This window comes from Labrus mixtus, chromosome 8 (assembly GCF_963584025.1).
Source record: "Labrus mixtus chromosome 8, fLabMix1.1, whole genome shotgun sequence".
NCBI classification, from domain to species: Eukaryota; Metazoa; Chordata; class Actinopteri; order Labriformes; family Labridae; genus Labrus; species Labrus mixtus.
This window is the reverse complement of record NC_083619.1, coordinates 5,373,722-5,434,669: the sequence shown is the minus strand read 5'-3', so window position 1 is coordinate 5,434,669 and position 60,948 is coordinate 5,373,722. Positions and strand designations below refer to the sequence as shown.

Genomic DNA, 60,948 nt, shown 5'->3' with positions numbered 1-60,948 from the left:
AACGATCTTTGCACACATGGTTTTGTTTACAAATTCGGGGCCTTCTTTAAATCTTCGGGAGCTGGTTTCCTTGGATGTTTTCAAAGGTCGTCTTAATGATCTGGAGGCAGAAATATCTGACTGTAGATGTTTTTAGCTAACTCGTATTGCCCTTTTTGATCGCTTTGTTGCTGATGACTTATGACAGATTCTGATGAATGGTTCTTATTGTGATTCCTTTATTCATGTTCATTGTTGTTAAGTGTTTTCTGTCTGAAACCCTGTAGATGTGCTGCTGCCTGTCTTGGCCAGGACACTCTTGTAAAATATATTTTTAATCTCAATTAGACTTTTTCCTGGTTAAAAAAAGGTTAAATAAAAAAAATTAAAATAAAAATCTGAAAAATCAGTCAAACCAGTCCATTCATCCATCCTTCAGCTCCAGTTCAAACATTGTGGACTTAACAAATGAAACAACACACATCACCGTTAAAGGAGAAACATTCTGAGAGGAAGAAAAAGAGGAAGAGACGCTGAAGTAGAAATGTGTTTGAGGTTTGATCCTGGTTCATGATTTGTGTAGTTCACCAGCAGACAGGTTTTTGTATCACGTCTTTTCACTGTGGAGTGTTGATCTTTGGCTCTGGAACTAGACTCTTTGTTTCAGGTAAGAATAAACTTTGATTTCCTTCAGTTGTCTGAAATGTGACTTTAATTACCTTTTCCTGTTTGAGATGTTAAATATTAAAGTTTTATAATAAAAGGAGATTTTTTTAAAGGCGTGCAGCTATTGAGACATGAAAAGATGTTACCTCTAAGATGTTCAAATCTCAACACATAAATAAAGTTAAATAAGGTTAAAGTTATTCTGTTATTCTGTTTCATATGTTGTAAAGAACATTTGAATAATCCTGAAATAAAAACCTGTAAAATAAAACTCACAATAATTATATTTGATTTGATGGTGTCTTCAAACAGATATTTAAATGATATTTTAAATGTAATCAGAGTTCAAGGCCATATTAAATGTAAACTTTAAAGACTTGGAGGCTCAATAAGAGGTTCATTAAAAATAACTAACAAGGTTTAAGGACAAGAAGTGCAACTGACGAGGCGACTCCAAAGAGTTTCTGATCTTTAACGACTTAGAAAGCCACATTAGAAGAAAAAGACTTTGTTTGAATGAAACGCTTTAAAAAGGATCAAATAGTCAAACCAATGATTGTTGGGCTCAAACTTCAACATGTTGTTAGTGCTCTGTTTTGAACTGTGTGAATCAACTCATCAATCTTTCTTTGTATGGCTCTGATTTATAACAAATGTTATCTGAAGACACTTTAAAAAGAGCAGGTCTAGAGCCCACTCTTTGTTATCACACGTTGACTTCTTCTCTGTGTGAATCTACAAATAAACTTGCTCAAATGATTCACATTTATATCATTATATATATTTAATACAGAATGAAAAACTGTTTTTCAGAGACAATCATTTGAACTACATGTTGTCTGATATCACACGTTATCATACGTCTATTTTAATGTCTTCTCGAGGATTTATGAAACCTTTGTCTTTAGTTTGTAAATCAAGTTTGACCTTATTTAACATTTCAAAACATAACACTGAATATTTCATAAATAACAAACACTCTGAAATAACTGTTGTATGGATTTTATTTATCTGTATTAATTAGAGAAAACAACATGGTTTTAAATATATTTAAATGTAATTAGTTTTTAATTTATTCAAAATAATTAAATGGTTTTCTTGAAGGTTAATATGTAATTCATAATTATATGTAAACCCTGATAAAGACAAGAGTTGTAAATATATTTTAATGAAATTATGAACAGCATGATAAAATATAATCTAATGTATAAATACAAAATATAACAAAGTTTAAAATGATATTCTATTGCTGCTATAATCCTTTGTTTTTATTTTTATGGATTTAATTTCAATTAAATGTTTTTTTTCTTAAAATGTATTTGAGAACACCCGCTATTATAATGAACAGATTCATGTATCTTCATTCACCATTTTTAATTTGATATTATTCATGTGTTTCAGAGTTCAGGTTTAGGACCAGACTAAATGCCGTAAATGCTGCTGACTGTGTGTGTGTGTGTGTGTGTGTGTGTGTGTGTGTGTGTGTGTGTGTGTGTGTGTGTGTGTGTGTGTGTGTGTGTTACTTGTTTCTCTTTCAAAGACGAGGAGCAGGTGGTGAAGCCCGTGGTGAGCGTGTACCCGGCAGCATCCAGAGGCCGGCTGGAGGAGAAGAGCTCCCTGCTGTGTGTGGCCTCAGCCATGTTTCCTCCTGTGGTCAGAATCTCCTGGACACGACAAACGGAGAGCGGATGTTTAGAGGAGCTGCCCTCTGCTGACGGACAGCAGCTGGAGCTCAGAGAGTCTGGATGTACTGCCTCCGTCTTACAGATCTATCAGACAAAGTTCAGCTATGAATACAGCTGCTACGTGCAGCACGAGGGGGGAACAGTGGAGGCTCGGATAGATACAGGTAATGAAGGTTTGGTGACTTTGTGCAGCGTAGATTCATCTTCATTTAGTGATTCTGTTAAAAGAAAGAAAAACAGAGGACTGACGTTGTTGATGATTTTATTCTTTTTCTGTTCCATCACCTGCAGCGGATCCCTCTGTCCCGTCTCCATACAAGGTGAAGCTGCTCTTGCTGCTCTACACAGTGCTGACAGTGAAGAGTCTGGTGTACTGCTGTGGACTCTTCCTGCTGACCGTCCTCAGGAACAAGAGTCCGTCCACAAACTTCACACATGCTGGATGATTATGTTTTACTCTATTTTCCATCCCACCATCACCATATTAGCGGCGAAGATGCTTTCTTAATTAATCAGGCCCTCAGTCTCTCGTAACAAGCTCTCTTTATAGTTTCACACATCGCAGAGAATAAAATGTACAAGAAGATATGAATACAAGCACACACATTAACCAGGAACAAAAAGCTCACAAAGAAAAGTAAACTTGTAAAAATTCAGTGTGTTGATTTGTCTGCAGGTTCACTGTTGACCCTTTTAAACGGTGGTGTCAGTGTTGATGTAGAGCTCTACGCTGATGATACTCTTGTTTACATGTAGAAACAAAACATGACATAGCAGCTTCATCAGTAGAGAGCTGAAGCTGAATGATACACAAAACATGCTGTGTGCTTTTTTTTTAAATTTTCTCGTTTATGGAGGATTTCAAATGTTTTTGTTTTGGTATGGACTTTACATAGATTGCTTTTTTTCTGCTAAATTACAATAAAATGTTTTTAACAAATCAATACAGAATCACAAATTTAGGCGTAAATTACTAAAGATCTCATGTATTTAAAATATAGTGATTTTACATTTTAGCTAGTTCACAGTGCGCATGTAAAACTTTTTGTTTTTTTAAAGTAAATGCAATAAAAAAAAATGTATGTTGAACTGACGATTTGAAAGAATAAAGTCGTCTGCATATAATAAACATTGTTGTGTTGTTTCTATAATTAACAACACAATGTTTTGATTTAAAATGAATCCTGAACAAAGCGTTCCCTTTACCTTCTGCGCCCAACTTTATACTTTATTAGTTTTCAGTGCATGCTGCTGCGTAGCCCAGTGGTTATGAACCATGTAAAGGGCTATTTCCCTCGAGGCCGGTGGCCTGGGTTCGACTCCGACCTTCTTCATTTCATCGCATTTCAATCCATTTTATTGGGTGTCAAAAAGTGACAGCGATGGCTTCATTATACATTTAGATGTAAGATGAATGATTCTAATGCAACGCAAAGTAATGCAAAAAAAGGAGGGTACCTCATGTGCATAATACAAAAATATAATTATGACTCTATTCGTGTAGCACTTTTCAAACAAGGAGAACAAAGAGCTTCACACATGACAGCAGAAAAGTACGACGGCGTATCAGAGCCATTCTAAAGCAAACAAAAAACAGAAAAGGGAACATTTCCAAAGACAAACTCAGAGTTCTTGAGATTATAAAGTAAGTTCACTATAAAACTCAGAATATGTCTTTAGGTTTTAAATGTGATTATAGAGGTCAGTGACTGCAGACCTGATCCAAACAGTAGCATCGTTTGCTTTTCTTATGGGGGACATTAGTGTCTTTATAGTCTCTAACAATAAATGAGTTGTGTTTCTAGTTAATGTTCAACTTTTTAAAAACACACATTTAGAATTTTTTCTTGTAAATAAACGGCTCCTTTTCCTTTTTTCTTTTTTTTTATAAAAAAGAAGGCCCTCACACACAGTCGTAAAAGAAAAATTCAAATTCAGATAATCCCAAAATGTTAACACTTTTTTTATACTCTTAGTATTTCACTACCTGTTTGGTGTAATCTTACAGTCATTTAAGTTTAAGTTTTAAAATATGCAAATTATGACTTTTAATTGTGGGATATTTGTATTATTAAATATTATTAGGAAAACTACAACATTTGATCTGCTGCTGAGGTTCACTGTGAGCTTCAGTTCAGTTGAAAATACTTCATCATGAATTAAAATGTTTAACTAAGAGTAATCTCATTCAGTCGTTATTTGTATTTGTGGTCTCTCTTCTAGAAACATACATTTATACCATTTTGAATTGTATGGCTTAGTTTAAAGATTATATCAAATTCAGCTCATTTGGAAATGAGATAAAACGTTTTAAAGTTTTCACTTAAGATGTTGAAACAAACTTTTAAACATAAGTCATCAGTTTTACTTTTTTTTTCATATTTAATGTCTTAATTGTTCCTTTACAAAAGTTGATATAAAATAAAAAATATTGTTAGACACAATCATACGACCCTAATGTGAAAAGACAAAATGTACTTGTGTGTATTTTTTTATACATGGCAATATCTCAGAACACTTCTCTGATATTAACTGCCCCCCCCCCCCCCCCCCCCCCCCCCAGTGTTTATTACAGTCCTATATTCTGTTCAGTCCAGAATAAAACCTTCACTCTGACTCCCCCTAGTGTCTGCTAAACACACTGCTCCATAAATGGCAGTATTATGTGTTTTGATATTCTGCCTTTTAATTAATACATTCATTTTTTTATTTAATTTTACTTAACCATGAAAACCTTGTTGAGATTAAACATGACATTTCCAAGGCTGGAAGCAGCACCACGTTTCGAACAAACTATGAGCAGCCAAGCATATAAACATCATATGAGATACATAATTACATTATTATATAATACATGATAAAACACATTACATTAATACATTTATCTCAGCAACCTGGAACGACCACAGCTTTCCATATCTCTTGTATCTTTTAAAAGCTTCTTGGGTGAGATTGTCAGATTTTTCAACTTGGGCCTTCAATTCTTTGTCAGCTGTCTCCAGATCACAGTTGAGATTAAAGATGAAAACAGTTGGTTGTTTTTCATTAGGCCTGACCAACTCATCAACAGTGCCATTTTTTAGACGGATGAAGTGAATGTTCAAATTGCTTTCAAACCATTTTTCCCAAAGCTGAGTTTATTAATCTGATGTCTTCGTCTATCAGTAACGTAAGTTTTCCGATGATTTGTCGCCATCTCTTAACCGCTTGATGTACCTTGGTGAGAAATCAGACAATGCAATCAGAAAAGCTGACACAGAAAACATACTTTGCAAAGGAAAACTGATTCTAAAAGGGCATGGCTACAGAAATATACAATATATTATGTTCCTACCTCTCAGTCTCCTCTCTCATCCTGTTGATGTTGTGTTGAACCAGCCTCAGGTACTCGCTGACCGTGTAGACATGTGGTGGGTTAAACCCTCTCAGGTCTTTGTAGAATAATCCTGGTACAGGCCCTGAGTCTGACACCCACCATCCTCTCACCTGTTTAGCAAGTGTGTCAAACAGCACAGCCAGGGACAGGGCCACCACCCCTACCCTGCCAAGAGTAACCCTGCCCTCCCTGCCACAAGTGCTCCTCAGGCTCTGAGTGAAGTCCTCTAGCTGTTTGGGGTTCAGGGAGGACTGCACTGCCGTGTAGTGGTTCCTCAGGTGGAGTGAAGAGTTGATGGACATCATGTTGGTAAAAAGAGGACTGGGGGTGTAGTCTGGGAAAGGGCAGACGTTTCAAGCGACAGACACAAGTGGGTATATGTCGTTAACAGGGCAAAGTAAGTTTCCCATCTTTGCACTAATTTGCTGGTTAAAGATTTTCTCTTTAGGAGTTGTTCTGAAAAAGTTGTAACCACACACAACACTGCTTGCTCTTCGTGTGTTTTTGAAAGTCTGACCATGGACACCACTACTAAAGTACTGTAGGATCCTGACGTCAAATCTGTTGTTAATTACTTACAAGCTTCCCCTCATATGTGACTCCGGCCAATTGGCTCTTTTACTGATGTTGAATCTGATGGTAATCTTGCCGAAGTACACACATTTTGACTTTAGGCAGTGTTTGTTATACTGCTTTATATTTGATTTTTTTTTTTTAACTCCTGAAGCATTAACTTACAATCACAGCAGAATAGATTGAACTAGACATAGTTCCTATCTTACACTAATGTGTCATTGTTTCTTCATCTTACCACAGCTATTGATATGCAGAACGCTGCGTATGCATAACCTTGTTGCTGTCAGTAATGCTTACACAACAGTGATAGAGGCTTTTGATCCAGTACATTTCAGTGAGAATAACGTGAGTTGTCTCTACGACAACAGTCTGTTGAAAATGGCCGCTGTTTGACCGACACTGCCTCGTTGCTTATTGCTGCATGTTTCATATTTGAGATTGTTGTTTTCTCTATCAGACACGGAGCAAAGAGGATGTGGGTATAAGATATGATCCATAGGAGGAGAATATCTTACATTTTGCTAGAAAGAGAGCCGATGACGTCAACAGCCTCTTTCTGAAAAAGTTGAAAGATATTCAACTCGAAGTGCTCAGAGCGGTATAATCAGTTCAGGATGAATACAGGCAATAACATGAGCCTCTTGTAAAACTTACTACAGCAAAATGATTTTGGCCAGGTTCTAGGCATCATGCCATGTCCAGACTGTGATGGATTCTGAGGTACTTGTACCTGCCTTTGTTTGATTCTTACTCATCATCCGCTGAAACAAGTAATACAAATACAAAAAAACACGGTTAGCTCCCTAGATACAATCAGACTGCCATTGCCTAATCTCTTCAATACTTATATTACATAGCAAACCAAAGTACAACTTACGCACCTATGCCTAATACGTCTTTCCCTTGAAGGGCGACTGAGGGCCAGCCCTCCTCTCTTCCTTCACTTTGCCAGCTCAGTAAGGTCCTGAATGGACAAGAAGGTGTTCTTTAATTTGAGGAGGGCAAACTATGCGTGGTTGTTGCCAGACAACAAAATGTTCTTGGACAAGACAAAACCTCCACCTTGCATCCAAAAATTCATTATAGGCTGGGAATTCCACTTCCACACGCTGTGTGTATCGACATACTGAGATAAATTGGATTATAGGAATATTATAAGGGTCAATAGATGAAGGGGATGTAGAGATGAGCATGAGGGATGAGGTATGAATGGATGAGGGTAAGGGTCGAGGGATGAGGGTTGAGGTATGAATGGATGAGGGTAAGGGTCGAGGGATGAGGGTTGAGGTATGAATGGATGAGGGTAAGGGTCGAGGGATGAGGGTTGAGGTATGAATGGATGAGGGTAAGGGTCGAGGGATGAGGGTTGAGGTATGAATGGATGAGGGTAAGGGTCGAGGGATGAGGGTTGAAGGGAGGGGGGTAAAGGTCGAGAGTTTGCAGGATGCTGACATGTGATGAAAACATTGTGCTGATGTTGTAGTCAGCGACCAAGACGTTCCCCAGAACAGAATGCTCAGAGACCGAATCAAGACCGAGGCAGAGCGAGGCCGAGATAAGAACAAGACCATAAATAGCTCTGAAAAATCATCATCTTGTGTACAGCAGGTTGTGTAGACCATTTGTGGACGTAACCTGGGGATAAAAATCAAGTTATGAATCAATTGGGCCGGTGTTGAGACAAAGACCAATTTCGATTACTACAACACTTAGTTTCAGTCCTGCACAAAGAGGGACACCTGGTCACCCAAAGAAAACTAGTATCCATTATTACAAAGACCAAAGACTTTTTGATATAAGACACTTTGAAATGTATCAACCAAACGGAACAAACACTGTCTTTAGTGAGAGCAGAACACAAACAAGCTCAGCGTGTTAGTGAAGTGTCAGTTTTACACCTGCAGATACACCATGTCATCTTTCTACAGAAGCTAGTTTCCATTGTGCGGAATTTGACACTAACACATATGCATACAAGTTACTTTAAAAATAACAATAGGCTTGGGTGGTTGGCCTGGGTCTAATTTCTGATAGCTGTCGTTCCCATGTATTTAATTTAAGACCTTGGTCTCATTAACCACAAAGTCCACACAGTGAGACACACACGTATCCTCTGTACAGTCTCAGTGTTCAGCTTCATCATGGCCGGACGTCTGCTGTTTGTCTTCTTCATGTGTAAGTAAAACCTTTATTGATTTATTCAGTATTATTGTGGTCTATTATAAAGCTCTGCAGATTGAAACATGAAGTTAATGTGTCATGTCAGATATCATCATATCAGTGATTAAGCTTTGAGTCGGTGATATTGCGTTTTGTGTGTTCTGCCAGTTGTGACAAATAAAATCTATTTTTGTCTCAGTTAATAATTCTCGATCTTATTAAAATAAATAAACAGGAGTTGAAATGTGTGAACTCTTGGAGTTATTATTATGTGTAGTCACCTTACTTTCACTGTGTTTTTTAAACAGATGTCTTTAATGGGATTCAAACAGAAGGTCAGTCTGTGATCTCTCATCGTTCATGTCTGTGCTGTGATCGCTGTAATACTGAAGAATTTAAACATTTATATGCAGCTTATGTTTGAGTTTGATAAAACATATTCATGGTTTATATTTTCAGCTCGTCTTCCACCTAAACTTACAGTGAATCCAGCAGTGATCACAGAGACAGACTCAGTCACACTGAACTGTCAGACTCCATCATCTGTGTCTGTGTCTCAGTGTTATTACCAAACTTTAAGTGGAGGAACTGTGAAGATATTATCCTGTCTGCAGACACTGACAGGAAGTGAGCTGCTGAAGATGGATCATCAGAGTTCACCTGCTGAGGTCAAAGTGAAATGTTTTTACACTGTTCAGATTGGAGGCAGAAATGCTCCATCTCCACACAGTGACACAGTCTCCATCAGCATACAAAGTGAGTAATAGAAGTGTTAATATTCAATATTCATATATTTTGTTACATCATCAGAAAGAAGCCATCTGGTTCAAGCAGTCTGATTTAAAGAGTTGGAATGTTGTCAAAAGGCATCCTCTACCAGTATACATTTGTCAATTGATTTATTTGAATGGAAAAGCTTTTGCAAATTAAATATGTATTGTAGCTACATTTGTTTTGTGTGTTTTAATAATTATTTTGAGAGTGATTATATAAGATAATCTGTTGTTGTTTCTAGTCCTAAAAACACCAAAACAAACATACTAATGGGAGCACTGGTGGAGAATGTATTATACTCTTTCAATAATTGTGAATATGTTTACATTTCTATTTTTCAAATATATTTGCTCATATTTTCAGCTCTTCCTCAACCTGACCTGATGGTGAATCCAGCGGTGATCACAGAGACAGACTCAGTCACACTGAACTGTCAGACTCCATCATCAGTGTCTGTGTCTCAGTGTTATTACCAAACTTTAAGTGGAGGAACTGTGAAGATATTTTCCTGTCTGCAGACACTGACAGGAAGTGAGCTGCTGAAGATGGATCATCAGAGTTCATCTGCTGAGGTCAAAGTGAAATGTTTTTACACTGTTCAGAATGGAGACATAAATCTTCAATCTCCACACAGTGACACAGTCTCCATCAGCATACAAAGTGAGTAATACAAGTGTTGCCAATATTATTTTTTACTTTTTGGTGTGTTTTTTGTTGTTGTTGTTGTTTTTGTTTGTTTTCTTACCTCTTAGCATTGAATCAAACAGATACCTGGGGGTCATTCCATGAAGCAGGATTAAGCAAAATCCTCGCTTCTTTCAATAAGTCTGGCTCATTTAAGTGGGAGTGTCGTTCCATCACAGTGGTTTATATGAATCCTCGCTGAGTTACCATGGTAACTTACGCTGGTGAACAAGTCTGCTCCGGACCAGGCTAACAGTCGAACTAAGTTTAGCAGTGTGTCAAAGAATGTCCGATGGGTAGAAAAATAATCCTAAAAGAGCGTTCAGTCAGGTGAGTTTCAGCGCTCACGTCACTCATGTCATGTTGTAATAATAATAAAGCCCATAAAACTTGTGTCTCAGCTTGAGACAATCATGAATAAAAACCTTAATTATATCGCAAAAGCCACATATGTATTGCAACTACACGTGAGAAAACATTTTAAAAAAGGCCTTTAATAAAAATGATTTTATAAAAAGCCTAGTATATAATTCACATCCCACAAGGACCCCACGTATAAATGGCATTTCCTTTTATCTATTATTTTGAGAAATATTGTGACAATAAAACTGACATTTCACTGTAACTACTTACCACTGTGGAATTTTACATTTTATTTTACACAAAAACACACGTAAGTAAGAACTTTTTCACCTGCACATCTGTTTTAAAGAGACAGTCTCTTGTTGCATAAATAATAATTACCGTAAAATACGGTGTATAAGACGTACTTTTAATACCTATTTTTTCGTCTTAAAAGTTGGCGGCGTCTTATACAACCAATATACCAGTATAAAATACTGAAACACGCACCTTCATTACAGTGGGTGCAGCAGCCCCTAACTGCAACCTGAAGTGATTAAAAACCCATCCCCATTCATTGTGTATTGAAAGCTGATTGCTGGGAAAGACGGCGACACAGACCAGGCTGGCTGCGCAACTTTTTTCACATCTTTTCTTCCTCACGAGGTCATAATCATGCATTTACAGAAACAGTGACATATTGTTCTGTAAATAAACCTTGTGGAGTTCTCTTTTGATTGAAAGAGTCCTATATTAAAGTTAAAGAGTGACCAGCGGAGTTGGGCAGCGCAACTTGCAAGCTAGGAGCCTCTGCCAACTTTCAGCTCAACTACCGTACTGTAGCTAGTAGGAGTGCAAACTCCCGAACGTGAAAACAGACGGAACTTTAAGAGCGACACAGCTGTACAGAAACTGCACGTTGTAGACATCGCTGAACACAATATAAATCCTCACGCAGGAAAACAGTTTAAAGTTTTTTTTCTCTCAAAGAGACCTTTAAAACAGGGTGCGATTTATATTCTGGATTTTACGGTATATAGGCCTATTACAACAATTACCTTAAAGTAGGCTATGCACAGACTCAATTTGCATGACCTCCATTCAGACACTGCTGTACCTTGCCATATAAATGCTGCTGTGCAGCTGTAAAAGAGGTCTGATGTTGGACAGGTGTCATTTTAATCTGTGTAAAGGTTTTATACTGTAGAGACCCCAAATGGACAGTCTCTCTGAGATCGGACAGTTTGTGGAGCAAAGGCTCATGGGTAGTTTAGTGTGCAAGACTTAAATGAAGTATCTAGTATTAAGTCAAATGCACATGAACCTGAAACATGCATAACTTGCATATTTAGTCTGTCGGTATTATTCTACCATGCCATCTCCCTGGCTTATTATTATCTGCAGTTTTAACTTATTTTTTTAGTAATACAATCTGTACATTTTTCGTACAGCTCAATCAGCAGCGTCGGTTCAGCTGTTGAAAAAAATGGCGCTCTAACTCTACTCTCCATGACTCATTTGATCGTCTTTTCATTCATCCATTCATTTGGGCTTCTTGTAAACCTCGTGTGCGTGCACAAAGCGAGACTATGTAAGTCTGTCTTGAGTCAGTCCTGATTAATTAAGGCTGGATTGCGTTCATGGAACGACTTGAGGCTTAATTGGGAGATGGAGTTAGTTTCAGTCCGATTTCAAGTGAGTTGGACTTTCTTTAGCTACGTTGATGGAATGCCCCCGTGTTGTGATCATAAGTTTAGACATGCTAATACATACATTAACCTGTAAAAGCTGAACAAGACTTAACAAGCAAAACCACGACTACAACTCTTTGTTGTGGTAAGCACTGCTTAGGTTTGTTCCAGTTGTTGTTTTCCCAGTTCTACTTTACTCTATTTCCCCAGTTTTTTTGTTGTTGTTATTATTTTTTATTTATTTTTGGCACATCTCTGCCTGATATATATATTAAAAAAGTACAACCGTCTGTGTGTGTGCGTGTGTGCGTGCCTCGGCTGCTTCTCGATCTGTTTTGTCTTTATTATGTTATCAAAAGTCTACTGTCTGTAACAGTGATCATGTAATGACACTTGGGCTGCTAATCCATGGTGATATCGTGCGGGGCTGTTGCATTGGGGATGGCTGCGACAGCTTCCTTGGTAGGTAGTTTCTATGTGGTATGGCGGACGGCTAGTGGGCAGTGGCAAGAGCAAGGACCCACAATACTTACCCTCCCTGACTCTCAGACGAGGAAAACAACAATATAGATGTGTATATATGTGTGTACATATATATGTATGTATGTATATATATATATATATATATATAAAGGAAAGTTAAACAAAGAACTAACTAAAACCAGACAAAACAAATCAATTCAGGAGAAATTAAGGTGTCAGCCCTCAATGGTCCAACTACCTCCGTATGGTCTGGTAGTTGACCACTCTGGGAAAAGGCACTGGTCTTGTCAGGGCCGGCACTCTCCTCTGGGTGTGACTCTATAGACAATAGATCTCCGCATGAATCCCAAAAATAAACAAATAAGAAATGACCAGTGTGGGCACTCCTTGTCTGCCATGCCTTCTCTTCCCATGGTTGTGCTGCTGGGGGTGGCTTGGTGGGGGGCAGGTTGCGTGCCTCTCTGATGGCCTGTGAAGGCTCATGGTGGACGGTGTGGCATTGTAACATTTTGGTTGCAGCTGATCATTATAGCACCTTTCTTGTATTATCTTTGTGCAGTATTGTATAAGAATTGGAAAAAAATATATACACATATATAATGTTTACTTCATGGTTGCATTCTGTGGCCTAAGTTGTGGATGTGGATATTTATATTGATATTTTTCAAATATATTTGCTCATATTTTCAGCTCTTCCTCAACCTGACCTGATGGTGAATCCAGCGGTGATCACAGAGACAGACTCAGTCACACTGAACTGTCAGACTCCATCATCAGTGTCTGTGTCTCAGTGTTATTACCAAACTTTAAGTGGAGGAACTGTGAAGATATTATCCTGTCTGCAGACACTGACAGGAAGTGAGCTGCTGAAGATGGATCATCAGAGTTCACCTGCTGAGGTCAAAGTGAAATGTTTTTACACTGTTCAGAATGGAGACATAAATCTTCAATCTCCAGAAAGTGAATATTCCTCCGTCTCTGTTCAAAGTAAGTAAATCTGTCTTCAAGCTGGATCAGTAGAAGAAAAACTCTGTGGTGTCATGCACAAAACATTTTAGTTTATTTTTAGGTGAGACAAACTCAAACAAGGAGAGTGCCAGCACTTTGACAACCTCAGTTTCTATTGTAACTTCACCTGCTGATCAAGGTGAGTATAGCCTACTGCATATTTCAGTGTTGCTTTCTCTTTTACCATCATTTACTAACTAGCACTGTCACATAAAACTAGAGTCCCACATTTTCCTTAAACTTCAGACTCCTGTTAAAACATATTTTTTTCAGACATTCAAGTCCAACAGACTCCTGACTTATCCTTTAAACAAGTCCCACACAGCGGGAGCTTGCCTGGACAAACTTAGTGGTATGATGGTCAAAGTCATACGTTGGTCAAAGACGATACCAAGATTTGATATTTTGTTGAAATGAGCCAATTAACTGATCAACTACAGTGGTGATGGTATCTGTTACAATAAAATTATATTTCAGTTTTGTCAGGATTAGGATTAAGAAAATGAAGACAAATCCACTTTTGGATAGCGACAAAGCAGTTATTAACAGTTATGAGAGGACAGTTGATTCCTTATTATTGGGTTTTGCTAAAATAGCTTAATATTTATAGTATCGTTGGCATAATGGTGAAATCATAATGAAATCGTCTTTCCCAGAGGACGCGAGTATAGAGATACAGAGTGATTGGCCTAAAGATGGATTTTGTGAAAAATCTGCATGGGTTAAACTTCAATAAGGCAGTCAAGTATTACTTTGAGGAGTTCACAATCCATTCTGGTGATGGGGGTTTGGAGGAGATGACTATGCTATGCTACTAATCCTGTAGAGGATAAAACAAAGCTGCCCAGGATGCAGAGCTTCTGCAAAAGAAGCAGTGGAGGGAAGCCATCTGTATGCAGCTAGCTATAGTCAAGGTTCAAGTTTCAAGGTTCAAGGTTTCTTTATTTGTACCTTCAAAGATTAATTTGTTGTGCAAGACAGGAGATTCAGCATTCCATTAGATACACACAACACATAACATTACAAATTCAAGGTTAAAAAGACCAGACAGAATACATTAGAACAAACATTGTCAAAGAGCAAAGTCCTTACACAGACAACAAATCAAAAGTGTAAGATCGGACATGTAACTGCAGGAGCTGGGGATCGAACCTCCAACGTTCCGGTTGAGAGACGATGGACTCTATCAACTGAACACCAACCTGACAGATAGAGTGAAGAAGCCACTTGTCTTGGATAATAGAGCTTGCCTTAAACTGCAGCTGTTAAGAATACAATTCTGACAGGTTTGATTGAGACTCACCTTTAAATTTGCGCGCCCGTTTCAGGATTTAATTCAGAGTATTTTTGTTTTTAAAAGTCAGAATTGATTGAGTGACCCTTTATACTAATTAATCAGAAAAAAAATCTGAGAATAAAAATCTCTTTTTTTAAGAGTGTCCTGGCCAAGACAGCAGCACAATTTTCAGAGTTTCTGACAAACAACGCGCTGCCTTACATACAAATATAATACATAACTATTAAAAACCAAAATATACAAAATAACAAATTTAATCCTCAAACAGTTGTCAGTATCGCCCACAAACATGCATATATCAGAAGGGAACATTTACAGCCAGATGTGTCCTCTTCCAAGTCATTTAACATCCTCTTAAAACCATCCAAAAAAAACACAAGAAAAAAAAAACACGAGAGCAGCTAGTTAGGTTTCAGGTATTTTTGTCGTTTGAAGTTTTTTTATTTCATTATTTTGTCACATACATTCATATGCCTAGCCCGCATGGGCTTACGTGACACCATAAATTAAAACGTTCCAGGATCAGAGTGCATTAGGTAAACTATGTTCATTGGCAAGAAACAAAAGAGAAAGCAAAAGCAAGTCAAACTAATTAAACAGAATATCCTGTCTGCTTTTCCAGGCTTTTGAAACAAAATGATTCAGTCATTCCAGTTTTTGCACATCTGTCCATCCCAGATGTAATTCCTTCCAAGTAACGGGCAGCAAACTTAAACAACTTTTTCCCCAGTTCAGTTCCCACTTTTGGAACAGACAGCGAGGAAAGTTTGTGAGAAGATTATGTGTTCCTCTTCTCATCTGACTGATGGAGGTCAGGAGGTATGACAGAAAATGAAGTGATGAAAGGAGTGATGAACCGCAGAACTCTGTGATACAGAGTCCAGAGTTAGCTTTGAGAAACGGTGTGCATATGTTTAACATCACAATAGTTCAGCACAGGCAGAAAAGTGGCAGCAACCAGTCCCCTACAAGATTGATGCCTGACTTTCTCATCCCCACCGTGCCTCAGCCATTATCCTCTGTGTCACAGTCAAAATTGAACTGAGAACCTGGGCTGAAACACTCTTAATGTCTCAGTTATGTCCCATGAACTGAGACATTAAGAGCAAGTCATGCAGTGTTACTAGATCAGAGCATTGAGACCAGCAGTTTTAAGTTTGTCTCCACAGAGTTTAGTTTTATACAAGCCTGTAAGTCAAGTGAATATGGTGTTGTTTGTTTAGTATGTAAAATAAAATAGATCGTTTCCTAAGTTTAAATTATTGTGGTGCTAATTAAGTTAGCCAGTTAATGGCATTTTCCAGTATGTGTTAGCATCAACCTAAAAAACCAAGTTATGCATCCCGGCCCATCTCTAAGATTCATACTAACATATGTACAAATACTAATTAACTAATATCAAGGCTGCTACGAAAAGTCACCTACCAATCTAAAAAGTGGGAATTGGTCAGCCCTAATCCGTCTCCTGCTACTGTAGGTATTGTGGAGAGAGAGTCAAGCAGGACCCAGAAAACACCATCATTTGTCACAACTACAGGTAGAACATTTTATCGTTCAAGAAAACTTCAATTAACAACTTTGATTACCTGTAAAAAATTAAAGAGGTATTTTTATTGGCCAGGTCTGACTGTTCCCAGCTCTGTTGCTTCTACTCTGGTGACTCCTTTAAAACAAACTTATTTTGAAATGTACTTTTCTTATGGAACAGGTTGGACTGTTGGCACAAGTGTAAATGGTGGTTCCACTGTTACCTCCCAAACACCAGGGACACCAGAATCAGGTAACGTATTTTACAAAGTGGAAAACTTAAATGTCTGTCAGATTGTACTTACATACTGGTTGCTTATTGGTTGGTCTAATGTGAGTGATTTATATACATGAAACCCCATGTGGTGCTCTCTGGCATTTGTAAAATGCCTTTAAGTCTTTAAAGCACAACTTCAACATATTTACCCACACACTCATACACTGATGACATTGACATGCAAGTCTCGTTAAAATCAGACAAATTCACTCCTCTGAGGCTCTAAGACATTTGTTGTTCCATGTTTTGTCCAAGAAAAGTATAGACAGTACAGTCTTAATGTTATTTACTAGGCCTTAAGGAAACAGATACAATATGAGCTCTATGCAGCATCTGGTGGAGAAAGAAGAGTAGACCATGTTTAGTAAATCAAAATGTTAAGATGCAAAAATGAGATTTATTATAAATTCTCCTGACTGATGTTTCGAGCTTGGACCAAGTCAAAATGGTTTCAACTTTGGGTGAATCTAACAATCCTGCAAGAGTCTCTAGAGAGCCATTTTTCCCCCAGATGGCTTTAAAAAACATCTGTGTATACAGAACATTAGAGAGGAGAAGAAATTCCCGCTTGCTCAAATGCCTCCAAAAGTTTTTATTGAAACACAAGGTTTTTGACCATAGTTCTTCTTCAGGTGTTCACTTTGGTGTAAAGAATGTTAACATGTCTCTAATCCAGTAGTAGTACAGCTGGTTGTAGGTCTTGTTGTGGCTGTTTGTGCTAAACACCAGTGTTGTTGTTGTGGAGACGGCTGTGTTAGGGCATACTCACACTCGGCAATCCGTACCGTGCTCAGGCCCGGTTAGTCCTGGAGCAGTGTGAGTGCAGGCCAGTGGAGGAATGGGGAGGGGGCGCTATCCTGCTTAAAGAGCCTATATTATGCCTTTTTGGGGTTCGTATATTTAATCTATGTACCTACTAAAGTATGTTCACAATAGCTAAAGTTCGAAAAAAGTGTCTGTTTTCATGTACTGCCGCTCCATGCACCGGCTCGCTTCTGACTCTCTCTCTAAGGCTCTGAAGTGCCCAAGTCTGATCTGATTGGTCGGCCTGTCGGCTCTGCCGTAATTGGTCAGTCGCTCAGCACGGTTCTCGGAAATTTCCCGCCCCTTTTACCATATTGGGAATGCAGCAACTTTGGCTCCGTCCGAGGGGAGCAAAAACATTAGCACCTTAGCACTACTGTGCTACCGCAGGCTACGGCATATCGTGTGCGTGCTACAGAAGTTAATGTGCGTGCAACATGAGCTGCTGGGCTTGCCACAACGAGCCAATGGGCTTAGATCAGTGATATCACACTGACAAGACGTCACACTGGCAAATTTTTATCGAGGGGGGCTAGAACCGAGCGTTACATGCAGCTAATGCTGCAGCTAACAGGAGGAGGTAGGAGAAGCCGCGTTTATGCAGACTTTGAATTTTTGCAAATAGATGTGCCTAAACATGCACAGGACACATGGAAAAGACACTAAAGGGCATATAAAACCAGAAAAATAATAATATGGGACCTTTAAGCACGGTAAGGGACAACTTTGCCTAGTGTGAGCGCGCCCTTAGTCTTCAATCCTTTAATGTAACCTGTGTAAGGTGACACTTTTTAACATCCTCTTCTCTTAATGCAGAGAAGATCATGTGTGTGATCGCAGCAGCTGTGACGGGGGGTGTCCTCCTGCTGGGATTGGCCCTTCTCTTTGGTCAGAGCAGAATTGGTAAAATGACAAATCATTAACATCTCAAATTTAAAAAAATGGGAACTATTTACACCCATTTGCAGTTGAAGAAAATATTTCATATGAACCAACTTTTGATTCTCTTAAAGGAAGCTGGCGGTAGTTAACATGCAGTATTCCTGTTTACAGGATTTTGTGGAAGCTTGCTGATATCAATAACTACTTCTTTTTTTTTAGATAAATGTGATTCTAAAAGGTAAGAAAACTTATTTCACATATATATTTTGTCAACATGTAGAAGAAGAACTTCAGTTGGACAACAAGTTGTCAAAAGATAAATCAAAGGCATCAGGAGTAGATTGGGTCGGTGGAGAAAGCTGAATCAGCAAATATTTAGGAAATAAAAGTGAGTCAGCAGAGTAATAGTGACAACTTTTTAGTTTCGAACGCCATCCAATAATTAACCATGCTGAATCCAATAAAAAGTCATCGTACCTTGTTTATATTAGGTTTGGTTGTATATCAACCTAAGGTTTGTAAAAACATATTTATATTAATTGTGTTTTCTTTCGTACTTATTATAATTTGTGTCATAAACTACTTTAATCTGCTCATCTTACTTCCCTTCCGTTCTCTTATCTACACACACACACACACACACACACACACACATTAAAAGTACGCTAAAGATGCTCCAAAAAGATGACCGGCATTTCAAATGTTTCACTCGATATTCTGTAATCACATCAGGTGATCTTCGTGTGTGGAGGCTTATTGATGATGACGCGTATCACAACAATCATCATAAACTATGAGCGCAGGACAGCAGCTGCAGTAAAATATTAAAAGAAGGAATCGGTGCATTTACAGCCGGGATGTACCAGCTGATTTCTCTCTCACTCTCTAGAGTTTCCTCTGTGGGAAATACTGTGATGATGAGACTTGCAATTAATCATTTCTGCTGACAATGTCTCCCCATTTTTGCCGCAGGTTGAGAGTGTCACAGTGTTAGTGTTTAGGTCAGAGTGTTGCTCTGCACACCATAGGATCAAAACTGTTCAATATGTGATTGTTGTTGTCTCAAATATTCAACATCTGTTAGGGTGTTGAAAAGTGTGGAATAAACTTAACACAGTACACTGAGAAATGTGTTCTGTGCTGTTGCTTCCTCTTCAATAAGGATATTTTTTAACCAAACCCGATCTATTATGTATTTTTTTTTCATTCAGAACAAAAGCAAACATCGCAGGTAAATCCAAAGGTATGTTGCTCACTCCTGTATTGAAGAGACCATGCCAAATACAATAGAATATGTTGGTTTAACATTTAATTACATGTCTGTGTATACTTTGTTTTAGATGGTCAGAAATATATGGTAAGTGTCACCAATGATTGTAAATGTCAAACCTGCTTCTACTGTAACATTTTCCAGCACACAGTAATTCCCACAACAACAAAAACATCATCAAGGTTCAGTCCCTGTACCCGTTTAATTAACAATTATATTACAGGTCACATATTATACTCCTGTTCAAAAAGTTAAAATAAATCTCAGAGCTCCCCAAACATATCTGTGAAGTTTCTTTGTGATGTCATGACTCCAAATGGCCTGTTTGAGCAAACATTTTCTGAAAAGTGGAGCAGGCTAAAGACAGAGAGGATGGACTTTTCTCATTATTTGTTGTCTTGTTTTGAGCTTCTAATACTCTTTCATTCAAACTATTGTTCTGTTGTAAACATCATGAATCAATATGAAAACATTTTTTTTAACCCCAGTGACATGCTGTTATGAAATCTGAGATAACTTTCATTTGAAAAAAAAAAGACTATTTTCCTTTATTCATAACACAATAGATTTTGAAGCAGTTTATCCCTGTGTGACAGATTATTGGGATGAAATCTATGAAAGTTTAGTCGACTCCACTCTAAATCTTCCAGATGCAGTTTATTGTAAATCGAAAAATAGACTTGAGCTTGTATAGCATCCTTCTCGTCTTCTAACTTCTCAAAGCACTTTCACACCTACACATTCACACACTGATAACAGAGGCAGTAACTTATCCCATTCGTACGCTGCTGGTGAAGCAGTGGGAGCAATTTGGGCTTAAGTGTCTTGCCCAAGGACCCATTGAACATGTAGATGCAGGGGCTGGGGATTGAACCCCTGACCTTCTGGTTGAGAGATGACCAACTCTTGCACTGAGCCACTTCACAATAAGATTCATTGACGGAGATAGTGATGGGACACATAATTGTTTATTGATCATAATCTTGCCTGAGAGTCTGAATAAATGATGGTGATTTTGACACTATGATGATGATCATTAAGATGATTCGGACATATGATATGTTTATACTTAATTTTTTATTTTTAGGGTGGTTATGATGAAACGTACAGTATCGTCTTCTATGAATGCAACATTGGTGAGTTGAGAAACATCATATCTTGATAAGAAAAAACACAAAATGCTGGCAGGTATTCAGACCTCAATGAGGGCGACTAAGCAGTGTGTGCTTCTTATTTCTCTCAGAGTGAAAACTGCAGCACCTCAAAGATGAAGGCTACATCAGCTCTGAGAGATACAGAGTGTTCAAAGCTCTCTGACATCAGCTCAGAGGAAAATGTTGTTTCCTGTATCATTATCACATTTATTTCTCATGTAGAGCTTCATTGCTTAAATGAATAACATCTTTATCAAAGCAGACATTAGCATGGTGAACTGGTCTACTGCATTGATAGAAACAAAGAAATCAGAAACTGAATAAAGTTAGAAGATAACATCTCCTGTATCACAATGTTTGAAATAATAAATATATCCTACATAACAACAAACTATGTTTCTGCTCTTCATGTTAACTTCAGGTTGATATTTGTTTTTAAAGTGTTAAAGACTAAACACAAAGGAATGGGAAAAAATACAAACACACTACAATACAATACAAAGAGGAGAAAGGGGAAACCACCATAGAGACAGAACTCTATCACAACTATATGTTCAAAGACCAAGCCAAGAAAAATCTGAATTTAGAAAGAGTATCGTAATGAGCATGGCAGAGATAAAAGTAATGAGTGAAGTTAGATGAAGGGATTATTATGAGGGCCGATAGATGAGGGATGAATGTAAGGGTTGTTTTCAAAGCGCTTATGATCCACCAATGTAGCATACTACTAAACACAAAACTTTAGACATTTTTTTTTATTATTATACATTTGAAGAAGTCACAGAAGTGTCCACTAGAGTGGACATCATGCTAAAATTACTATTTTTGTTTCTTTGAAAAAACACATTTTCTGTTTGTCACATGCAAATGGTAAATGGACTTGGGCTTGTATAGTGTTTTTTTAGTCTTCTAACTACTTCTAAGAGCTTTTACACTGCAGGTCACACCTACACATTCAAACACTGATGGAAGAGGCTGCTATGTTACGTGTCTATCAGAAGTAACTAAACCCATTCATACACATTCATATGCCAACAAATGAAGCAGTTGGGAGCAATTTGGGGTTAAGTGTCTTGCCCAGAGACACATCGGGCATGTGACTGCAGGAGCTGGGGATAGAAGCCCCGACCTTCCTGTTGAGAAACGACCAACTCTATTTCTGAGCAACAGCCATCCACTGTGTCCATATGTCCAATGGGGTGGATTGAATCCTTTTGAGTTTCTTGAATTTGAATTTTGAAGGTTTTCTGTCTTTCATTTTTGAAGTTGTTTCTCCTATAAAAGGAAAAAACACACTTGATTGGGTCAAAATGCCTCCACAGGTTTTTCCTGGTTGCTGCCAGAACAGCACAACAGCAGACATTTAAGGGTTAATGGGAGAGCAAACATTGTGGGAGAGCTGGGGTTTGAATTCAGACTTAAGCTCTTGCTGAATTAACACCTTCAATGAAACCTACAGTATGTAATAACTCACAGAAAAAATAATGTATGTAAAAAACAAATCTTTAAAGTCATAGTTTAAAAATATAAATCTATTAATTTCAAAAAAAAGTTTGAATCCCCATCAAATATTGTTAAGATCAGCAAAGTCTCTCTAAACCTAAAATCAATATCTAGAATTTCAACAATAATATCTTTCCTTAGTTTTTACTTGATGTTGAAATGACTTGTTGATGCTACATTATGCCTCTGATTGATTGATGATTTGATTGTACTGTATGATCAAGGGGCTGGCCTGCATTGTCCATGAGTAGACAAACTCATTGGCATGTCCTTATTTATAAGGCTATACTTAAAGGGATACTTCACCCGTTGAAACATGAATCTGTATTGACATTGGGTCATATATGTTGTAGAAACGTGAAATAAATTTTGAAGTTGGTGCCTTCTTGACCGAGAAAAGGCAGAAAGTGTCTTTTTGGCTCATGTTGATGAAAGGCACCAAATCCCACAATGCACAGCACCGCAGGCCACTCCCACTAAGGTCCTCTAGTTCAGAATCAGAAATACTTTATTAATCCCAGAGGGAAATTTGATTGTTACAGTTTCTCCAAAATATACAGTATAGCAGTAGAAATACAGTAATAAAAACATTTACAGACATATTTACTTCAACACATGAGGCCATTTCCTCAACAGATTCCGAGATTTCTTCCAGAATTGATCTTGGAAATTCCTGGCAGAAAACAGACTCTATGTCTGTGTCCATAGGCAAACAGTGAGAGCACCGACACTACCAGTCCGCCCCGGTTATGTATCGGCCGCTGAGCTGGCAGCGGCCCTGCCCCCGGCGGCTCGCGGGGGCCGGGCTCGTGGCAGCCAAAACACAAGACTGGCCTGTCGGCAGGAGCCTTCTCGCCGCTATATTTATATTTTTTGGCCATTATCAGCTTCCTCCACAGAGCTTGTTAGCATAGCTTCCAAGCAATATGGCGGACGTTAAGTTTAGATTCTGGGAGTGAGTTCCCACCCACTGATCTGTGATTGGTCTGTAGCTTCAGTGGTCGAAAATATGAGGAACTAGCGTTGTAGTTTCACCCTGCTAACCGCAACAGCTTCCAGTGACGCAGAAATCGTCATTTTGTGTCACTGGAAGCTCCTTTTCAGACTTATAAATACAAAGATTTCCCATGTCTGTTATGCTGCTGCCCCTCTTGGTCAGGACACTCTATGAGTAAATGAGATTCTTAATATCAATGATGTTTCTCCTGGTTAAAAACATTTTCATAAAAAAATGGTTGTCTGGAATAACAGGATTGGAAAGACATTCCTGAGCCTCGTGGGAATGACTTTGTGAAGGCAATCTTGATTTTGAAGACACGTTTGTTATATTTACTACATCTGACCAGTGGGTGGCAGTGTATGGCTTGCTAATTTCAACAACAGAGTCTGATGTGAAACCACCATGCATTTAGCAGGAAACAGCTTTTTGAACAGCTGTTCACTGCAATGACCAGAATTAAATAAATGAAAACAAACTACAAAATTAAACACATTATAATACGATGAGGAGGCAGGGTTAACCTAACCAAACTGTATATAAAATATTGTTCATACAATGACTAAAAACTTGAGATCAGTCACTTTGAACAACCAGAAGAAACATACAGCTCGAGGAGGCAAATGTGTGAATAAACTGTTTTAATAATGAAGAAAAAAGGAAAAAACTTTGTCTTTAGTGAGAGAAGACTATGAACAAGCTCAGTGTACTGTAGGCATATGTTTTACACCACATACACTATGTCATCTTTCTACAGATGTTGGTTTCCAATGAGGGATATTCGATTTTTAAAAATGGTTCTTTAAATGTTAAGCTGTGGTTTGTCTGTCAGTGGGTCTCATTTCTGGTAATAGCTGTCGTTCCCATGTATTTAATTTAAGACCTTGGTCTCATTAACCACAAAGTCCACACAGTGAGACACACACGTATCCTCTGTACAGTCTCAGTGTTCAGCTTCATCATGGCCAGACGTCTGCTGTTTGTCTTCTTCATGTGTAAGTAAAACCTTCATTGATTTATTCAGTATTATTGTGGTCTATTATAAAGCTCTGCAGATTGAAACATGAAGTTAATGTGTCATGTCAGATATCATCATATCAGTGATTAAGCTTTGAGTCGGTGATATTGCGTTTTGTGTGTTCTGCCAGTTGTGACAAATAAAATCTATTTTTGTCTCAGTTAATAATTCTTGATCTTATTAAAATAAATAAACAGGAGTTGAAATGTGTGAACTCTTGGAGTTATTATTATGTGTAGTCACCTTACTTTCACTGTGTTTTTTAAACAGATGTCTTTAATGGGATTCAAACAGAAGGTCAGTCTGTGATCTCTCATCGTTCATGTCTGTGCTGTGATCGCTGTAATACTGAAGAATTTAAACATTTATATGCAGCTTATGTTTGAGTTTGATAAAACATATTCATGGTTTATATTTTCAGCTCGTCTTCCACCTAAACTTACAGTGAATCCAGCAGTGATCACAGAGACAGACTCAGTCACACTGAACTGTCAGACTCCATCATCAGTGTCTGTGTCTCAGTGTTATTACCAAACTTTAAGTGGAGGAACTGTGAAGATATTATCCTGTCTGCAGACACTGACAGGAAGTGAGCTGCTGAGGATGGATCATCAGAGTTCACCTGCTGAGGTCAAAGTGAAATGTTATTACACTGTTCAGATTGGAGACATAAATGCTCCATCTCCACACAGTGACACAGTCTCCATCAGCATACAAAGTGAGTAATACAAGTGTTAATATTCAATATTCATATATTTTGTTACATCATCAGAAAGAAACCATCTGGTTCAAGCAGTCTGATTTAAAGAGTTGGAATGTTGTCAAAAGGCATCCTCTACCAGTATACATTTGTCAATTGATTTATTTGAATGAAAAAGCTTTTGCAAATTAAATATGTATTGTAGCTACATTTGTTTTGTGTGTTTTAATAATTATTTTGAGAGTGATTATATAAGATAATCTGTTGTTTTTTCTAGTCCTAAAAACACCAAAACAAACATACTAATGGGAGCACTGGTGGAGAATGTATTATACTCTTTCAATAATTGTGAATATGTTTACATTTCTATTTTTCAAATATATTTGCTCATATTTTCAGCTCTTCCTCAACCTGACCTGATGGTGAATCCAGCGGTGATCACAGAGACAGACTCAGTCACACTGAACTGTCAGACTCCATCATCTGTGTCTGTGTCTCAGTGTTATTACCAAACTTTAAGTGGAGGAACTGTGAAGATATTATCCTGTCAGCAGAGACTGACAGGAAATGAACTGCTGAAGATGGATCATCAGAGTTCATCTGCTGAGGTCAAAGTGAAATGTTTTTACACTGTTCAGAATGGAGACATAAATCTTCAATCTCCAGAAAGTGAATATTCCTCTGTCTCTGTTCAAAGTAAGTAAATCTGTCTTAATGCTGGATCAGCAGAAGAAAAGCCCTGTGATGTAAATGTCATGCACAAAACATTTTATTTTATTTTTAGGTGAGACAAACTCAAACAAGGAGAGTCTCAGCACTTTGACAACCTCAGTTTCTATTATAACTTCACCTGCTGATCAAGGTGAGTATACTGTATATTTTTGCCATATTTGGATTAAATACTGTGTTGCTTACTCTTTTACAGTCATTTACTAACTAGCACTGTCACATAAAACTGGGGTCCAAACATTTTCCTTCAACTTCGGACTACTGTTTAAACATTGTTTTCACCGACATTTAGGCCCAACAGACTCCTGACTTACCCTTTAAACAAGTCCCACACAACGGGAGCTTGCCTGGACAAACTTAGTGGTATGATGGTCAACGTCATACGTTGGTCAAAGATTATACCAAGATTTTATATTTGGTTGAAACGAGCCAATAAAGTTTATTGGCCCGGTCTAGGTCTACGTCTCTACTGGGACAAGAGCAGGCTGGAGCCATCACAAAGGACACAGTTTCTGGGCCTGATAGTGGATTCCCAGACTGCACTACTGACACTGACTCAGGAGAGACAGGTGGCCCTCAGGGGATGTCTCTCACTTTTCAAACTGGGAGCCGGGGTCACATGGGGACTGTGTCTCCGCCTCCTGGGCTTATGGCATCATCTGTCCAGGATGTGCCATTGGCCCTGTTGCATCTGGCGCCACTTTGGACGGGCAGCGGTCGATCTGTTATAGAGCTTGCCTTACGCTGCAGCTGTCAAGAATACAATTCTGACAGGTTTGATTGAGACTTACCTTTGCTTGCCAATTTGATGATTTAATTAAGGGCGTTTTTGTTTTTAAAAGTCAGGATACCAAACCATGAAACAAGAGAAAAAGACAGGAGGTTTTTCTGGAAATCCAAAGAAATTGTCCCATGTTGTCAAGTAGATTGACATCACTCTAACCTCTTCTGCTGCAGGTATTGTAGAGAAAGAGTCCAGAAGGACCCAGAGATTTCCATCACTCATCGCATCCACAGGTATGACATTGTATGACTCTAGATCAGTTTTACAAACTAGTATTAACTCTAATATTTGACTTTATTCACCAGCTCTGCCTACAAGTAGCTCTAGTGCTTCCACAATGGTGACACCTTTAAAACAAACAACAGGTAACACAATCATTTACATGTGACATTGCTAATAAAGTTAATATTCTTTTTCATTATGATGAGTTTGAAATTATCTTTTTTTAATTAACAAGGTTGGACTGTTGGTACAGCAAGTAAAAATGATGGCCCCATCTTTGCACAGCCAACAGCAGTGAAACCAGGTGAACTGTTTCATTTTGCATTTAACCTAAATGTCAGTTTAAGCATGCGACAACATGGGTAGTTGATGGTTATTGAATGATCAACTTGATATTGGTGATGGACATGTGTATGAAGGTAGATATGTTGCAAAATTTGTTGTCGCAGGCAAAGGGGACTCTGTTCTATCCCTTTCCCCAGGGACTGAGGCTCTGGGCTTGGCCCCTGAGAGGACCGAGCTGTTAGCCATGGGGCTGTCACAGTCGGTGGCCCAAACTCTGCAGGGTGCTGGTCCCCCGTCAACGAGGGCGCTCTATGGTCACAGATGGAGGGTCTTTCTGGCATGGTGCAGGAAACAACAGGTAGATCCTCTGGCATGCTCGGTGCCGGAGATTCTGCAGTTTTTGCAGGAGCTCCTGGATGTGGGGAAGTCACCCTCCACTCTCAGGGGTATGGTGGCGGCTATCAAGGCAGCCCGTATGGGACGATGCCGATTGTCCGAGGAAGTTGGGAACCTTGGGTCCCAGTTCCTCAAGGGGGCCAGAAGACATATGGGCCGTCCTTGTAGACCTTCTCTCCCACCTTGGGATTTAGAGCTGGTTCTACAGGCTCTGGAAAGGACTCTGTTCGAGCCCCTTGATTCAGTCGACTTGAAGTGGCTATCCCTTAAGACTGCCCTATTGATGGCGCTGGCCACTGCCAGGCGGATTGGAGCGCTTCAGGCTCTCTCCGTTCATGCGGAGTGCAGGGGTGGTCTTGCAGCTGTTCCATCAAAATTTTAATCAGTGACAGTGTGGTGCACAGGTGCTCTTCTACTGTCATTAGCCACCTCACAGGTGGATTGTCTTAAAGCTAATTGTCCACAACGTCACCTGACACCGTGGTCAGCCCCATACATATGGAAGAAAAAGACAGACTCAGTCACACTGATGTGTCAGACTCCATCATCAGTGTCTGTGTCTCAGTGTCAGTACTTCACTTTAAGTGGAAGAACTGTGAGGACATTTTCCTGTCAGCAGACACTGTCAGGAAGTGAGCTGCTGAGGATGGATCATCAGAGTTCATCTGCTGAGGTCAAAGTGAAATGTTATTACACTGTTCAGATTGGAGACAGAAATGCTCCATCTCCACACAGTAACACAGTCTCCATCAGCATACACAGTGAGTAATACAAGTGTTAATATTCAATATTCAGATATTTTGTTACATCATCAGAAAGACACAAACTGGTTCAAGCAGTCTGATTTAAAGAGTTGGAATATTGTCAAAAGGCATCCTCTACCAGTATACATTTGTCAATTGATTTATTTGAATGAAAAAGCTTTTGCAAATTAAATATGTATTGTAGCTACATTTGTTTTGTGTGTTTTAATAATTATTTTGAGAGTGATTATATAAGATAATCTGTTGTTGTTTCTAGTCCTAAAAACACCAAAACAAACATACTAATGGGAGCACTGGTGGAGAATGTATTATACTGTTTCAATAATTGTGAATATGTTTACATTTCTATTTTTCAAATATATTTGCTCATATTTTCAGCTCTTCCTCAACCTGACCTGATGGTGAATCCAGCGGTGATCACAGAGACAGACTCAGTCACACTGAACTGTCAGACTCCATCATCAGTGTCTGTGTCTCAGTGTTATTACCAAACTTTAAGTGGAGGAACTGTGAAGATATTATCCTGTCAGCAGAGACTGACAGGAAGTGAGCTGCTGAAGATGGATCATCAGAGTTCACCTGCTGAGGTCAAAGTGAAATGTTTTTACACTGTTCAGAATGGAGACATAAATCTTCAATCTCCAGAAAGTGAATATTCCTCCGTCTCTGTTCAAAGTAAGTAAATCTGTCTTCAAGCTGGATCAGCAGAAGAAAAGCCCTGTGATGTAAATGTCATGAACAAAACATTTTATTTTATTTTTAGGTGAGACAAACTCAAACAAGGAGAGTCTCAGCACTTTGACAACCTCAGTTTCTATTATAACTTCACCTGCTGATCAAGGTGAGTATACTGTATATTTTTGCCATATTTGGATTAAATACTGTGTTGCTTACTCTTTTACAGTCATTTACTAACTAGCACTGTCACATAAAACTGGGGTCCAAACATTTTCCTTCAACTTCGGACTACTGTTTAAACATTGTTTTCACCAACATTTAGGCCCAACAGACTCCTGACTTACCCTTTAAACAAGTCCCACACAACGGGAGCTTGCCTGGACAAACTTAGTGGTATGATGGTCAACGTCATACGTTGGTCAAAGATGATACCAAGATTTTATATTTGGTTGAAACGAGCCAATAAAGTTTATTGGCCCGGTCTAGGTCTACGTCTCTACTGGGACAAGAGCAGGCTGGAGCCATCACAAAGGACACAGTTTCTGGGCCTGATAGTGGATTCCCAGACTGCACTACTGACACTGACTCAGGAGAGACAGGTGGCCCTCAGGGGATGTCTCTCACTTTTCAAACTGGGAGCCGGGGTCACATGGGGACTGTGTCTCCGCCTCCTGGGCTTATGGCATCATCTGTCCAGGATGTGCCATTGGCCCTGTTGCATCTGGCGCCACTTCGGACGGGCAGCGGTCGATCTGTTATAGAGCTTGCCTTATGCTGCAGCTGTCAAGAATACAATTCTGACAGGTTTGATTGAGACTTACCTTTGCTTGCCAATTTGATGATTTAATTAAGGGCGTTTTTGTTTTTAAAAGTCAGGATACCAAACCATGAAACAAGAGAAAAAGACAGAAGGAGGTTTTTCTGGAAATCCAAAGAAATTGTCCCATGTTGTCAAGTAGATTGACATCACTCTAACCTCTTCTGCTGCAGGTATTGTAGAGAAAGAGTCCAGAAGGACCCAGAGATTTCCATCACTCATCGCATCCACAGGTATGACATTGTATGACTCTAGATCAGTTTTACAAACTAGTATTAACTCTAATATTTGACTTTATTCACCAGCTCTGCCTACAAGTAGCTCTAGTGCTTCCACAATGGTGACACCTTTAAAACAAACAACAGGTAACACAATCATTTACATGTGACATTGCTAATAAAGTTAATATTCTTTTTCATTATGATGAGTTTGAAATTATCTTTTTTTAATTAACAAGGTTGGACTGTTGGTACAGCAAGTAAAAATGATGGCCCCATCTTTGCACAGCCAACAGCAGTGAAACCAGGTGAACTGTTTCATTTTGCATTTAACCTAAATGTCAGTTTAAGCATGCGACAACATGGGTAGTTGATGGTTATTGAATGATCAACTTGATATTGGTGATGGACATGTGTATGAAGGTAGATATGTTGCAAAATTTGTTGTCGCAGGCAAAGGGGACTCTGTTCCATCCCTTTCCCCAGGGACTGAGGCTCTGGGCTTGGCCCCTGAGAGGACCGAGCTGTTAGCCATGGGGCTGTCACAGTCGGTGGCCCAAACTCTGCAGGGTGCTCGTGCCCCGTCAACGAGGGCGCTCTATGGTCACAGATGGAGGGTCTTTCTGGCATGGTGCAGGAAACAACAGGTAGATCCTCTGGCATGCTCGGTGCCAGAGATTCTGCAGTTTTTGCAGGAGCTCCTGGATGTGGGGAAGTCGCCCTCCACTCACAGGGGTATGGTGGCGGCTATCAAGGCAGCCCGTATGGGACGATGCCGATTGTCCGAGGAAGTTGGGAACCTTGGGTCCCAGTTCCTCAAGGGGGCCAGAAGACATATGGGCCGTCCTTGTAGACCTTCTCTCCCACCTTGGGATTTAGAGCTGGTTCTACAGGCTCTGGAAAGGACTCTGTTCGAGCCCCTTGATTCAGTCGACTTGAAGTGGCTATCCCTTAAGACTGCCCTATTGATGGCGCTGGCCACTGCCAGGCGGATTGGAGCGCTTCAGGCTCTCTCCGTTCATGCGGAGTGCAGGGGTGGTCTTGCAGCTGTTCCATCAAAATTTTAATCAGTGACAGTGTGGTGCACAGGTGCTCTTCTACTGTCATTAGCCACCTCACAGGTGGATTGTCTTAAAGCTAATTGTCCACAACGTCACCTGACACCGTGGTCAGCCCCATACATATGGAAGAAAAAGACAGACTCAGTCACACTGATGTGTCAGACTCCATCATCAGTGTCTGTGTCTCAGTGTCAGTACTTCACTTTAAGTGGAAGAACTGTGAGGACATTTTCCTGTCTGCAGACACTGTCAGGAAGTGAGCTGCTGAGGATGGATCATCAGAGTTCATCTGCTGAGGTCAAAGTGAAATGTTATTACACTGTTCAGATTGGAGACAGAAATGCTCCATCTCCACACAGTCTCCATCAGCATACAAAGTGAGTAATAGAAGTGTTGTCAATATTCAGATATTTTGTTACATAATCAGAAAGACACAAACTGGTTCAAGCAGTTCGATTTGAAGAGTTGGAATATTATCAAAAGGCATCCTCTACCAGTATACATTAAGTCAAGTGATTTATTTGAATGAAAATGCTTTTGCAGATTTAATATGTTTTTGAGCTACATTTGTTTTGTGTTTTTTGATAATTATATTGAGTGTGATTATATAAGATAATTTGTTGTCGAGCCAATTAACTGATCAACTACAGTGGTGATGGTATCTGTTACAATAAAATTCTATTTCAGTTTTGTCAGGATTAGGATTAAAAAAACTAAGATAAATCCACTTTTGGATAGCGACATAGTAGTTATTAACAGTCATGAGAGGACACTGATTCCTTTTTATTGGGTTTTATCATCAAAGTTTTATAGTCCCCTTCATCAGCAAAAACAGAGAAGGATTTTCCGTGCTGGAAATCAAAAGAAGCTGAGAAAGCCAGTTCATAATTACTGGTAGGTGGGCGGGGTCTCCAAGTTTCATCAAGCAATCCATAACCGACCACTAGAGGAGGCGTGCCTTCTCTTCCTTGTACCCTAATTTCATAGACTTCATTGGGAGTACCAGCATGTTCCATCCCAAGAGGCCAACATCTGAGAAGCAGCGGGGCAAGCCCAACCACTTTCGGATGTAGTTGTTAGCTTGGCTGTCCATCCTGCTGACCTCTGATGATGGAATCTCGCTGACCTTTAGTGGCCACAACACTTGATGGTACAGTGTGTGTTGGTAGCACCACACTTTGTATTTTCCCTGGCAGATGGCATTGGTCGATCTTTGCCAGGCCCTCCACAAGTTGTTGCTTGGCTAGCTTCCCCATTTGTCTGTCGGAAAAGTCTGCAGGTTTTTCTGCCAGTCGTGGGATGGGCTATCCACCAGCAACAAAGATGGTCTTGTTCTGTGGCACCCCTTTCCTCAATGAGAGACTTCTTGATTTTTCCGCATTGATCTTCATTCTTGCCCTTGTAATGAGCTCATCAAGGCGGTTGAGGAGCCTCGCCGTGCATGGAGCCATCTGAAGGATGCTAGTGACAACGTCATTTTAACTCCTAAGCGGGAGAAGCCTGGTAACTTCATACCTCCCACTACCTGCCTTGCCCCTATGAGGATTATCTCAAAGGCTATCACAAACAAGATTGGGGAGATTGCGCATCCCATGGCAATGCCGCATTCCAGCTGTTGCCATCCTGATGTATAGCCTTCCAGGGTGAAGCCCATGTGCAGGTTGCTTAAGTATCTGGCTATGATGTTCTTGACACAATCTGGGATGTGGAAGAATTCCAAAGCAAAGTCTATCAGCTTGTGCGTCACTGAGCTGTACGCGTTGGCAAGGTCTAACCACATCACATGCAGGTCGCTCTTCTCTCTCTTCGCTTGCTGGATTTGGTCCCAAATCATAGCAGAGTCCTCGATACATCTAGGGAAGCCTGGGATTCCAGCCTTCTGACAGCTTGTGTCGATGTATTCATTCGGGTTATTTTCTTTTGTGCTGTTTGGTAGTCAAGAAGGGTGCATCCTGGGGCTTCCAGGTTGCAAGTGGGTAGGGTGACTAGCCGCCCACTCCTGCTGCAGTCTGTCCTGCTGTCAACTGGTCTTTCCAAGTTGTCCGGCAGTCTTTCCTAGCTGTCCGGCAGTCTTTCCTAGCTGTCACCTGCCCGACAATGTACAATAGTGATGTTTCAACAGCAGAGTGACTGTAAATCTGGGCATTTATGACTGAGCTTGTACACAGAGGGACATTAACCATCTGGGATTTTTGTCTTTTCCACTTTTTGCCCAAAACACTCTGGGTTAATAAAAAACATTCCCTGTTAATGCTTCTTCACTTATGTTCAAAGACAATGGCATGTTTTAATGTCACATTTTTTGTGTGTTTGTGTGCTTTTAAGATACAGGTATTACTGCGGCCTCAAATAAGACAGCACCTGGGAATTAAATGAAAGCTAGACCAATATTAATATCAATGCATGATATACTCAAATGGTTCTCTTTTTGTTGTTGTAAAACTGTTTTGGCTGTGCACTTAGGTCCGACTGTAAGTCTTCCGGATACTAAAGAATTGTGGAACTGGACATTTGTCTGGGTTTTCGCTGGCTGTGGATCTACTGTGATCATCACAGTGATTGTTAATGTTATTCTCTGGAAGAAATGAAGAGCTGGTGAGTCTAATGAAGTCAGAATCTTTTGTTATGTAGAAGACTGAAATATCAAACTTTTAAACTTTACTCTTTCAGTTTTTCTTTTGTAGTGAAATATTTGTAAGCTCTAAAAGTAGCGATTGCAAAATGGTAAATGGACTTGAGCTTGTATAGCACTTTCCTAGTCTTCTGACGACTCAAAGCACTTTTACACTGCAGGTCACACTTACACATTCACACACTGATGGTAGAGGTTGCAATGTCAAGTGTCCATCAGTATGAACTAATCCATTCATACAAATTCATATGCCGCTGACGAAGCAGCTGGACCAATGCTTGTTGTCATGCAGATTGACATTAACATCACTCTAACCTCTTCTGCTGCAGGTATTGTAGAGAAAGAGTCCAGAAGGAACCAGAGAATGCCATCACTCATCAAAACCACAGGTATGACATTGTATTTATTCAAGATCCCTTTTACAAACAAGTATTAACAGCAGGAGCAAGTGTCTTGCCCAAAGACAGATTGGACATGTGGCTGCAGGAGCTGGGGATCAAACCCTTGACCTCCTGGTTGAGAGACCGACTCTACCACTGATACATAGCTGTCCTTAATCCCTATTGAAGGGTTAAAAAGCTATGCATTTCGAGTACAATGAATTAAATAGTGTTTAATTTACTGAAGGTGCATTTGGAGAAGACATCAGAAAACATTAATGTCAGGAAAAGGGGTCAGGTTTGAATGGCTGCTCTAACATGCACCCAGCTGTAAAGGTTTTGGTGAAGCATGATTGAAGACTCCGCTGAGGAGACCTCAAAAAAAATGGCAACTGTTGAGTTCACATGGTTCACAGCTAGCCTATTAAAATAACTTCTGTGGTAAATGTCAGCTTGAGCATAAATAACCACAAAGAGCTGCAGCTCAAACTGAGTAAAAGACAAGTGTGGTAGACCACAGCGCTGAGACATGGAGACAGTGTCGGTGAGAACATGTTCAGTAATTGATCTCTGCAGAGTTTTAAATTTTCAAACAGCTTTTTGTTTTTGGAGTAAGAGGAAATTAAAGTGGAATGTGAACAGAGACAATGAAGGGGGCTTGAGCTACTTTTTCTTTAGACTGAATTTAAGACAGGAAGTGAACAATCACAGTATTCACCTGGAAAACCTCATAGAAATTAAAACTGCTACCTTAAAGTCCATCAGCCCTACTAGGCTGGAGGTGAGGCTGGAGGTGAGGTGAGATGCATTTCTTAATAACAGAAAGTGTGAAAGTTGTCTTGGTGGTTTCACAATCTTCGATTCTTAGCTGTTGCTGTCAGTGGAAGTTCTAGACCACTTTTACGAAGGGGGCCAAACTGGGGCCAGTTGTTTTGTTAGAGGAGAACATTAAACCAAGGTGAAAAATGGACAAAGATAATCGCTTTTATGCTAAATAATAGTACACATCCTTAAATACCATGATTTACATTTGTTTCTGTTAATATCACAGTAGATTGTGAGTCCGGTTGTTGAGTTAAATACTGTGTATGTGTTATTAGGGGGGCTCTTTTGGAGGGGTGGCCGCATGGGGGACCAAGCTCAGTGTTACAGGGGCACTGGCCCCTGTTGGCCCCTGCCTAGAACCGCCCATGGTGGTTGTCTAAGCTGTATTTACCATAATGTTTCTCGCCGTGTATCACCCACCTAAACTAAGAAAATATTTTATTGATTCATTCAAAAGTTTCCATTAACTATGACTGTGTTGTAATTTCTGGTGACTTTTTATTCACATCAATAATCTGAACACAAAACTGTTATTAAATGTGCTAGAAGCATTTGAGTTCTCACAGCGGTTTAAGGGGCCCACACGTAAATAAGGTCACACCATCACCCTGATTCTATTTAAAGGCCACAGTAAAGTAATAATGGTTACTGCTTTTCTCGATGTTGCAATTTCAGATCACTTCTGCATCCTTTTTTAATATGACCTGCAGACCAAGACATGACAATGTGGTTATCATTTCAAATACACGTTCTATTAATGACAATACCACTGATATGTATATTAATACATGAACCATAATCATGTCATCATGTGATGAGATGAGGGCCAGTTTAACTCTGTTGTTAGTCAAATCATTGGCAGCACTGCTCCCGTCAAAAGCCAATAAAACAACACGGCTGTGGCTCAGTGATCAAGTCGTCTCTCAACCGGACAGTCAGGGGGTTTGATCCCCAGCTCCTGCAGCCACATGTGGGCAAGGGCAAGACACTTACCCTAAGTTTCTCCCACTGCTTCGTTGATGCCGTATGCATGTGTATGAATGGGATTAGTTACTTCTGATGATCACTTCACATAACGACCTCTGTCATCAGTGTGTGAATGAATAGATGTGACCTGAGGTGTAAAAAGCGCTTTGAGTAGTCAGAAGACTAGAAAAGTCTACTATTAAACAAAAAAACAAAGACTCCTTGGAGGAATGGGGAACATGGGGAACGGGCGGCAGTAGCTCAGTCTGTAGGGACTTGGGTTGGGAATCGGAAGGTCGCCGGTTCAAGTCCCGGCACGGACCAAGTCCGGAAATTGGTCTGGTAGCTGGAGAGGTGCCAGGCCACCTCCTGAGCACTGCCGAGGTGCCCTTGAGCAAGGCACCCAACCCCCCCCCCCCCCCACAAGCCCAGGAGCGCCCGCCGTGGGCAGCCCCCCCACTCCGAGACCCCTCCATTAGTGCATGTCCACAGGATCCTGTTTGTGCATGTGTGTGTATTTCAGTTCATGTTTGTGTAGCATGTTTACTAGACAGAGTGTAAAAACAAATTTCCCCTCGCGGGATCAATAAAGTATAAATTCTTCTTCAAGTGAGGATACTCAAAAGATCTCAAAAAATGGTGAAATTAAAAGCTTCAGATATATTTTTAAATCTAGAAAAAGTATACTGACCTGTTAGAAAAAATAACTGAAAATGTCAAAACAGCAACACATCTCAAAAATGATAAATTACTATACAAGTAATACTCACTATCTCTTCTCCACAGTTAGTAAACTATTAAATCCTTATAGGTCAAATTCTGAGGAATTACTCTCTTTGAATAAATGTAATGAGGTCGCTAGTTGCAAAATAAAGAAAAAAAAAAAAAAAAAATCTTGAGCATAAGAACTTACACTTTGAAATCATGTAACAGCAATTCCACCCTATCAGGCTCCTCTCATCAGCCCACGTGTCCAAGATAGTACTGTACCTACCTCTACCTCTCCTCTTGACCCTATTCCCACAAAACTGTGTAAATATATGTCCCTCACAGCCTGTTACATGACTTACATCATGTTGTAAATGATTCTCTTCAGACTGGTTTTCCCCACTCTAAAACATGCTACAGTTACTCCTTTACTAAAAAAAACAACAAACCTGACCCATCAATCATTACCAACTACAGACCAATCTCCAACCTTCAGTCAAATTCTACAAACAATTACGGTTACCATCCATTCACAGTCTGTATGATCTGTACCAATCAGGTTACAGAGCAAACCGCAGCACTGAAACTGCCCTTATGTGATCAATGACCTGGAAATCAACCACATTGTACTGTGTTTGTTTTTGTTTCTCTTCTGTCAAGCATATTGAGTTTAATTTTGTATGAAATGTGCTACACAAATAACATTTTATTGAGTTAATGCATCTAAAAATCTCCATCTTTCCCAATCCTGTTTCTAAGTTTACTTTATTACATCATCCACCATCTCTGGTAGTTGACTCGTCTCCCCTTAAATCAGTACACCCCTTAAAAAAAGGAAAAATAAATATAAGTAAAATAATAAATGTCAGTCAAGCTCTCCAGTAATATGAAGGGCATCATTATTAATTTCTCTTTTCTGGACGAAAACATCGATCCATCGGACTGAAGGGTTCTAATTAATGGACAGAGTGTGCTGTAAAATGTAAAGCTATAGGGAACATTTTCTCATCTGTGTGTCTTCCTCAGTCACAGGTTCTGAGGGAATGGAAAGGAGTGAGTCTCGGAAAAGCAACGTAAGTCTGACAGGAAGAACAATAATGACATTTTTCCAGATATACCAGATGCTCAAGTTGGTTTCTGTCTTTTCCCAGCGGTCTTTGTACCATATTTACTCTATCATCTATGAGGGTCAGACTGCAGCAGCCAGCAAAGACATGATCTACAGCAAGCTGCAGGCACCCTGACATGCTAACAGTTTAAAAGTGTGTTCAAGAAGAGAAGAAGTTGACTGATGTGATGTAGAACCAGGGGTACCCATCACGGACCAGACAGCAGCTGTCATATTTCTGACGGACCGGTGGGGTAGGGGCGGATTGTACACCATCCTCTACTAATGTCACATTGAGATATATGAAGTACAGTAAAAGCATAATGCAACCCAAACGACTGTAGAAAACTCTCAAAAAATCTAAACTTAACTCGCCATCAGTGTGAGCCAGTTTTCTGGAGACAAGATGGTCGAAGCATGGCGTTTTGTCTGCGAGTGAAAGGCGCTGCGGGTTTCTAACATCCACTCTGCTGCCTTTTTTCAGGAGCCCAAGTAAAAAAATGCGCTCTCCTCACTAGCATGCGCAGCTTTGACCCACACATGACCTTATCAGTAAAATATTTGTATTTTCATATTTAAACTTTTACTGAATCAAATTGATAAAAACATTTTAAAAAGCCTTTTAATAAAGTTCCTTTATAGCAATTAAATCCACCCTCTTGCTACCCACTGAGTGTGAGCGGCCCGGTGCGAAACAACCCAAGGCCAGGTAACGGCCCGAGGCCCGATGGTTGGGGACCCCTGATGTAGAGTAATCCTGAGCTTCTCTAATGTCTTCTTCTCAAATCAACCAAGATGTAAAACGAATCCAAAGTTTTCCAATGTCTTTCAGTCAGAATATCAAGTTCAATCCTGCTTTTTACTGAAATGTTTGCTTTAAGGTGAAGATAGACAATATTTTTGGATCTACTTCGTCTCAGACTTGTTGTTTGCTTACTTCTGCACAAACACTGTATGCTACAGACCCAATGCAAAATATTTGAATCTTTGTATATTTCAAATAAAACTGAATTAATGTGTTGAGGTTTCTTTTCTTTGTTTGCCTTTTTAATTTCATAGTTGGTTCATATCAGACCTTACACAACCTGGAGTTAACCCAGCACACACACACACACACACACACACACACACACACACACACACACACACACACACACACACACACACACACACACACACACACACACACACACACACACACACAGCGCTGTCCCCCTCACAAATCTCCACAGTGTTTGATGTTTAAGCAGGAAGAAGGATCAAGAAGCAATTGCCGACATTTATATATTTTTAATTGCTGCCACCTTGTGACCAAAATCAGCATTACAAGTGTGAACCTGACAGCCCATTTCCACTGGACCTCAGAGGCCTGTACGATGAAGGTTTGTCTAACTTAGTACAGTGATGTCCTAAACAGAATCATGTCTGTTTTTAACACAGCGCCGTCTGAGGACCTAAAGATCACGGCAAACCGACATTGGATTTTGGTCTCTTTAAGATGCACAGAGCTTTTTAAAAGACCCAATACTTACATCATATACATTTTCTCCCTGTCACAGATTTCTCTTTAAATATGTTTTTGGGTGGCTGTTAAAAGAAGTTTATTTTGGGTCACTGTGGAGCAGCATGTGCAAAGGTCATGGGTCCAACAGCCAGACAGGAGAAGTATTCAAACAATTACAGCTTAACAAAAATAAAATGTGTCTATCCTTTCTAAATCTTTGAAGATTGCTCAGTGATGGACACCTGATGGTTGTTTTCTTTCAGGCTTTACGTTTCTTGAAGTCTCTTTTTATCCACAAGGGGGCAGCAGATGCTTGTTATAGAGATCCAGTGCCATCGTTTGTAGAGAATTTGATCTAATCAGACTATTATCATTAAAGCATAGCAGTGTTATCTTGCATTTAGGTAACAATACTTTATTTATATAACACGTTCAAGACGAGAGCATTAAAGGGCTTTCCAGAGATAAGTGAAGAAAAACATCACAAATAGAAAATAAAATCACAAAACATCAAAATGTAAATATACAGTTAAAAGATTATTTTAGTTCAGTTAAAAAATGTACTCCAGGCCTTATAAAATAAGCTGTTGGCTAAAAAGGTGAGTCTATAAAACTGTGTCTTAAAACAGGATTTTAAAAGCAGAAACAGAGTCTGCTCCCCGAGTGGGAGCCATCACAGCAAAGCTTGATTAACCTTTGACCTCGACCTTGACTTTGATATGATGAGCAGGTCTCATATGGCCGATCTAAGAGGACTTCTTGGGGCAGCAAGGCGTTAAAACAGCCTGCTGGTGTATTCTAGTGCCAAGCCATGTAAAGCCTTTTAGGGAATGAGTCAAATTTAAAAATGAATAAAGAAAGTGAAGCTTAAACAGGTGTGATGTGCCAGGAAGTTTGGGTGTGGCTCGTATACTGAAGCAGGTAAAATGTGCATTACAATAATCTAGACATAAAAACATGACTGATATTATTTCTGTGTTGGTAAACGATAGCATTGCTCTGGTCTTGGAGATTTAACTGAGCTGATCAAAACAAGGCTGAATCACTTTCCTGGGGTCATTGAAAGTATAGTCACTGTCAAATATAACCTCACAGTTTTTAACACTGTCCAAAATATTTGGAAGGAGTCAGGGCAGTGGCTGAATCTGTTTCTCAGGGCCAATCAGAAGCACTTTTGTTTTGTCTGAATTGCATTGTGACATCAATCGTCTCACATTGATTAAGCAGCTTTGAAGTGTCCCTGTTTTATTGCATCTGGAAGGTTTTTTAAAGAGATATAATTTGATGTCATCAGAATCATTATGAAATGAAATGTTGTGATGTCATGTGATATGACCTAATGGAAGCATGTATGTGCACATGGTAGTTAATTATAATAAAAAAACTTGAGACACTTCCATGATTTTTTCTAACAAGAATGACTTTCTGCAGATAAGGCTGTCCTGATAATGTATCACTAAAGAACTCATTACTAATACCAAATCAACAAATGAAAAACATAATGTCTCAAATATGATCAAGATTGTAACTTTAAAAGAGTCTGCGGGCTGAACAAGTGACCCTGCGGAGGCTTTTATACCCAGAATATTAACCTTTAATAAAATGTTTTTAGAAACATTTATTTTTTGTATTTTTGTGTAAAACAACTGGAACAAAGTACCATGGCCTCAGACCTGAAGGTGCCGACCCTCCCAATGTCTGTACGGCCTGAACCTCCCCTTTAAAGCAGTAAAAGTTTCTACAAAGGTAGAAGTTGAGGTTCCTCTGAGCAGGAACCCAGTTCACCCCTACTGCACGTTGAGCCTGATTAGGGATAGCAGCTTCCCCAATCATCTGATCCAACTTACCATAGGTGGTCATCAGTTGACAGCTCTGCATTTCTCTTTACTCAAGTGTCCAAGACAGACTTCAGATCTGGAGTTATGACTGCAGAGTTCATCATCCATCTTTGGCCTGCCACTTTTCTGCCACGTACACTTGTGAAGTATCCCATGGTTAATACTTGTGTTGTCCATTTAATAACAGAAAAAATTCCTGTCATTCCATGACTCAGCATTTTTGCCAACATTAGCAGTGATGTCTCCCCAAGAAGTCTTAGGTTGGAGCCATCCAGGTAACTCATCTAAGGCATGCACGGAGGATGCTTTCTTTTAAGTTCTGTCCACTATATGAAGAGATAGGAGTCGGAGCTTATCCCTTGTTAACAGGCAACACTAGAGATGATCCTCACATACGCAAGGGAAAAAATGAGTACACCATGAAGTCAATCTTCATTTGATCTCTGTCAATGGGAAGCTCCCATTTTGTAAAAGTATAAAGACTTATAGAAGTATGTCGGATAAAAATGTAAAAATCAGTGTGTTGATTGAAACATGTTCAATTATTGCTTTCATGTCATTTTTCCAGCGTGAATGGAAAATGTTTTACGTTATGTTGTTATTTCTTTGGCTTTTTGAAGTCATCACGAAGCCTCCAAAAATAAAATATGTTGTTTATTTAAAGGAAATTAAATAAAAGCAAGAGACAGTTATTATTTTGGTAAAAGTTGGACTCGAGGTATCCTGCATGAAACGTTTCATCTTTGAGTCAACTTCTACATCATTATGAGTGCAGCCTCTGTGTCATGTATCTTATTCTCATCAGGATTTATGTCTTATCTTAAAACAGCCTGTGCAGACTGTTTGCAGGGATTCTATCTGCTTTGTTTGATATATGTCCTCCCAGTTTGACCTTGAGTTTGTACCTCAATGACTTATTTCAAGAAACAGACTTCTATGTGCTGAAGAGCAGTCTGAACAGAGCATGTTAGAGCGAGCACACATACACACAGGCCACAAAGTTTCACAAATATTCTAGTGTATGTAAAGGCAGATGAATCGGTGCTTTGTGGTCGAGTCACAGGGGAATAGTGCCCACCCTGCTGGCTCCTCGCACCGCTTGCTGCTATGTTCTCACACATGGTAAGTGAGCCAGATGTGATACAAGTAGAGTTCATGCCACAAGAAGAGTCATACAGTGACAGATGCTCATGAACTGGGATGTTTGATGCATTTGTGGAAAGAAGAGACAAAGGAGCTGCAAAATCACAACTGAGGCTTCAAAATTCATTTTCTCATTAGTCAGCCTTATATGGTCCCACAGTACCCTAGAAATAAAAACGGAAGCCTATTTTCTGCTGTGTCTTCCTGTTAAACAGCAAACCTGCAGAAAGTAAGCAAAATGTGTCATATTTGAGTGGGCTGCTCTCATAACATCCACAAGTTTACCCTCACGTCACTTCTAGTGCGATCAGATGCCTCCTCAAATAGATCAACCCTGGAGTTCCAACTGATCCCTGTCGGCCTGCGTGTGCGTGTGCGTGTGTGTGTGTGTGCGTGTGTGTGTGCGTGTGCGTGTGTGAGAGAGAGTGTGTGTCAAACGGGGGTGCGGTAAGGGGAAGAAAGAAGGTTTGTGGAGGCGTGGTCCTGTGCGTTGCGCGTTGCTAAGCGCAAATTTGGCATATAAGCGCCAAATGAGCAGCGGACCCTTGCAGCCTGACGCGCACAGAGCGAGCTGAGGAATTCAACAGGTACATAGAGACATTTCTGAGCTCTCAGTTTTTTTTCTCTCTCTCTCTGACAGTCCCAGCGTGGATGTACTGCCTGGAAGAAAACCGAGTGCCTGCACACATTGTGTGTGATGGATGTTATTAGAGACTGTGTGGATTGGAAAGCTCTCACTCTGCATTAATTTGAAAAACGGAATACTTTTACCCGAGAGGTATTTTGATCGGTGAAGCGGAATTGAAAGGTACAATTGCATTTTTCTTTATACTCAGTAATAATTACTGTGATAAAATTAAGAATCTGTGTGCGTCCTAACTTAAAATCTATCTCCTATATTTAAATGATCCTATGATGGAGTCATTATTCTATGCACTCAGTCATTAGAAGAAGTCTTTAAAGAAAACGATTTTTTTTTCTTGAATGCATTAGTAAAAGAAAACGAGTGTGATTTCATTTCATACAATGTTGTTAGTGTAATGCTGAAACTCTTTTCCTGCAATGCATGATAGCGCAGAGTACTTTACGCATGCGCGCTAAATCTCGTGCGCTCTAACACAACGTGTGAAAAGTCCGTTTACACTGGTCCTTCTGTGCGTCGTGATGCAGTGACCTGCAGATGCACTCAGACCGCTGAAAGCTGTATTAGCTTTACTGTTTGAAGGGAAGTTCCCTATAATTACTGCATTATTAAACAGAGACAGAGGACAGATTCAAGGTAACTTTGGGCTCCTATAGAGATGATGACGTGAAGGGAGAAAATTATTGTTCACTTAGGCCTATTTAAATACCAGGTGCAGAGAGTCCACTGTTTTTTGTTTTTTTTTAAGATGGCCAAGTAATGAGCTTAAACTGAGCTGTGCATTCCTGCAAAAGCTGCATTGAAATACTTTTATAAATATACTCCTTAAATTTGATTTGTCTTTTTTTTGTTGTTGCAGACAACAGAAAGAAGGCCTACTCCTCATTAAGCAGCAGTACTTTCCCGGTCATGAAGAGGTCTCTTCTTTTCCCGAGCTGGGTTAGAGTGGCGAGCTTGTTCCTGTGTTTGACTCAGACCGTCCTGGCCGTGGTCCTCAACAACTCCACACAACTCGAGTCCATCCTGGACAAGTACAAGGACAAGGACGAGGAGTGGTGGAGGGCCAGGTCAAGAGGGAGGAGGGCCATCAGTGAGGGAGACATGCACCTGATCCTGAACCTGCACAACAAGCTGCGGGGTGAGGTCCACCCTCCTGCCTCCAACATGGAGTACATGGTAGGTGTTGAGGACACTTCTGTCTTTGCTGCAGATGAATCTTAATGTAATCTTAATGGGCCTGTAAGTTAAAGAAGTAAGGTCATTGATATAATCAGATATAAACTATATTCTTGGAGAGTTAAAGTGATGATGTTGCATTAAACTTTTCTTAGACCCCATTGAATCAAACATAGGAAATGAAGGCTCTGTAGCCAAACTAGCCTGCAGCCTGTTATGTGTCTGTACCTTTATTGCCGGCTCAAAGGCTGAACGACATCTTTGCCCCATCATTCTGCCTCCCTCAATAAACATTGCAGACGAGGCGTTACTGGAATGTTTATTTCCTGCCTTCAACCAACTCTACATGAGTGACTGAAGTCTGATATAAATTCTGCAGTTAATCTACACATCCAAGTGTAAAGCCTCATTGACACCAAATCAAACTTCGAGCGACAAGATGCTAGCTGGGGGAGTTTACCACTGAGCTTTTTTCCAAGGCTTCTTTCCTGTACAATGACTATGAACAGAGCGCTCTGTGGTGTCTGTAGGATCTGTGCACAATCAACACACAAGTATGCCCTAAATCAGACATATAGGGCTTTCACATATTGCACCAAACCGAGTAAAACATTTCGACCCTTGAAAACTTCCGACTTTTACACGGAATGTTTCTTACAGCTCTCTTGTGAATTTTCAGTTTGATCTGATGTGTGAACGCAGTAGGAAATATTCAGGAAAATTCACCGCAAACAAGTGGGAGGGGGTTGGTAACGTTTATGTCCTGTGACTGGTGCACGAGTAAAGACTTTATGCATGTAATGATTGAGATTTTTTAAATTCACCAGTAAGTTTGTCTCCACTCTCTTGTTGATACGGTGATTGTGGCAAACAACAGGAAGCCTTCCATCCTGAGAACCCCCCCCTCCCCCCCTAGCAAATAAGCTAACAAATACAAATCTGCAAAAGACACTCAGATAACAAAATCCTCAGTCATTATTCAGCAGGGTCGCCAGGATGACATGACCCATTAAAGCTTTAAATTAAGGTTGTCTACATTTTCAATATCCTACTTCAATACTTCTAGGTTCCATGTTTTCAAGAATTCAATATTAGGTGTGGTTATCACATTATGCTACGTTATGGAGACTTTCTGCTTAGTTTATTTTTCATGATTGAAAGTGTCAAAAACTACAGAAGGTTTAAAAAAAGTCTATTGTAGGAGAGGAATCAATTCAACATTCAGTTTCACTCTGTCTAAATTGCAGTACATTTCCTGGCAACTTTAAGTTATTGAACACAAGAAATTACCCAATATTGAGCGCCTAGGACTTCATATTTTGTTTCCGTGGTATCGAAACAGGTACCGATTTACAACTTTGATTTCTACAAGTATCGTCTCAAAGTTTAAAAGAGAGAGTAAAAAATGCAAACAAAATCTACATTATTCCTGCCCATCAAGGGTCCCTTCCTCCTTTTGGGCCCTTCGTAGTCAGTCCGACTTTACGCCCCACTACTACGCCCATGCCACCAGGTCTGAGAGCTGGTGACCTTCCTGACTCTGCCAGTTTTGCTCTGTCAGCTAAAGACAGCAGAGTTGTAAAGAAAGAAAAACAGTGGGAACGACATATGCAAGCCAAATCCCCAAACTGGCCAGCTCCAGCTCCTGCTCCTGCATGCCCGCCCTCACTGACCCTGGCTCTTATCCAGCTTTAACCCCCGCAGTGTTGTCCTCCACTCTACCTCAACCCTCCTTCCCTCCCTCCCTCTCTTCCTGCCCTGCTATCTCCTCCATTTCTCCTCCTGTAGACTCGTTTCCCCTGCTTTGCCTTCCTTTCACTCATTCCCTTTGCCTCCTCTCTCCCCATCCATCGCAGCTCACTCAAAAACCCTGACCGGGGGGAGGGGGGTGGCTGATGTTGTCTTTTATTTGATCCTCCACACATCTCATTTTGGGTGCCACAGCAGTGAATCTATTTCAAACATGTCAGGCCTGGCTGTTTGATGTGAGGGGCACAGTGGTGTAAATGTATGTTATGTACACTAATCCAGTGTTTCTTTAGCAAGGGATACTATTACTGATGATAATGATGTGGGAAGGTCGGGACTAAGTATTTGGTTTTCAGATTGCAGGATTTGGAGGCCAAAGGGGCTACACTTCATTGCAGGGTTTCAAAAGCCATTCAGCAAAGGCCTTTAAGCAACTGTTGTGCCTGAAAGCATTTCACTTTTTGCACAGGAAATGTAGAGAAGAAGACGAAGTACTTTCTACATTGTAGATGCATAATTTGAACTGAAAAAATGCATTTCTTTTACTTATCTGCTCGTATAGAGGTGGTCCTTTTTCTGTATTTTGGGTACTTAATGCTTCTAGGAATGCAAAAGGAGATTGGTAGATTTTTCTGTGACCTCTCTCCAAAGCCTGGCGGGCAGTCCATCTTCCTCTGTGCTGGATAATTGAGAGTGAAGAATAATAAGAACTCGGGGGAGAATAATGAGCTGGCAGACATCATTAGTTTCCGCCGTAGATTGTTTTTTTTTAATGACAAAGCTTTGCACTGAACCTCAGTCTCATTATAACCTGTGAAAATAGTGACAGATGGGCCGTGCAGGTGGGCAAGTTCGCCTATAAGCAGGGTTGAGGTTTCAGGATGCTTCAAACTAATTCCTTTTACAAAGTCTGAACAGGTTGAAATGCAGAAGTCATTTTACATCCTTCAAGTAGTCACACTCAAGGGTCTGATAAAAACGTTGCTTCTATAATGTAGAATTCTTCAGAGGTGTATATGGTGTCACACTTGTGGTGTATTCACACATGCACAAAACTTCTGAAGATTTCCTGAATTTTTTTGGATGAGATCCATGCGTGAACACATAAAGACAAATTTTAACTAGATTCTTTTTCTGCATGCCCCCTCGTAAAAGATGAGCTGATGTGAAAACAGAGCAGGAAAATTTCCCCTTGAGCATGTGAGGTAATAATGTCTTTATCAAGCAACCATTGCCAGCCGGTGCGATCATCAGACACATGTTCAAGCAGCTTCTTACTCTTCCTACTGTGCTCACCAATATGTTATTTTCTAGTCCCTCATTGTTACTGAGCATACAATCCAATCACACGTAGCATTGAGATAAAGGCAACAACTGTCATTATTGGCTATGTCCCAATCAGGGGCTGCAATCTTTCAGAAGGCGCATTCGAACACTGATTAAGTCAAAGTAGCATGTCAAAGTCTGTCCCATTCAAAGGATGGGTTGTGTGGCACCAATCATGTTGCGTATTTGGTCAGAAGACTTTCGAGATGAGCTCCTCCAGAGGCCTCCTCTCTCCTCGATCTTCATCTCCTACAGGGTATTTGAGGAATCGTGGTTGGTCGAGGAGAGAGGATGCAAGGATGCAAAAAATTAGTGCAATGAAAAGCACCCTACGTCTTTATTCACTCCTGCTTTCCTAGCTCTAATCTCTGAACGTATTAGTGATTTTTAGTATTAGGCCCCGTGTCCACCTAGCCTTTATTTCCGGGCAGAAAAGCGCTGGCTGTGCGCTCAGGAGTGTTTGCATGATGCATTTGTGCGCTGAGAAGAAAAGCGCTGCCGACCGTCCTGTCTCTATGGCAACAGTCTGTTGACAAATGCCGCTGTATGACTGACCCTGCTCCGTTACTGTTTACTGCGTGTTTTATATTTGAGAACGTTTTTTAACCCTGTCAGACATGAAGCAAAGAGGATGTGGGAACAAGACACGGCAAAACGACAGGGAATATCATACATTTGGAAAAGAGCGCCGGTGACGTCAACAGCGGCTTTCTGAAAAGTTGAACAGAGTTGAAAAGACGCTGGACACTGCGCTTTTTCTAAAGGCGGCCACCTGCTGCTGCGAACGCTCTCTCCTCATTGAAAACAATTGAAAAAGCCACTGGCGCTCAGAAAAAAATGTTCCCACCAGTGTAGCTCTTTGCCTTATTCTTTCATAGTGCTGTTGATGGTCTGAAGGTTAAAGTTAGTAAAGGCAACAAAAAATAATTTAAATGTTTTCCATTCATTTATACTGCTGAGAGAACGATCTTTATCTTAAAGTTTAACATGTAAAATTACCTAAATTGGAATGAAAAGTATTCTAACAAAAACCACATAAAGTTGTGATCATGGAAATATGTAGTATCACATGGCAACCAGGCCGGAGGTTAGAGCAAAAAAAATCACTGCAGTGTTTATATCCGAGGCCACATCTGGATTATAGCCAAAGAAGTAAAGAGTGAAAATATCACTTTCTCAGTCAGGCCTGAACAGTAAGCAGCACCACAGTGAGTGGGCAACAGTGGGCACAGTGTGTTGGTCTTACCCAACATATGGAACTTATTATGGTGGTCAATCAGAGCAGTTACAACCCCACACTGGAGCATTATCCTATTAGTTTTGACGTGTGATAGCCGTAATGCAACCAAACAGAATGCCAACAGCAGAGCACACTGCGTCTTTTCTTCTCCATCTTGTAAGAGCGGGAGATTGGTTGTTGTGTTCCATGGCTGCTGACAAAATGCTGTTCCAGTTAGCTGTGAAGAAGGAATGAATAAAAGGTGACGTGATAACACTAAAGTGTGATTCTTGGTAACATGGCTGACGAAGCAGCCGACCCACCAGTTGAAGCAGTCAACCCAACAGTCTTTCTTCAGAGACTGGACCCAGGAGAGCAACAAATTGAGTACTGAAAGCTTTATTCATCTTTCTCAGAATCCAAAGCAGTGAGCCGCCTGCAGACGACTGACTAAGACAAAGAATATCACACAATATATACTTTTTGTGAGGATGGTATCTGCCTCCTTCACCATTAGATTCTTCTTCTTCATGAAATACAGGCTTCATATCTCTATCCATGTCCCACGTGAGCTTAGACAGCTCTAACTATGTCCCATAAGGGCCTTATAGCGCTAACTTAATTACCCCAAAAGCGAGCTCGTATGAAACTTGAGACCTCCCTTTTTGACCATACAAGATATCATCTAAGCATTGACTTTTTTCACTCTATCCTCGATGAATTTCACTTTGTAGGCTCAGTTTGAATTCATGTACACATGTGCCCTTCTGCATTTCATCCTTAGTTGATTATGTTATGTTTATAATATGCAACCCTCACACTATTGTTATTTATTTATCTAATTTGCATAATATGTGTCTATTAGTTCATTATTATACTGAAATTCTATTCTGATTATTCATGACCACTTTGCATACATTTTGATTATAAGGACTATGAATACATTCCTACAGGTGGGACACTACAGAATAGTGAAAATAATATTCTGGAAGACAAATGATCAATACTTAAAAAAAAAAGAAAAGATCGAGGTTGTAGAAAAAAAACCTTAGGATGCGTGCGCCGGAAAAAGAGTGGTACTTAAGATGGAAACGAGGTCTGCAGTTCCTACGATTCCGAGCTTAAATTCAAAGAGTTTCGCAGCAGCAAAATTTGAAGAGGCAAAGTGGTTCGAAACAAAATTGACAGTCAAAAACAAGAGGACAGTTGTGCACAAGAGGCAGGAAGGGAAGGGAGAGTGATGGAAAAAAAAAGTGGGAAAGAAAAAAATAAAAATAAAATAAGGACAATACACACACACACACACACACATGCACACACACACACACACACACACACACACACACACACACACTCACAGATATGACCCCACCCCACCCCAACTCGTTTTGATAACCTTTCTGACGACAAATGTACATTGTATCTTCATAATCTTCGTTCGGTTTATGTTTATGATCTTTAGTTTGTTCGTTTCTATGAAGATTCTTTCAGGTCTTGATAGAAAAACGTTGGGATATTACGTTTTCTACTGTTACTGCTATGGTGGTTGCTATGGACGCTATTAACAACGAACCGGAAGGAAGTGGACGTTCGGTTCGCAGCTCTTTTTTCGGCTGCTCTGGTTCCGGAATTAAATTTTCCCATTCAAATCCTTCATTGATTTTTCACAAAATCCTTATATCAAGAGAATGGCGCCTGGGACCAAGACAACAAGTTACCCCAACACTCGAGACTATAGTACATTCAATTCGGCACCAAAACGGCGTTAGAAACGGAAACAAAGGTATAGGTTCAAGACTGTGTACATCATTTTCGTCCCATCCCACAATCCATTGCGAATGATATCGTTTATTCAGTCTTTCAGGTCTCGCCAGAAAAAACGTTGGACTGTTACGTTTTCTACTGTTGCTATGGTGGTTGCTATGGACGCTATTAACAACGAACCGGAAGGAAGTGGACGTTCGGTTCGCGGCTCTTAAAACGGGTTACATCAGACCCTAGACATCAAACTAAGCTCCTATGCAATAAATAATGATTTCTGTTACATTTTTATGGATGTCTTTCATTACAACCAAATTTAATAAAACGATTGGAACAGATCGATGCATATTAGCAACATTATAAACTATAACATGTAACAATCCTTGATACATAAAGACAATACTGTACAGTTCATGTGTGATTCATATTATTTTATTTAACAAAATAATCCTGACAGATTAATACTATCTTTTAAAACAGGTTTGATTTGACCACTTTTTTACAATATTTTTTTTACAATCTCAAAAAACCCATTCGGCTTTAGTAAATATTTGATATAATGGGTAGATATACATTTTTTACAACCCTAATTATGTTCCCTCTGTGCACAACGCCAGACATAACTACCAAAATTCCCGTTTCTAGAATAACAGTCAAAATATCCGAAATGAACTGATATATGTACTTTATTTTAACATAGATCATATATGAACTATGCAATAAATACTTCGGCCACACGAGATCCGTGACATATTCAGTGAATATATCTTTTGTAAGCCTTTTATAATCCTAGTTACAACCTTTTTTTGGAAACGGAAAAGACTACAATTATGGCGCCATTCAGTATCAAGCTGTATGACTTGACTCTGAGGAATTGTAGTCTTTTAGACAAATCTCAGTGTTTCCCTTACCTAAGACGTAATATATATTTAATTGAGGGTACACAGGGGAGTTTAATTGGATGGTTAACACATTTATGTTATCAGATATTTAAAAAATAATTGATACATTTGTTAAAATGTATTTTAACCATATATAGCAGCTCCCCCTGTTGTATTGATGAGCTGACTACCCTCACATGGTACTTTGTTCTAAGACCTCTCTAAAACAGTTATTCCCATGTCTGTAGCCCCTTTTGTTGCTGAGGTATAAACCTTCAAACATGCCCTTGGGTCAAGGTTCAAAGGGCATTATTTCAAAACAGGGGTCATGTTGAAACCTCATCTTCACATATGTTACTCTCCAGGATGAGACCTTTCCAACGATGTATGTCGTTCAGCTCTAAGCCAAAAACTTAAATATTCTCATTTCATAGGGGTCTTGCAGTCATACTTTCATAGAGCTCTTTCAAAGCCCAGTACATCAAATGTTTTTTTTTATTTTTATTTTGTTTGTTTGTTTATTTGTTTGTTTTGGTGTAAGTATATCATAAAATCTGGGGAACTATATGCTTGGAGGACAGCCTTAAGTGCTTGGTTTAGAATTATGGCTTAAAGTAAAAATCTCTTATGCTCTTGTCCATATTAATTCATCCTAGTACTTTTTTTTATCCATCTTTCCTTATACAAGAGTTAATCTAATTTGTCATCAGTCATGGGGGCGTTGAATCGATAGTGAATGCACCCTCTGCCTTTAAACCGACAGTGGGTGTGACTGTACGATTGCGCATGTCAGCAGCACACTGGCAGACCATAATGCAGCATAATGGGCTTTTTGAATGGGTTTTTGCTTAGATTCCTGGAATGGGATCTTTGGTTAACACAGATTTAAAGTGTGTTTTTGCAACCAACCTTAAAAAACATCAGTAAATACCCCCAGAAAGATCTAATAAAGAGGTTGCTCACAAGTGACGATTATCAATACGTCATTATTTGATGCCAGTGTCATGCGCCCGTTTGTAGTTCTTATCGCCGGCCGTTTACTTTATTGATTGTATTTTCTGGTATTAATCTAATCAGTCAGGATTATTTTGTTAAATAAAATTATAAAATCATATAAATCACACAAACTGTACAGTATTGTCTTTATGTATTGTTACATGTCATAGTTTATAATGTTGCTAATATGCATCGATCTGTTCCAATTGTTTTATTAAATTTGGTTGTAATGAAAGACATCCATAAAAATGTAACAGAAATCATTATTTATTGCATAGGAGCTTAGTTTGATGTCTAGGGTCTGATGTAACCCGTTTTAAGAGCTGCGAACCGAACATCCACTTCCTTCCGGTTCGTTGTTAATAGCGTCCATAGCAACCACCATAGCAACAGTAGAAAACGTAATATCCCAACGTTTTTCTATCAAGACCTGAAAGAATCTTCGTAGAAACGAACAAACTAAAGATCATAAACATAAACCGAACGAAGATTATGAAGATACAATGTACATTTGTCGTCAGAAAGGTTATCAAAACGACACTTAAGCCTCAAACTATCTTAAAATATTGCATTTTCCACCGAAAATAGGAGGGATGTCCGCCAAGGTTTTTTTTTTCGCCAGGGGAAAACTGGGCAGTCACGTGACCTGAGGTATGCCTATACAATAGAATAGACAAAAGGAAACATAGGCCTGTCACAATTAGTGATGGGAAAAGCAGTTCTTTTCAGTGTACTGAATCAGTAGAATCAGTTCAGTAAAGTGATTCGTTCAAAAGATTCGTTCACTGAATCGTTCAGTACTTCTCCGCAGCTCTGCCTGTGAATCAGAATTTAATAAACTGAAACACGGCCGAACGTTTAGTTCTGCTCGCGATCGTACTGAGAACAGCCGGTGGTGAATAATAAACCAATGAGCTGAGAATTTAGTTGGATAAAGTTACAGTTTGCAAACTGAACTCTGACCGTTCTGTTCAGTACGTTCAGTACAAGAAGAGGAAGAGAGTGACTCGGAGGTGGAGCTCTCGTTCAGTACACGTTCAGTTCGTTCAGTGAACGAGAGCTCCGCTCTTCCTCTCAGTCAGTCAGTGATTCACGTCGGGGCTCTTGTTCAGTTCGTTCACTGAACGAACTGAACGAGAGCTCCGCCTCCGAGTCACTCTCTTCCTCTCAGTTCGTTCAGTGAATGAAACACTGAACGTGAACGAGCGAGACTGCGAGTCACCAGCCTCAGTCACACACACACACACACACACACACACACACACACACACTGTACTGACTGAGGAGAGGAGGGAGGGCGGGCTTTGAGCGACTCTTACGGTCTGGAGAGAGAGAAACATGAGACGGGAGAGAGGAGAGCGCAACTGAAGTTGGGAAATGAACGACTCTTTTCAGTAAGTGATTCAGTTCAGTTCGTTCACCCAGATGATTCGTTCGTTTTGAACGAATCGTTCACGAACTACACATCACTAGTCACAATTTTAGAGCCCTTATTGTGAAAATACTACGTTTTGAGCTGTGGACCAACGTAGGTATTACACATTTTGACATGAGACTGGGTTGCTTTATGCGTACAATCTCCCTGTAACCTCAGTGATGGAAAAGAACGACTCCACTGCGCCTTTGAATGTCTCATTTACTTAAAGAACTACACGGCTCAGTTGATGAGGTAAAAGTAATATCCACCATGTGACTTCAAACATTTACCTTTTTCACAGTTCAGCTGTTAAATTCATTTTGTAACCTTGATCCACAGGAAGCTCGATATTGTCTTTCAAAATAAAAGCAGGTATTCAAACAGAGAAGTTTTTTCTTGTCACTGTAACTTTGTTAAATGTTGCTAAGTTCTGTGCTCATGATGGATCAATGCTGGGTCTTTGTAACATAACAATGAGTAAGGTCTTTTACCTGCTCTCTTGTAAAGTGTCTCGAGATAACGTGTTAACATGAATTGGCGCTTTACAAATAAAGATTGGTTGATTGATTGAGAGAATAAAGTACCCTTAACTTAAGTTAAATAAAAAATAAAAGAATCAAAACATGCTGTTGAATGAAAGATTATTGAGTATCAAACATGCATTAAAAATATGTGATTACTCTTTTTGTTATTCAGCAATTAATTGTGATTTTTGAAAAAGTATTATTTGAAAGCCCTTATGTTTACTCTAATTATTAAATGTTGACAACTTACGTAATTGTTTTACAATCTCTTTATACATACACAGTATAAAAACTGAAGCAGTTTCTGATCCTGTTGTATCCAGTGATTTATCTTTTATGTTATAACTTCAGATATTATTCGTAGCTGTTCAGATGAGGTTAAGATGTGTCTTTGTAACTAGAAGGCTCGTAACTGAGAATGATTTTCTTTCTCCTCTGAGGTACGATGAAGTATTTTGGTTACAGCTAAAGTCACTTTGAATACACAAAGGTCATCTTGGGCTCAAATAGGGCTGATGAATATAGTTATGTTTTTAAATACATGAAAAGGGTAGGCATGTTTGAAGAGAATTGGACAGTGTTTTTCTTTGTGTCTTGTAAGATGTTGTGGTAAACATTTCAAAACACAATGGCAGCAAGCCCCTCAATCTTATATTTTTAATTTGTCATATGTTTCAGGTTACTCCCTGTCAAATGTCATACCTCTATCACTATTTATGGATTGATAGTATCTTTATATGTGCAGTGACATCATGTAGACTAAAGTCCCCGAGTTGGATGTGGTCATTATCATTGAGATGGCCAAAGGTTTATGCCAACAGAAAATAATGCTGAAAAGAAACAAAATACCTGCTGAGGGCTGGACCTGGCTCACAGCCTTTTTACATTCCCCTTACCCATCATGCATTGTATCCATCCTGTATTGCTCCTGGCCTTGGAGCCAGAGGAAGACATGTCATTTTGAAATTTGTCTAAAATATGTTTAAAAAGTTATGACTTCATTTTCTTGTATTTATTTATTTTGTCAATGTGTTTCTGCTCTTCTCTCTTTGTCCTCACAGTGTGGACTAACAATGACCTTACTGAAATATCTGATTGAGAAAAACAAAGAAATCAAATAAAGAATAAATCCAGACACCAGTAAAATAATCCCTCAGTTCATCCTGTGTGTGATGGAGGTGAATGACTCAGTGAGCTGTGGTTTACTGCTGTCTTCCTGTCACAAACATTATCTGACTTCTGCTCATCTGTTGGTTTTTGTTCAGCCTGCTCGGATCATTTCTCACTGTGGGGGTTAACGCTTTTCCAACAGGAGCAGTAGTATGTGGCTGAATGAGAGGAATTAACCTTCTGGATCTGCAGCTCAACGCCGTTCTGTTTGATCACAGCTGAGAAATCATCTTTCTGAGGATGATTGTAAGAATCTTTGTTCACTTCACCATTACTCTTCCTAATCCACAGAATCATTGTGAATGTTTTGTTGTCTTTTTTCTGGTACCAGTACACATAATCATAATCACACTGGTCTAAATGTTCACATCTGAAGGAGACGTTTTCTCCAACTCTCCTGGTCAGTGACAAACTGTCCTGTTTGAGCTCTGTTGTCATGGCAGCCAGCGCTATAGAGAAACAGACAGATGGAGGTTAGTGAGACAGTTCTTTTTTTCAGATCTGTCTCCAATTAATAACACTTTTTTCACCTCCTCGATGAGGTAATGTTAAAACCAGATCAGTATAATCCCACAGTTTAGTTAAATTCATTACACAGAGACAGGGCTGGTTTATTACAGGTAGAGTTTGTTGGCTCCTGATTGGCTGGAAACACTCACCTGAGCTCACACAGCACAGATCCACTACCAGGTCCTTCAATGTTTTCTTTCTTTTTCTGTAGGCCTAATAGAAGACTACGGTATATCAGCCATTAGCCATTATTATGAAAATGTGTTTCTTAATTTTCATTTCATAGGTTTAAATAATGTGTTTAATATTTATTCCTCTGAACTGTAAAATGTTTCTCTTTCTTGATTTATATCTGACAGCAGATTATCACAAACACTATCAGACTGCCGGTGAAAACTGAAACGCAAAGTGTTGTTGGGGTTGTATCAAGTCAACTTTGGTTATATTCTTTAATAATTATTTCTAATTATTAATAATATAAATAAACCTAATGAAGCTTCACTTGTGAATCGCTTTGCCTGCGATTGGTGAAGGAAAAAGGAGTCCGGCGATAAAACAGATCTTCTGTCTGTCCTGGTGTAGAGGCGTCTGATGGCGGCGAGGGTCCCTTACGGCAAGAGCGGCTTCGTTGGTTCTCTGTCGAGGGGAAAGATGTCCGTTGATGTCCTTTCGTTGCAGGACGGAATAAGACCGTTATCTTTCTGATAATCTGTTATAGTCTGACGTTCTCCGAGAAACTGAGATGCGTTCACTGGACAATCCGAGCTCGGAATTTGGAACACTGCCGGCCGCGGATTACCTGCGCGCCAAAACTTAAAACAAAGGAAGATTGTTGCAGAAAACAGGAGGTGAGCTTGTGTCTCAGAGCACTTGAAGTCAGCGCGTGGAAAAAGAGTGAACGAGGGGAGTCTCAGAGTTTTGTCACCTGGCCGCCTTCCTGTGGAGTCTCCCTCAGGTTCCGGTCCCCCCTTTACATCACACGTAGGTGTGAAGTACCGCAGGGGATTCTGGGATAAAGAGTCCTTTTAGGCCTCTTTGTGAGCTCAGTAAATAACTCAAAGGCCCAAGTCCATGGTTTGACTGTCCTAAGCCTGCGTGGCCCAACAGTGTTCATGTCGACAAAAAACCCCACAGTATGATGTTGTTCATCATCATTTAAGATAACTGATATTTCTCCCAGTGAATGTTGACAACATGACTTCATTATCAAATATTAGAATAAAGGCAGAAATCTGTTATAGGCCACTGAGGCTCAAACTTTGACCTTTGAACTACCCTTTAATAATTGTGCTTTACAAATAAAGTTTGATTGATTGATTAAAGTTTGGCAATGAATAAAAAAAGAGATCAAGTGAACCCAAATGGTTGTTACATTGAGTAAAGTTGCAGAGGTGGTGATTCTAATAAAAATTAAATGATACATATATTCATTGCTTGATACCATGGCAACACAAATAAAAGTCCTAGACCTGATATTGAATAGTTTCTTGTTTTTAATCTAAATTGCAGTCAAAGTCCTGCACATTGTCTACAACAAAAAAGTAGCAGGTATACACACCGGCTGAGTCGTATCTATAAAGCTCTTCTTGGTTTAGTTCCTTCTTATTTATGTCCATACCTTCAAAGAACAAGGAGACACTATGCCTTGTGTTCCTGTCAGGTTTTTAAACTGTCTGTTCCCAGTGGTGATTAGTCTGTTGGGGCCCCAGGCAGAAATTCATTGGGGGCCCCTCCAACCACCATTATGTCTGCCAGTGTTCAGACACTCTTCCTCTTTCTTTTTTCACTCCCAGACAGATCACTCCTCATCATTTTCCTTTAGTGGTTTAATTGTAATGAAGGAATACTACATGAGAGGCTAAGCAGGGCAACGAGAGTGACTGCTGTCAAATGGGGCCCTATTAGGGAGGTTTCCTACTGTCATTGCAATATTTGCACATTTTGAGTTACTGCTGTGGTTTTAAGTTTCTCTGCCTTGGGGGGCCCTTTCTGGCCTGGGGCCCCAAGCAGTTGCCTGTTGACAAGCAGCGCCTCTGTCTGTTCCTCGTGTCCGCGCTGACCTCGGGAAAAGAGCGTTTGGTTTTGCTGATCCCTCTGCAGGGATCTTTCTCCAGAATGACTTCTAACTGGAAGATCTCATTTCACTTGAAGCCTTTGGTGTTACGTGCCGTAGTGTTTGTGTTTTCTCTCTCTCCTGTGTGTGCTCCCCAGGTGTTGCTCCTCAGCCTCAGAGTGCCCAGCCACACCTGTGGCTAATTACTAATCAGGAGCAAAACTATAAAGAGCAGGAGAGAGGAAACTGCCAGTGGCCAGTGGGTCATTCATCTACCTGTGTGCTTGTCTTTGACGTCGAGAAAACCTGTGATTCTTCTGTGGAAGGAGTGTTTTGATTGAGGCCTTATTCTTAGTATTGTTTGTTAGTTTTCTGACGTTTGTTTAAGATTGATTGTCTTCTCCGTTGTTTGGTGTTTTATAGAAGAAGCTTGTTTTGTGTTGCACCTTCATTGTTTGTTAATAAATCCTTTTAAACTTAACTCATATTTAGTTCCTATTTCTTTTCCCTGGGTTTTAATTTATTGTCACTCCCCTCATCCTCTAGTCATCTTGGGGAACGTAGAAGACAGAAAACGTTTGACCGTTGGACAGTGTTTGTTTTTTTTAATAGAATCACAACTTCTGCACTTTATCTGTAAACTGATTAGTACATTGTAGTTGTTGTCTGCTCTTAACTTATTGTTTGTGAACTGTTTATTAATCATGTCATGTTTCTTATGACGTGAGCTGCTGCCCTCTTGGCCAGCTCACCGTCGTCAAAGACATCTTGATCTCAGTGGGTTCATTACATACAATCAAATAAAAACATGTGAGAAGATAACGGGAAAGCTTTGGTTCAGGATTTTTTCTCATTAAAAAAATGTTGTACTTGTTTTAATTATTATTTAGAAAAATCACAACAATGTCCAGTCTATGCAGATGTTTTTATTCTTTAGAGATGAAATCTAAACATTTAAAAACATTATTACAAATGCATAATGATCTTTGCATTTACTTTATTTTTAACAGGCTTTACATTATAATAAGACTCTGAACTATCTAATATGTGACTTCAGCAGCCTTGGATTAATGAAAATATTCACAGCTGTAAAAAGGAAAGCAGAACGCAAATGGAACAAATCTGGCCTACAAATACAAAACAATATCATGACAGATTTTTTAACACAATACAACAGAATGGTTAAGAATGAAACACAATACTTTTCTGAACTACTCTCCTGCAATCAACACAACCCAAGAATGTTATTCAAGACAATCTACCAACTAGTAAATCCAGATCCTCCAAGTGCTTCTGTTTACAGCAATGCAGACTGTGAACAGTTTTGATCTTATTTTACTGATAAAGTGATGTCAATCAGAGCCTCAATTACCCCAAATGTTAGCTGCTCTGACTCCCTTCACCCTCAAGATAGAGTTCCAGTTTTATCCATTTACTTTGCTAAACTTTTAGAAACAGTATCACATACAAGAGTGTCTTCCAACCAGTGGTGTAGTGGTGCCTAAAGAAGTGGGTATACTCTTTTTACCCACAATGTTTTTATTAAGTGTCTGTCCAGCAGAGGATAAACAGCCTTTGTTATAAACAATGACATGTAAGACTATTCTCACAGATTAAGTTAGCACGTACTTGCAAATCAGAGACAGAGTAGGAGGGTGATCTCTTCACCATCCCAAGAACAAAATGCAGGATACTACTGAATATAGTCAGTCAATCAATGGTGTGAATCAGAGGAGATTTATAAGTGGGCATACTCCGTATACCCTGCACTACACCAGTGCTTCCAACCCTCTTGATGTGATACCAACCAAGTTTTTACTCAAAGGAATGGACTCTGTCGGGCCCTGGCTGCTTTCAATTTTTAACAGTTCTCTGTCCAAGGGTTTGGGTCCCTGACTATTTTAAAACTGCCTGAGTACATCCACTGCTGAAAAAATTTGGACTAGACACCCTCCCTGCCTCACAACTACAGGCTAATTTCCAAATTGCCTTTTATTTCCAAGATTTTAGAAAAGATTGTGTCAAAACAATTTCTCGATGTGCTGGAAAATAATTGCATTTTTGAAAAACTTCATCAGGTTTCAGGAAGTTTCACAGCACTGAGACTGCCTTGCTTGAGGTAAAAAATGTCCTTTTAATTGCCGCTGATCAAGGTATGTGCTCAGTCCTGGTACTCTTGGACCTTAGTACAGACACAATTGATCACAACATCCTGTTAAACAGACTAAAGCACTGGGTCGGGGTTTCTGGTACAGCATTAGACTGGTTTAAATTGTATCTGTACAATAGAAGGTGCTGTGTGTCTGTTAATCACTTTGCCTCGGCCTTCTCTAATTTGAAATATGGTGTGCCGCAGGGGTCGGTCTCGGGGGCCATTTTATTTTGCCTATACATGCTCCCCTTAGGGCATATCATAAATAAACACAGTGTGTTATTTCATTTTTATGCTGATGATACGCAGTTGTACCTGCCCATTAAATCTCTAGACCAAGTTATGTCGAGTTCTGTTAAAAACTGCCTGTCTGAGATTAAGAGCTGGATGTCAAGTAACTTTCTGCAAGACTGAGATCAATTTAATTGGACCACAGCACCTGACTGAGCAAATACTGCCATCTGCTGGTCCCCTAGTAAACCATATCAACCCTGCTGCCAAAAATCTGGATTTCTGGTTTGACAGCAACTTACATTTTGAGCAGCACACAACAAAGCTTGTACAGTCTTGTTTTTATCAGCTCAGAAATATCTAAAAAAATTCGATCAATTTTAACTGTTAAAGACACAGAGACGATTTTACATGCTTTTATCTCATCAAGTCTTGACTGCTGTGACAGCCTTTTTACTTGCCTGAACTAAAAATCTAAAGATCGACTCCAGTTGGTACAGAACTCAGCTGCCAGGCTTTTAACCAGAACCAGAAAGCATAACCACATCACTCCTGTTTTAGCATCTTGGAGATCAGGTCAGCCGACTCAGTCATCTCTTTTAAGTCCATTCTAAAAACAAACTTTTACTGGCGAGCCTTTCCTGATTTTAATTGATTTTAAATTGTTACTTAATTTCACCTTTTAAAATTCCTTTAAAAGAATGTGTTTTACAGTTCCTTTAAATGGATTTTATATCTTAAAGTGATTATTTCTTAATCTTTGCCTTGTTTATTATTCTATGACCTGCCTGTTCTTACATTTGTTTTTGCTGTCCCTGTAAAGCACTTTGTAACATGTTTATGAAAAGTGCTCTATAAATAAAGATTATTACTATTATTATATATTAGTCACTACAAAGTGGTATGACCAGCTCGTCTAGGCCGTAACAGTCAAGGGAGAACCACACAGTAAACTTGCTTTTTAAGTTATATTTCATTCAACAACAAACCAAAAACAATGGCAGAAAGTTGTCTGTCTTTGCTGTCCAGAGGGAGAGACAGCAAGAAAGCTGAGGAAGCCTGGCTTATATGTCCTCCCACCAGTGGTGTAAGGTAGTCACGACGGGCCCTAGTACACACACACACACACACACACACACACACACACACACACACACACACACACACACACACACACACTATTAGGCTATATATCGAGCAACAATGTGTTAGATTGTAACAAAATGTAT

The 60,948-nt window shown here is 39.7% G+C and overlaps 1 protein-coding gene, 1 long non-coding RNA gene and 1 gene segment (V, D, J or C); all 3 read left to right on the top strand.

The window, feature by feature from the left end:
* Positions 1-395: 395 nt before the first annotated feature.
* LOC132978679 (immunoglobulin lambda constant 6-like) lies at positions 396-3,459 on the top strand. The segment is given in 3 exon segments: positions 396-646; positions 2,186-2,494; positions 2,622-3,459. Coding segments are annotated over 3 exon segments (561 nt in total).
* A 4,896-nt stretch (positions 3,460-8,355) lies between these two features.
* On the top strand, positions 8,356-38,032 carry LOC132978668 (uncharacterized). Of its 5 annotated transcripts, none has more exons than XM_061043923.1 (9): positions 8,356-8,457; positions 8,751-8,777; positions 8,902-9,198; positions 9,580-9,876; positions 13,107-13,403; positions 13,486-13,563; positions 16,199-16,258; positions 16,430-16,501; positions 18,146-18,422. In XM_061043923.1, the coding sequence occupies exons 1-9, from the start codon at positions 8,424-8,426 to the stop codon at positions 18,250-18,252; spliced, it is 1,269 nt and encodes a 422-aa protein (XP_060899906.1). In that variant the 5' UTR covers positions 8,356-8,423; the 3' UTR covers positions 18,253-18,422. The 5 variants fall into 5 exon arrangements, 3 of the variants coding, with proteins under 3 accessions (XP_060899906.1, XP_060899908.1, XP_060899907.1); XR_009673972.1 differs by lacking the exons at positions 16,199-16,258; positions 16,430-16,501; positions 18,146-18,422 and adding exons at positions 33,271-33,402; positions 33,769-33,828; positions 37,470-38,032 and having other exon boundaries at positions 8,357-8,457; XR_009673973.1 differs by lacking the exons at positions 16,199-16,258; positions 16,430-16,501; positions 18,146-18,422 and adding exons at positions 33,271-33,402; positions 33,769-33,828; positions 37,345-37,461 and having other exon boundaries at positions 8,357-8,457.
* On the top strand, positions 20,475-21,026 carry LOC132978681 (uncharacterized). The gene is made up of 2 exons (XR_009673975.1): positions 20,475-20,617; positions 20,725-21,026. It is a non-coding gene; the product is annotated as an uncharacterized LOC132978681 (long non-coding RNA).
* Positions 38,033-60,948: the final 22,916 nt, after the last annotated feature.

Excerpts from the sequence above, each read along its gene's own strand:
- LOC132978668 (XM_061043923.1), top strand. The coding sequence starts at position 8,424 with ATGGCCGGACGTCTGCTGTTTGTCTTCTTCATGT. Across the intron at positions 13,564-16,198 it reads AACTTCACCTGCTGATCAAG|GTATTGTGGAGAGAGAGTCA; the intron begins GTGAGTATAGCC and ends CTGCTACTGTAG. Across the intron at positions 16,502-18,145 it reads ACCAGGGACACCAGAATCAG|AGAAGATCATGTGTGTGATC; the intron begins GTAACGTATTTT and ends CTCTTAATGCAG.